This window comes from Opisthorchis viverrini (assembly GCF_000715545.1).
Source record: "Opisthorchis viverrini unplaced genomic scaffold opera_v5_51, whole genome shotgun sequence".
NCBI lineage: Eukaryota > Metazoa > Platyhelminthes > Trematoda > Opisthorchiida > Opisthorchiidae > Opisthorchis > Opisthorchis viverrini.
Genome location: NW_008751707.1, coordinates 1,202,778 through 1,274,866, shown reverse-complemented (window position 1 = coordinate 1,274,866; position 72,089 = coordinate 1,202,778). Strand labels below are relative to the sequence as shown.

Genomic DNA, 72,089 nt, shown 5'->3' with positions numbered 1-72,089 from the left:
CGGCAAGCTTTACGAGCACGCTAATTTACTTATTAGTTTGGTCCAATATATACCTTCACCCGCGATGGGCCCACTTTTATGCTTTCTTACTCTAAAGGATTGGGAAATTTTGAGTCTTTTGCTGTGAAACTATCTTTCGGAGTTACAAAAGCTGCGTACCCCCACAAGATATTTGGAACATCTAGACTAGAAAAGCCCAAATAAACATAACGTGGGTGAAAATTTTTGCCTGATAGCACAGCCAGATTTCCGCCTAACGGACGAGGGTTATACCAACCATTTCAACGGTTGAACGTTTTCGCCCATTTTAGAACCAGATCGTCATCTGTGATGTGACCTTTTTCAGCCTAAGCAATTTGCACCTGTAGGATATCACATGGTGCCCACCGTGAAATTTGCACCAATAGTGTTAAACATCGGATATTGGAGGGGTGTGTGACGTGTAAGCACTTTTGCCAGCCCAAGTACTCTCAGTTATGCAGGAGCTTAGTTGTTTGAGTCCACCAGCAGGTGTGTCATGTTGGTTATGGAAGCTGAGCTTGGGCCCCTCATCTTGGAAGGTTTTTTAAAAAGTACCAAAGACCAGACGACTGCACTTATGTCTGTCTATGCAGTGAATAATTACAATGCCCCTTCACGTTTTACCTTGAAGCAAATGACGACTATTGAACTGTGAGATTACATTGAGAACTGTTTTTAATGAAGCCTGCTAGAAACTCACAGGTGTGGGCGAACTCACAAGCCCGTAAACGCAGTACACGAGTAAATAAAGCCATTTCTATCGAAAATTTGCCTGGGATTCCTGCAATAAAATAAGCGAGACCTGCGCGAGGTTTCCTGATTTTCTTAGAACATTCTGTGAACCATCCTAATGATACAGGAATCTGGCTTCTTATATAAACTCATGAATTATTGTATCCTGACAATTTTGTGCCAAATTCAGCTTAAACAGAAGATTAGATAATTCCATTCGTTCTAGTGCGTAACGTTTAAAGCAGTGTAAAATTACAACAATTCCACAAACTTGCAAAGTTGCTTCAAACTGAAGGAGCATTCTTATGCGTATGATTGCCCCGTGCAACACTATAAATTAAGTGGAAACTAAAAATAACGACTGTTGATGTCACGTTTGATTTTGGTAGACATTGTAGCTAAGTCCCAGCTTAAAATCTGGTCTATGTAGAAGTCGTTATTTTGATCTGTGTGAATAAAAACAACCCAGCTTTACGCAACTGGCGTCTTTCAGCGCTTCTTTGGTGTGCATAAGATAAGGACGATGTCCTAACCTTTTAACATCAGCTTTTTGACTGCCTACAAATTCGAAAAATGCTGGATAAATAACACGACCAGTGTGTCACGACGATTTTCGTTGGGATGAAATAATTAGAACTCTAGAGAAAAATCAGCTCCGACGCAATGAACCTTGCAAAACATATTGGCGTTTCATGCTCGTTAATTATCAACCGAAGGTTACACGTAAATATCTGTATAAACAAAAGTGAGGCATAGTAATGCTTCTGGATGGAATGAACATGTAACGTCAAAATGTAAAACAATGATGGGAACCTTCAGGAAATGCTTTATGTTTCACATTAGAGGTTTATGTAGATGCAAAATTGTCGGGACTTATTTCACTGCATAATTCATCTTTAGACCAGCTTGAGTCTGGTTCGCAGCTGAAAAATGCAAGGCTGATATGAAATTACTGCCAGTTTTAGGGCTCAAGCAACCGTTACTCTTGACATTTTATACAGAGTGCATGCCTTTTTTCACTTACACAAAACGGTAGGTACCAAGGTCAACATAGGCAAACGCAAACGAAGATCATTGAGTATGGTTTGATGCAGCAATCAGGAACATGAAACACGCTACCACAATTTCATCAATAGGTGTTCATTCAGTGGTTACGGGTGCATTCCTGTAATGCACCATTCAAGATTTAGCGAGCTGTCGTGTTTGATAAGGAAACGAAGCAGGCTACTTTTCATTCCGAACAATTCTCCAAAAAAGGCTGGTTGCTGCAATTTAGACATCGATTCAGAGTGTAAATTGAATGGTGATGTACATTTTTTTAGTAATAACCATTTAATATTGGGCGGGAAGCAGATTTTGAGATGTAGTTTGTTGATAGTTAGGTAAGGCTGGAAACAATTATTTTACCGTGAAAGAAGGACGTGGATATCGGCTGACCAGACTGATTATCTAGAATATGCTGTTAGATTTCGACTGGGGTACGCGGCAGCCTGTGCTGAGCTGTTCTGCTACTTGCAGGACCCTATTCGGTCTAAACTAGGACTGATTATTTGAGTGTGCAGATCACCTGGAATGACAAGCTAGTAACAGAATGTCGAGGACGTGTCACTCTGGTAGATGGTTACCTATTTCTGTTTCACGGCGAAGCAATAATCATTTGTTGCACTCAAATTCTCGCTTCAACCTATAGTTGGAGATGAGGTATCATTCAAACCAAAAACACCGATGCTTGCATTTGACTCCAAGGCTGTCTTCATCTTTGAAAACAAAAGCCGTTGGACATGTACACGTTTGCTTTAAATGAATTCACCTGATTTACAGGTTATAGTTGAATTTTCAGCCGATAAACGATAGATGGAACAGGGAAACCAAGTCAGTTAGGACCACGGATCACGCGTATAAAGTAAAATCCAAACCATTCAATTCTAAACAGGATATTGCTTTACGGGTCTGAAATACAGGGAAGAAAAATGGTGAGATACCAACACTTCAGTTTGCAGCTATAATAAAGAAACCTGATTGACTATACCAAAGTATTTTGAGCAACATGTCAATGTTTTGAACGAACTCCTTGATTGGAATATAAATGCAGACAGTAGTATAGAAAGGCTGCCCACAAGCGAAGTATTTGTATTTAGCGCTAATGTTGTTGTGCTGGCGATGGCATTACCCATTATGTCATCTTTTGTGCTCACTTCGAACCAGTATCATCTTAATGACTTCTATGAATGAGAATGAACTCAAACATCTTATTCCTAAACGTTCTAAGGCTGAGGGTAGCATACAAACACTCAAAGTAAAACTTGAAGCCACAGGAGATCCTATATTTCAAATGGACGAATTATTCCATTCCACTTGTTTGTGAAGCATTAAATGTAATATTTGAGAAAGGAATATTGACTCCTGAGAAGCTCCTATAGTTACCACATTAAAGGCCGATAGTATTACTTCGCGAATTTGTAGGGAGTGCAGGCGGATACTACAACGTACATGCACCACAGAAGAGCCCTAAGACCTGTAGCGTTTATCAGGTTCAAGTATGTTTTCAAAAATTGATCTAAAAGATGCTTTCAAAGACCACTAGACAAAGCTTCTAGTAATCTTGCTGTGATCAACAAACCTTTTGAATTATTCCGATACAGTTTTCCTTCCTCTAATCTGACCGTTTCACCAGCTGTATCTCAACAAGTTAGAAATACTGTTACAAAAGATTTGGAGGGTGTTGAGACATATTAGGATGACGTCATAGTACATGCTTCTGATGAAGCTACCCATGATATGCGTCTGTTGACCATACTAAATAGATTTTCTGACTTCAACGTAGCCATTCATCCTGATGAGTGCACTTTGCGGTTACATCACCCCCATGTTTTGATTACATTGTAAATGAAAGTGGTTTTGAACCCGATATAAACCGTCTGTCCCATTTAGCAAAAGCACCATCACCCACCAATCTAAAAGAATTGCGTTCAGTTCTAGGAGCATTCAGTATTATTCTTGTTTTATTCCTAATTTCGTAAACACGCAACTTGCATTTTTGATGTCATATCTGCCAATCAATTTTCTTGGTCCTCCAACCATGAAAAGACGTTGCGTGCACTGCTTGGTCATCTTCGAAATTTAGCTGTTTTGAAACTATTTCCCACCAAACACTATTGGAAAATCATTACTGATGCTCCTCCCACTAGAATAGGAGCAATCTTTGAACAGTGTGGCAGATCGGTGATCTGCATTTCTCGTCAACTTTCAAAGGTCTCAAACTTAACGAGATACACTTGCGGTACATTGGACTGTCCAGCGACCCCAAACTTCGTCGTTGCTACTGATCACAAGGCTTTGGAGCTCTTGTATCATTCAACAAAATCTCTAGCGAAGTCATCAACAGTTATGGTGTAACGGTGGATTATTGCACTGAGTCCGTGCGCCTACACAATAGTTCGTCGTAGTGCAAAAATGATTCTCCATGCCGATTTCTTGTCCATCATACGACTCCGATTCAAACAATTCAGAGTTTATTGATTCAACCATTACCAGTCAAGTGGGATACGTTTGTGGCTGATACTAAAAGATATTTTGCTCCCATATTTTCTGCACTGCGTCGTGGCTGGATTCAGCAAGAGCGGCGTCGATTTCTCGCATTTTACTGTCGCCGAGAAAGTTTGGCCATCATACCAGATGATTTGTTGCGCTTTGCGGATAGAGTTATTACTCCAACGACTCAGCGAGCGGTTGTTCTGGCAGATTTGCACTCTGGTCATCTGGGTGTTGATAGAATGAAATATCTGGCACGCTTGTGATGACGGTGGCTGGAAATAGATGTTGAAATCAAGCATACTGCTAGAAATAGGGTTAAATGTTCACACGAGATTCATAGCAAATCTTCACAGCCCTATCCGTGGCCACTTACTTGTGAAACGTTTCAATGGGTTCATGCTGACTACTGCGGTCCTTTTCTCGGTAAATACTATGCTCTAATTGTTATTGATGCATATTCACGTTGACCTGAAGTTTTTCTTACTACGTCTCCAAGTGCCCAATTCACGCAACAATCATCGAGGGAAGTATTCAGCCATGAAGTTGTACTCACTGTTTTGGCCATTGACAACGGCACATGGTTCACTGCAAAATCCCTGGAGGAATGGTTAAAGGGTCTTGGATGTCAACATCTATTTACTGCTCCACTGAAACTCCGGTCGAATGGACTTGTTGAGAAATTCGTCCGAACACTGAAATCTGCCATTACTTCATTCTCTCAAACTTCTTTTGTGGAATTGGACAGTGGGACTGATAATTTTCAACTGCATTTCAGGAATGCCGTCCATTCAGTTACTGGGCAGAGTCCCGTACTTTTATTTAATTCTCGTTCGTTGCGTACAAGTCTTGACTGTGCGAAAACGGCCGATGTCACATTTTTCAAAGTTAATGATTTACAATCTGCTACAGGAATAGTACTTTCATCAAATGCTAAATGGATGGTCACGATTCTCGATTTGGATGATCTCTCTTGCCACCCGAGACACATTAACCAGGTTGAGCTCAATACCATGGGTCAGTCTGTTAATGGCACTCCTGCTGTTTCAAATACTAATGAGTCCTTTGTAGATGATCTTATGGTATCCAAACGAAACATTGTATCTGAAGAACGCAGTATTTGTGAAGAATCTGATATTCCCATTCCGAGAGGACCCGAAAGATTGCGATCATGACCACAACTGGCCTATAAACATGCACGTGCTCATTCAAGGTGAGGCGGATGTGATGAACGGGATTGACGCTCTATCCGTTGCTCTATTCATTATTCTCTTGTTTTAATATTCCATATGCTGTACATATATGCCAATTCGAATGCATACGTGCTACTTGTTACGCTGATCTGGATTCTGGATTTCTAGTTCGTCTGGTTATACTGATATACGTTTGGTACTTAATTCTCACACTGTGTTAAACGGATGATGTTACCCCTGTTACAGGATAAGTACTTTCATCAAATCGCGAATGGATGGTCAAAATGCTCCATTTGGATAATCTCTCTAGCCACTGGAGACACATGTTGAGTTCAATACCAAAAATGTTTTACGGTCTCCGAACAAGATGTCATCTCTAAAGAACATACTGCCTGCAAAGAATCTGAAGTTTCCAATCCGAGAATGTCCAAAAGAATACGATCAAGACAACCGCTGAACGATATAAACATCCAAAAGCTGACTCAAGGCGCAGTGGATGCGATGAACATGATTGAAATTCTATTCGTTGCCCTATTCATTATTCTCTTGTTTTATTATTCGATGTGCTGTAGATATAGGCCAGTTGGAATACCAAAGTGCTACCTGTTACTCTGTGCTGAATTCTGGATTGCTATTTCATTTGCTTATACCGATATACGTTCTGAACCTAATTAACACAGAAACGTTCCTGAGAATTTATTTAAAAGGTCAACCAAAACCAAACAAATTACTGATCTTGCTCAGTAAGTATACTTGGGATTCTGGAGGAATATGCTTATTTCATTTTGGTTTCATTGGATACGGCTTGCTGAAGTTAGTTTGCTATGTCCAACAAATAGGTGTTACATGCTTACATTCTTAGTCAGAGAATTCAGAAATTTGCATAGTTAAAAGCAGTCTCATATTGTTACAATTCTTCCCAGTAAGCATATTCTTGAACTGCGCATAAGTTTTATCGCATTTTCCCTCGCTGTTACATTGTTTAGTGGAAACTCTTCATGGCTTGACTGTTTGGGATCAGAGAGGCCTTATGCAAGTCGACCTACATGATACTTTGTGCAGACTTTGAACTCTAACCTCTATCTAGTCGAATATGTTATGTGCAGATAGTAATTGGATTATAATATAAACTGGAGCCGCATGACTTAACTGCTGCATTTGGTTTTGTTTTTCAAAATGTCGAACTATGTACTTGCTTGATGAATATAATTCCAGGTGATTAGCAGGGCACTATTGCATCAGCTTTTAACAAAAATTATTAACATACACTGTCTGGACAGCCGAATTTACTACTTACTGGCAGGATACTCTCTTGTCTGCATTGCCATTTGAGAATGCTCAAATGCTCAGCGATAATGAGTGCACATTCTCTGTTGGTAAATCCGAACGATTCGAATTTTACTTTAATTTTACCTTCTTAGGACACTATTCATTTGGAAATATGCTAAACTACGTAGGTGGATGGTTTGTGCAGACTACTTGCTGGCCTTGCCCCAGTGGTGAGAAATCGGCTACACCTTTTAGGGGAGCTAATAATGTTTTTTGGTCCAGCGGCGGGCGCTTCTTCAATTCCATGAGCTTGGCACCCTAGTATGAGGTCTATTGTTCAATGATTACCATTGTTGTAAAATGGTATAGGGATTCTGTGGGTAGGGACACTGTAGAAAACACTGAGCTTAAGCAAATTTGACCATTGTGAAAGCAGACTCAAAGGAATTCAAAGCCCTCTTCAACATCAGCTGTTATCACGAAAGGATAGACTTTCGGTAAAAAGTTAAAACATTGCCAAAATTCAACCCAATGCGTACCGACGAAAACGCCAGTGACATGGATCAGCTGCCACTTTATGCAGTGCTGTTAGCTAAGCTCAGGCTTGGTAGCAAGGGTACCATATTGGAAGGCGTACAACACCAACAACACTCAGTATCTCCGTAATGTCTATCACACCTTTCTTCTAGGTTATACGTTGTCCACATTGCTGTTTGCGCCATTCTGCCATTCAGGCAGACCGTGATTCTGCATCCTTAGAACATGGCCCAGCCATTGTAGTCGAGGGTGCTGGATGTTTTCCTCATTGGAATACCAAACACCCACTTTCTAATCACCTCGTTGCTAGTCGTTTGAGACCATCCAAAACAGCAACATATTCTGGGGCATCAATTGTCAGATATATGAAGGCGTCTAGCGTCACCTGTCCACAGAGGCCACGTCTCGCAGCCATAGAACAGTATAGTCCTTAGTGTAGCCTTGTGCACGTGACCGTTGAGACCAAGTGATATGCCATTTTGAGGCCTCAATTGACCGTAGGACGCTTGCAGTGATTCCATCAGATACACTTCTGTCAGAACTAAGACAACCACTAATGTATGTGATATTCTCCACAACCTCTAGTGATTAACGTAAATTGTAAGAGGTATGTTCGGAGATGGTGCGTTTCGAAGCCTGGCTTTGCACTTTGAGGGTGCTAGCCGCACATTGGAATGTGGTGCAGCGGTAGTTAGTCTATTCAACATGGCTTGTGTTTGGCCTTTGTCTCCAAAATGAGGGCGATGTAATCTGCGTACTCTGGACCTACGGGGTCTAAAGCAGCAGTGTGATCACCGGGTTTCTGGATAAATTTCAGCTTCTGCTCATTACTTCTTTGACGGCCACCTTCAACAATAACTAAGAATGCGGACCTTTTCGCCGGATAGCAAGTTTTGTGGGGAAGCTTTTGGATGCTCGACATATAGCTTCACACTTCCAGGGGTATGTGAATATTTGGACCGGATTATGTTCACTAACTTCTAGGCACACTCTGTCAGGCAGGTGTGGTCGGCAATACTGACCGATGGACAGAAGTGAATACACCCCTGAAGTCAAGGGACGGTAAGATTTTCTACCTGCACATATGCTGTTGCTCTAACACCCGTCGGCGTGTGATGATATGGTCGACACAACCTCTGCCTATTGGAAATCCCGCCTGGCTGTTGTTGTGGATCACACCCACTTAGTGCCTTCTAATTACAGTGAACCCGCGTCTGGATAGCAGCCTAATCGCCTGGTGCGGTTGACCAAGCCAGAAAAAGTCAACGAACATGCGAGCCAGCTCTTTATTGATCACCGTCGCGTACTAGTGGGTCAAAATGTGATACTAAGACTACAACTCATCCGTCAAAAACGAGTGAAGAACAACCAATGAAATCTGTATCAACGAAAACGGTTATTCCATTGGCAGTTATGTAGTCCCATTACGTTAGGAGGTGGTTCTCCTAATACATGTAATGCACCACGCCGAGTTCACCTCATCCTCCAAACAATCATGCAGTCTACGATTTTCACCGATCTCTTGCACCTCCATGATTTGAACTACCGTATCGCACATGCTCACCCAACCTTCAGGGTTGATTAGCTCCTCTTCCTAAGAGGTTTGCTGAGCCCCCTCTCAGAGACATTGACGCAACCTTCATCCTTCAGAAGAAGGAATCAGTCGAATTACTACTTGTTTGCAGTGTCTGCATTCATTTGGAAGACGCTGTTGTTGGCACTCCGGCATTTCAACTGTTCCCCAAGAACCAGATGCGGACTTGAATTTCAGCAAACAAGAACGTGAAGGACGTCAAGAAATTCGTGATGCTTCCCAATGAAAACAATGAATCCACTTATTTCTCTACATGCTACTTACCAATTCGCCCGTCCAAAGGCGAATTAACTAATTAATTAATTTTGGTGGACTGAATGTAGAATTTTTTGTATGTGTGCGTTTTGCCTTAATTTGTTTTGAATTGTTCGGGTTTTGTCCCATAATATAGATATGATTCAATTACGGTAATTATTGGTTTTGGCTAAATCGTCTAGTTGACGGACGTTCTCCAAACGCGACCCACGGGATGCTCCATATGGCAGCATTGTTTGTTGAATACAACATACTCTTTGACAACATATCACTTATACTGCTCGATGTTTGACTCGCTAAAGGGCTTCTTATTCCTCAGCGAGATACTTGAACAACATTAGATCTGAGTGTGCCTAATAGGTTTAAGGTTTGTAGTGAACGTGACACGTATTTCAGATATCGATCGTTTTTGATGGCTTTGCAGAGGTGTCTCTATAAGTGGGCACAGCCATTCTATTCTCAAGTTCTTTCGTTTTGCAATCCTACCTTCTGATTTCCTCAAGTAACCCACTAGCGGTATCTTTTGTACCAGTCTAGAACCAGTATCATTGATGGCCAGATGCCTTTTATACAATGCACCAAAGCATTTTGGTGACACCGATTAATGTTTAAAACGTGAAGCGGCCGGTGGAGTTGCTATTCGTATTGCGGTAAGGAGCTCAAGCACGAAATTTGAAAGCTAAGGTGGATAGAAGGTTGGTATATTCTGAACATAGGTAACCTGTGTGCGCCGCAACAATGCCAGGCCGCAAAAGAGTTCCAAGAGGGCCCTTCCTGCAAGTGCCGAGTCCGGGGGAACGGAATGCTCCAGAATGGCGGCAGAGCCGAGCTCAAACTGAAACAAGCATGCTCGTCGTCTCATGGGAACCGTATAAATGCCGCATCATTTCATCTGTTAATGTGCCTTCACAGCGCATTTTCGTGGCCCTTGATAGCAGTCCGAAAACAACCAATCAGCGCCCGTAGAACGAAAGTTCATCATAAGCACGCTGATGGCCTAGCACTGGCGATTATCGCATGAGGCACACAGTTATAAAACACAGCCTTCTTAGGAAACCAAAGTCCATAAGTGAGAGAAAGAAATAATGTGGCTGGAGCTTACTGGGTTTCTGAACGAAAAACGATAAAAACGGCACAAGACCAAAGATACTCCATACTCGGTATTGATCTCATCCGGCGGTCAATTGGATTGTGCCGAGTTACGCGAAAAGTCAATTTGTACTAACGAAGGTTTATCAGCAAATGCGGTAATATGGGTATAGTACCGGGGCTAAGCCGGTTAGCACATACCTTTGAGGAACCGCTAATTACAGAGGGTCCACACCCGAGGCAAGTTGAACACAGGGTGGAGAAAACCACGTTGTTTTTTTAAACCAGACGCGGGGTGAAACTTACGAAGAATGGCTTACATTCACGCCAAAGCACCACAAGTAGAAGGGGCAGAAAACAGGAGAGGCAGGACGGAAAATCACATTGTATAGAATGAGAATGGGAAGAGTGGATCGGCACCCAGTGTATATCAAAAGTGAGGGAGATACAGATGTGAGAGCAATAGAGCCGACACAGGCCTGGCTGTGGTACATTACGTTCGCCGCCTTCACTGCTTCAAGCTGCTCACAACACTGTTCTTTATGTTCTCAGCGCAGGGCAGTATGTTTGCCAACGCAAGGATTCGCATAAATAAATGCCTGATAGTGCTTTGAACTGGGTTCTAGAATGACCGTGGACAACCGTCGGAGGAAGGCCATTCCACAAAGATACTGCCCGAAACGAGAGGAAACTTGCCTAATGAATGTGTTCGTTCTGAGTGTGGAACTCTTACCATGTCCCCGCCGTGTGTTTGCTGGGTCAACGGCGAAAAATCTGTTGGCCAAGCTTTGTTCATTCAGGGCATAAGTGAGAATTAGGTCCCCTCGGAGAAGACGATAATTCAGGGGACTTCGGGCCGGCAGCAATTTTCGTAGCGGCTCGCTGGACACCCCGAAAGTGGGTGACGTCCTTCGTGCGTCCTGAGAAGATAACGTGATCGGCGTATTCAAGGAGGGTCTGACGTAGGCCCATGCGGGTAATACGGCAGAAGGTGAGCCGGATCATCCGTAAAATGGCGGGTGCTTTTTGCACCGATTCATCATGGTTTAGTTAGAAGGACGAGCTCGAGGATACTCACATACCCAAATCCATTTTGGCGTCTGTCCCCATGATGTTTTCCGGGCCTTCCTCATCATGCATTCGCTGAGTCCCCTCCAAATGACGTACGGACGCACTTTTTGTCATTCAGGGGAAGGGGCCAGTCCAACAAACACTGCTTCGCAGCGTCTCCGTCCAGTTGGAGGGCACTGTCATTGGAAATCCAGGATTTCAAGTCGTCCGCAAAAAACAGACATGAACTTGCAAGAACATCTGGAAGGTCGACGACGTAGACCAGACAGCAAGGGTCCCAGAACGGAGCCTTGAAGAACTCCTATGTAGACTAGTGTTGGAGAAGAGTAGGTAGAACCCGTCCTTGGCTTGGGTTAAGCTGTCCATAGACAGAACCATGTTTATCAGGCAAGAATGGTAAGGCTTATAGACCTGTAGCTACCAGGCAATAGTTGTTCACCAGTTTACCGTGACAATCGCTTCCCTCTAATAAGAGGAAAGGCGGCACTCATATGGAGACTGACGGAACACTAAGCATAAATGATTTGCCTGTGTAGACGACGTTTCCGTCAGGATCCTTGAATGGATGCCGCAGATGTGATAAACAAATTTTGGTCTTTTCAGGAGAAATTTGTTTCGAGCTAGCATTAAAGCACCCGAATTCTGCTCCATACCATCATCTGGACGCGAAGCCGCTTGTTCAGATTTCAAAAAGTTCTGTGTTCTAATTCTATCTCTTAGATTCTTTGAGATGGAAATCCTCCGCGAACCCTGTTTTGGACACTTTTGATGATGCAGTCGTTGGCGATCGGAGTATTTGGTGGTGAAGCCACGAGTATTTCGACTCCCCGCGCGGCAGCCTCAAAGGTTTTGGTGCCGAAAGCTTCGTGGATGGTTTCCCTCGAAACATATATGCGCCGATGAGCACCGGTAAGCCCGCGCTGATCGCGTGGTTTTCTGTCTTGCGGAACGCGAACGGGAACGTACTGACAGGTTTTGGCTTTGGTAGATAGGCTTGATAGTGCTTTGTTCTAGCGGAATGAGTGTACCCTAACGTCTGCATGTTGTGTGTCAACGACGGCAATTCAGTCATCAATTACGCCTTCGTCGTAACGTTATTCTTGCCAGAAACGCTACAACTGCCAACGGTGAAGTCACGTTACTGACCTTTAGAGGTTTAGCACTATTTTATAATGTCAGAAGAATCGGGGAAGTGGTTATGATCAACAAATGCGCGAGCGTATGCTGTTCATTGGCAACACCTGAAGAAATGTCACTTAATGTCCACAACAGACTGCTGCATAGCTTTACATGTAATGGCCCACCATGCTTCAACGTCGAATTTTGATGGAGTCCCAAAGTCAATTATCCACAGCGGAGCTGTGGAGACCTTTCTGGACATGGTCACCGCGCTAGTTAGTCCTTTATTCTTCTTTAAGGGTAGTTCATTCACGCACAAGTGCCAGACCATGTACACTTTCGGAAGACCTCTAACATGCCGAAATCTGTGGTAATTTGGGGCCACCGTGGGGTATGGAGAGGTCAGAATTGAGGTATTTTGGGTGTTACGGGCGAGAAGAAAGACAAGTAATCCTTTATTGAATGAAAAGATCTCGATCCGCGGGTGCACCCGAAATGTATTTGGATATTTATACTCTCTGCTTGCTAAATAATAGGCCTTGTCGTAAGCAGAGCGTGCATTTTAGAGTGCGATGCTTGGAAGCCTTAGTGATTTCTACTTCTGCCATTCGCTGGAACTTGATTGAGAATTTGAGAACCAGAAAGATGCTTCCAGTGGAGTTTCTGGCGGATGAGTAAAGTATGAGAGGCACTGTTAGTCGAACCCCCTTCATAAGCAGACAAGTTGGATGTTGGTCCAATGAGCCAAGCGACTAATAATGGTGGAGAAAGTGAATGTGTAAAAATACGATTAAAATGAAGCCATACAGCAATGTCCGTCTTCGTAAGTGTCGTGGACGCATCCTCAACCATCATTTTCTACGCGCAGTTGGTCTGCCGATGAGACAGCCAGTCCAAGACGTCCTCCACGTTTCAACGGGGAGGATGTAACAAACCCAGGACTGAGGTTAAAGGGTGCAGAAGGTCACTTGAGGCATCCAAGAACGTCAGGTTGTTGCGCAGATGTAGCACTCACATATAACTATCTACGAGCATAAGACTTCCTAACACTCTACACAGTCGTTGAACCTGAAGATCTTGACCTAGACATTGACCTTCAAAGTTGCAAGAAGTCAAATGTATAAGCGATTATCGCTAGCGCAAGGTGATCTTTTGGGTACTAGTAATTCCACGGTAAGTGAAGAAGTTTGTTGGATCGGCGATCAAAAGCGCATTCCACGAATACACAGTTTATTAAGAAAACCACCGAAACTCAGGGATATAAAGTGCGTGAATTGCCTGTTACGTCAGAATTCAGCTTAAGCAATAAAAAAGATCTTCATCATAACCTGGAAAGCAATTAGAATCCACGGAGCTTTGTCTGCAAACAAAATTGAAAGAATGGAATGCAGCACCTACGGAAAATTGTGTTTGTTGTGCATATATCTGGTTGAAATCCTGCTGGTTTTGTTTGACCTGCTGCAGCACCTTCAAATGTTCGAAGAGTGACGGCTGTCGAAGCAAAACAGTATCACTATCACCACAAATTTTCGATTTTTTATTTTTGTAACCTATGAAGAGTTCATCAAAGGCTCCGTAGGATTTCAACAACAACTAGAACATTAATTTGGTTCAAATGCACTGCGACAGCGTTTTTAAGTGTTTGTTCCAGTCGCACTCCGTCTTTGACCTAAGTGTAACGGTTTTAAATATATAATCTCCAATGAATTACGCGGTCTGTATATGTATGTGATACCTAAAGCGCCATTCGGCGATAATGTACAACTATGCAGTCGATAATGAGGTATTTAACGTGCATGTCCAATTTTTGTGGGACGAACTAACGAGAAACTGCTTAAGAGGTTGTGGTAATAGCATCAGCCCAAGCAGAAAATAGTTCCAAAAATCTCGAACATAATTATTCATGAAAGCTAGTTCGAACACCAATGAAAATCATATCTCAGCAAAAAATCGGATTGATCTGATGTACGCTGAGTTTGGTTTCCTAAAAGGGTACTTTTTGACACGGGTGCGTAGCAAACTGACGTGTACAATGCATGAGATGCCACAGTTGCACATAACTATACGTAATATTGAATAGAGGGACATATAATATCAACATGCGAAACCTTTACCTTCCTTCCTTCCCTCACGCGGCTCATAGAACTGCTAACAACTAGAAGGCGGGATTCAAACTCCATACGTTTCTGGATAGTTTGAAGCAGACCAAAACTGTGGCACCCCATGATTTATGACTGCAAATGCAGCGACAAACGGTGTGGACGCACTGGATGACAATGTATTTAGGTACCGGGCTGACCTTGAAAAGTGTACTGCCCAGTGGAAGCACTGCCATGGTGACAGAAACTTTGATGTCAGAGGACGGTACAGACGAAAAGTCACTGTTGCACCGCACTGCGGGCACTTAGGAAGGAGCAAATTTTCAGAATACTGGCCAAATGTGTTACTTGGTGAAGGTCCTGACTTGAGAAACTTTCCTAACGCCACCACATACCACAACAGAGAGGAGACTTTTGAACAGAATGGCCGTAAAATGATGATTATAAGGATGGAATGTCGGGCGATTGCACTGATTGAGCCTTATGGAAGACGGACTACTCGCGATTGTGTGGAGTGCACTGATGTAATTGGAAGCAGGTCAGCTAAAAAACAAAATTCCTATTTGATTTGAGATCTGCACAAACACTGCAAAATGGCTATAAGTTTCCTTTCGGAGAGAAGCAAGGTGATAACACAGTAAAATCTTTCAACTTGCAACAGGACGCATTGGACAAAGAAAACTAGGAGAAATGCTTCTGATTTTCTAGAAGACAACGAAAATTGGAGTTTTCGCAACAAGTATAAAATAACCCGAGATGACGGCGGCAAGGGAGGCCTACAAAAAGACTTCCATGGGATCCTACAAAACACAGTCCAAACCGACCTAGGTGACACAGCGCGATTTTGAAAAATATACACGCTGCCAATGAACGCTTACGCCTAGGGTGCCTTGGTACACGGAGCAGGATGGGCATGTTCGGAGTTGAGTTTGTTTAAGTTGAGAGCGTTGACGTAGACTTCATGTGACACTGCAGTACACAAAGTTAATCTCAAAATTTATGCATTAATGTAGCAGGCACGCAATGAATACTACGGAATGCTTTGAGTACTCACGACCCCCCAAACAATAAACTCAACACTTTCTGGAATGTTGGACGCCGTTTTTCTCCGACTGGGAATCGCGCACGGTCACTTGACATACCTTTTCACCAAAATAAAGTGACTAGTTCTGGAACGAGGGCACTCGCTGCGCAGACAACTAACTAGAACCACATTTCACGAAATGGTGCCCAGTTTTTGACCAAATTAAATTACGGAAGCTGTGTAGGGCTTGACTGTGGTATTTCTTCCACCACATATTACCCTCATCAGGATTTGGGGTACAAACTCACTGCATAGAGAATGGACGGAGCATTCACCAAGTGACTTTTGAAGCGTACAAAAGAGGAGTAGAACAAACTGTTAGAGGTGACGGTTTAAATTAAGAACGTCAAAATATTCCAGTGTCTGTTTGTTAAGAACTTTACAACAGCCATCACTAGGGAGATGATAAAACAAAGGGCTTGATATGTACAACATACTCATCATGCTAAGGCAAATTTGGAACAGAAACTGCTGTCTTGAATTAGTAACCAGAGATTTTATAGATGTTATTTCTTGCTAGATAAAAATCCACCTCCACTAAGAATGACAGGAATGTAAACAGAAAATTATAGAATAAATCAGAACACATTTTCAAAAAAACTAACGATTTTTAATTTTTAACTTGAAGGACATAAATGCCTGATCTCCAACAGGTTGTCTGATCAACGCGCTAAACCCGCCACCGGGGAACTCATAGTAGCTTTAAATAAAACAACCTCTCAATACACAATAGCAGTTACAATTATGCACGTTTGAGAAAATCGGAGCTAGCACCCTCCACATCCATCATTTTCGTTCTTTTTAGGCAGTATTTGTAACCATGCATCTTAATGGCTCTAAATAGCTCTAGCGTAAAATCAGTGAAATCCAAGAATAAGCTATTTTCACGGTTTGCGTTAAAAATGTTCATACTACATCAGCTCAATGCCCGTACAACCATAAAGCTTTTTGAGCTTCAGGCGTGCTGTGACTGTCAGAACATATGGCATTAGTTTCTTAACAGATGTGAGAGGGCAATTCTTAGATATTATCACAATTAATAACATTTGGGTTGGCATAATCTTGTGGCAAAATCACTTGGAATATTATCGCAGGCATCAAGTTTAAATGACTGTTTGCAGATAATTGATGACATTTCTCTGGTGCTATTAAGTTTTTAAGCTTGAGACTTAGATAATTCATGATCACTAGGCGAACCATGACATAAGGTGTCGAGGAGTTTTGTTCGTTAAACAGGAGAGAACATTCGGTGCTCGTCCGGCCAAAGTGTTTGATTTAGATGTTTTTCTTTACCAACACAGGTTTACTAATTTTGTTTCGCGTGGAAGAAAAATAAGTTTCAGCCACAATTTAAATTCGGATTTCTACTGTGGCCAAAAGATTAAATCTTTTCTCTGTGTAGTTGTCAACCAAAATTATTTCTCTATCTTTGGTCCCAAGCTTTGCAGCTCGTACAAACTGCGATTAAAGGCAACAGCATCTGATCCTGCGGTCCCAAGATGCTTTTATTATACCGAGGTTACATTCGATATCGTTTCACAGATTGCTTGGTTATAACCATGTGGCACTGCATAAAATGTTTTATATGTTCACACAGAGGATTTGCGTGACTTGCTATGGTTTGAAGTGTGTATCTCTGGCAATTTCATTGCTGCTTGTAACTACCAAATGCCGCGCTAGCTGATCAGAACAATCTTGCCTGCGTCACATCATTTGCAGTTCAAACAAAACCTTAGACATACATACTATCATACTGAAGCTATTATAGTCGTTCATTATAGCCGTTCAGCCTTTCAAACGGGCGCAGTGCAAATCTAGCTTCCACAAATCTGTAAAAAATAATAGCATATATTAAATTGCACTCATTCGCATACCAATTTGGTTTTGATAAGAGACCCACCAGGAATCCGGCTGAACCTCTCGTTTTTGGTTTGCGGATAGAATGTAGGTGAATATCGTTACAGACGTCTTATAGAAGCTAGTGTGAGTCAGCTCTACAAGATCACTGGTGGTGTGTCAAATGCGATATTTATAATCATTAAAGTCACATCAAACCGACAATATAATCTGGGCTAATTGCCTACAGAATACAGCATTTGTTGCAAACCTCGTCACAATTTTTCATGCTAGCCAAAATATCAGGAAGGCCACAGAAATGCAAAAAGCTTCACTGCTCCCGTAAAATTTATTCTTCAGCTTATTCCAGTTGACGCAGCTGTGTTAATTCCAATGGTTGCACTTGCCGTGCACTGCAACGTTCTTGTAGTACAATCTACGAAGCAAGCGTGTAAATAGTCAGTAGCTTGGTTATCAGGCGAGTGAATGTACTGAGCTACGCAAACAACAACAAAGTAATGAATGAATGAACAAATAAACTTCTTCAGTGTGGCTTACCATGGTCTACGGTGGCCTATATTTCTCTACTAGTCGTATTTCCGTCATTACTATCACCAGAAGGGGCTATTAGGAACATGTCACCATTTGTGGCTCACTAGCTGTCTGTTGTATCCAGTAAACTCATGCAGTACTACAGCAACATCGGTGATCAGAAATCCAAAACAAAATTTCCGTCTTTAATTAGAGATTGCAGGACTTAAAGCTACAAAACAAGGCTATGCGTTGGAACGTTTTCTGTACACCATATTGATACTTGTTTATAACACCAAAGATGATTCACTTTTGCGAATTCCCCCCTCTTAAGGATGTGTGCTTTGCCTCCACCTAACAAGGTGCGGTAGTGACTTGCATCGATTTCAAGTTCGGATTTTCTGTTTGCGTACTCAAACTACACACTTATACTATTCTAGTCTCTCACGAACTAAGAGTAAAACTGGCACAATTAGGGGTAATATAAAAGAGAATGGTTGGAGATATTCACATAAAAACACCATTTATTTTGTCCATTTGTTGCACATCCACAGTTGCTTTAATCGGCCACACAGAAAACGCTACCGCTGGAGTTCAGTGGGCATTTCAGAAACAAGCCATTGTTCTTGACCAACTCTGACGGTGGTAATTTTCAGCATACAGAAATATCAGCGAGAGACAAGACTGCTTTAGCTATGTAAATCTATGCTCCTTTCTGAGCCTAAGATTTTGGTTGCAGGATGCAAATTACTAGCGTTTCACTCCTTCGTCAAATACAATTGGGTGTGAGGTTTTATGCACTTCAAGACAAAGCTGGTTTGATCGCGCAGTATAGTTTACGGAAATGTATGCTATTTGTATTGTACTGATTTGCATTTGTATAAATCTCAAAATGATTAAAGGAATCAGAATACAAGAGATCCCCTAGAAATCTATTAAGTATGTGATTTCAAGCACAGGCATCAGTAACTCAAAAGAACACAAGATTTCTGCACATAAAATTCTTGAAAATGACAGTTATCATCAAAAAACCTACTACTAGCCTCTGGCAGTCTTGGTTTATGAAACCAACACTAGATGACCAAAACAAGGGACAAACACCAGCTTTGTTCAGTATCTAAATTGCGCATAATAACTTTGGTTTTACTCATGGCTCTCCTCTGTCCACTCCTCTGCCTACTGTTTGGACACAGGAAAATTTAGCGCCCCTGCATTTTTTAGGCCTTCATGCGTTGTGCATCGGTTATGGATATTACCATCCAGATTATTTTGGTGACATAATTCTTCATTTTCGGGGCTGGTACTGTTTGTCTCTCACAAAGCCCACAGCTAATGACAAACAAAAGCTTAACTGCAAAGAGAAAGGATTGAAGTTCAAATCAATCCATATCTCCTGTAGACAGCTGTGTTGCTCCAGTTGGTTGATTATATGTTTATGACTCAAAAAGGCAAGTATAGCTTGCACTTTGTGTTGCTTTGTTGATATAAAAGAGATTTGGTTTTGACAAGTTACTAATGAAGTATCAAAAGCACAATCTAGCTGCTTGGAGGCCCACAATGGAGGACCCACAGTGGATTTAGAAGGTAATTATTTTACCCTTAATTGTTGTGCAAACGTGAAGTATATTCAAAAAGCTCAGTATACACTCAAAATCCATCATAAATCCTTTGATGTGCATTTTTCGCTTCAAAATATGCAACATACTATTTGAAAAAGGGACGTTTTTTTAATTAACACTTACTTTTAACAAATAAATATTTCTGTCTGACTTGTATGGAGCTTGCTCAACAAATTTTGCAAACCTGCCGATTGTTTGAGCTTTTGAACGCTCTGCATTTTTTGTCTCAAGGGGGAAGTTTAATGATAGCTTCATATGTGTGAGGTTAAAAAATTGATTGCTTACTGCGTTTTGTATACTTCGGTAATGCCACCATTGTCTCCAGTGGTCGTACCTGCACGGTTATAGGTCTTGTTATTTTGTAACTCCAGCGATCTGAAGGAAGAATGTTGCCTAGGATACCGCAATTGTAATAGGAGTTTTTGGAGCACAAAATCCCCAACATCGAGGCCAATTTGTCATACTTTGAGTACAAGAGGCTCAAGGCTAACGGTATTTTTTTCGAACGAGACCTCAAACATGCCTGCAGTTCACGTCTATAGAATAGCTCGTGACTGCCTAGGAACTACTCCGTTTTGCAATTCTCAAAATTAACCTGGACCTCACTGGGTTCTGTTGCCTCATTTAGGATTCCTACATGAAGAACATGACAGTTTGGCAGCAGCTTAACTTAGAAGCTTTCGGATCTGTTTAATGGTGGCCATTCATCTTATAGAATCTCTCTACAATTTGGTTGGAACGTTAGCTATTTTGGTTGGAATAGCATCCACTGAAATGAGCACATAAGGAATGCAGACTAGTCAGTTCATGCCATTTTACAAAATGGAGGTAGGCGCCTGCTCTCAAATCGCAAACGCTGAACCTCTTCTGAACACAAAGAGTGAAGCTGATTTTACTCAACCTTGGATGTTTGCTGATTATCAGGATAATTTTGATCCTTCTCTGTCCTGATTTGTCCACTGCTTGAAAGTGTGGAGCAAATAAACACTCGGATTAGAAGAAGAACATTATGTTTATTTGAATGGCACCTGATTCATTCAGTGTGTCTGATATTGCTTAGTAGTTGGTTTAGCAGTCTGTGGCTCAGACGCATGCATCAATAGCTTTTCGTTTCAGATGATGCAAAAGAAATGATGTAGAAAGAATAACAATTTTGTCTTTGAGACAACTGTTTGACTAATAAAACAGTGAGGAAACAAATAAACACCTTTAAAATTACTGCTGGTATACTGCAAAATGCCACACATACGTAGTCGTGAAAACAGATCTCTTCCTTATGAACGAGAAACATGACACAAGTTTTTATTAGCAGCCATCTGGCATAGTTCTTAATTTTTGTGTGTTCAGAGGCAAATTAATTCTTATAAGTTAACCTTCTGCCTTTACGTACTTTCTGAGATAACCCGTTTTTTAAGTTGAAGAGGACTTATACTCATGTGTACCGTTTCAAAACGTAGATAGTATTCCGCGTCCCCAAGAAGGCTGCAAATTATGGAATAGTCTGCTGATGTTTGATCACATTTTGTGGAACATTTTAGGCACAAATATAAAATCAAAGTTTGGAATTCAGAGCTTCAAGGAATTTATGTTGTAATAAGGAAGGCAATCTTATTTAAAACCCATCAGTGGGTGTATTAAAGAAGGCTTAGCGTGCATGAACAAAATTTTGGCTTTTAAAAGAACAGTACACCATTTCCAAAGACAAAATAATGTGGAGAGAGACCCAAAAGCCCTCTAGAAATATAATATATACATATATATTACATTAGACATGATACGAAAGAGAAAGTGTTTTTTGAAGGCACAGAGGCAACGTGTAAGGCATTATCTAAGGAAATGCACAATTACCTCGAATATCTTAGAATATTAGACATGGTTACGACAAAATATTCTCCAGTAGTACACCACAGAAACTTACCAGTAAATCCCTCTTTACTGTTTATTCATTAGCCTCTCAGTTTAGGTATCCGTTTGGTAGTTTGTTCGGTCACCCAATTGTTTACTCTTCAGAGTTTGATTTCGAATCCAAATCTTTCTGATCTGTCTAGAGCAGCTGCTTCCTGTTCTTTCTTCGCCGAAAAATGTACATAAATGAATTATTTCGGTGAAATGGCTCAGACCACCCCGTATCCTTTACACAAACGTGTTCCTTTATGTTTCCATCTGTTTACGTCAGTTACATGGTAGTTTGAGCATTTCGCATTGGGTTTCTGTTGTGAAAGTGGATCGGGTATCGTAAAGTTTGCATGCTGGTGAATAGCTCCAGATGTACAGTATTCACGTACTGTATAAAATTACATTTCTGGGTTTGTGTCTGTGAAGAATTGTGAACAAATTATTTTAGAGCGAATCTTTTTCCATATATATTGATCGATACTGCATGTTGCTGCAGAACAGTTTAAGAACTACCGGAACTGTGAGTTTGGTTATATCAAAGGTGTCATTACTTTCAGGAAAATTCCTAAGGAGGATCCCTACTTGCCCATTTAAAAGAAAGAAACTTTCAGCAGAGAGAGGAAGAAAACGAGCTTGACTTCTTTTATTACCTAGTGAGGCAGGCTTTTTTGTATAGCTTTAGCCACAATGAAGCACAACTCTACGTCTGTTCGTACGGGAAAATTCACGTGCAAATTAATGTCACGCAGCCAAAGACTGCGGACTACAGACCTGCTGGAAATAGTAGATTCAGACAAGAAAACACAAAACATTCATTGAAGAAACCTGTGGAGTAAAATGTCGTGCATTTTATTCACGTAACGTGTCATCGTTCAATGAAGGGACCATGGAGTTTTCGCCTCCATACTAGTGACTTAACAGAGGGTGAAGGTAAACCAAGTGAAAGAAAAGATTGAATAAACCAAGTGTTTGCAACTGAAGTCTTAGGTTTAGATTTGATGGAACTAAAAATTTGGATTAACACCCCGTAAAAATGCACGGCAGATAGACAACAAAACTTTTCGCAGTATTTGTCAAATAATACAGTATAATTACTAATTTATTGGAAACAGTGAGCCCAATTCTGGTAGAAGCTAAATTTTTCTATCACAAAACAAAGTCATCTGAAGATTCATTTCAGCTAGTATGCTCTTCCTTTTTTGGAAGACAAAAACCGCAAGAATAATTTACATGAAAGTAGATCTTCTCAATTAGTTGAGACGAATTTCTATCGTACTTTTCGGTTGGTCAACTGAAACTCTCAAACTCAACTGGAAGTTTTGAGCTCAATGCAAGTTCAGTTACACACTTGCGTAATCCAAACATCTTGCAATTTGCCACATCAAAGCCTCAAAAACCGGAAACGCTATTTAATTTGGTACCTTTATTAAGCTAATGTCAGTATTTGGTTTTGGGGTGCTCGATTAACAAATCATAAGTGGGAAACGTCCACAGCCAGATGTCATGCCGGAAACTGAACAAAAAATCTTTTTATATTGTTCACACTAGAAGTTACTAATAAACGTTGTGTCGTTGTTTGGAAAATCCAGCGATCCTAAGGACCATCCACATAAGAAGCCACCCTATTCCGGGATCTCAAATTTTAGCGCTGAATCGACTTGCAAACTATCAAGGCCCAAAAACCCGAAAAAATCAAAGTTTCTGCTCACATTTGAAAAGCCAGATTGTTTAAATGCTAGCTTCGGCCATGGTTGCTATTTCTAACACGGAACACGGGCACTGGATATTAGGCTTGACAGCTGAACGTACAAAAGGTCAGGCGCAAATTTTGTTTGCTTTACAGTGTTTTATAAAATGCATCTCGGATGGGTGTCTGGACTAGTTGTCCAACCAGCGCTGATAGAACCCAAAGATACCGTTTGATTTAGCCACTCAGTGATAGTACAGCTTCGCAGGTTGTCCGTTCACCTTTATTGGATGGAAGCTTATGATGATCAAGTTATAAGAGAGAATATATTTCTGTCCTTCAGGCATGAAACACTAATGGGTTTTATAAAAACCGTTTGCGAAACACCAGCACCATATTACAAGGTTCCATTCTTGGAATAACTAGGACCCACTTGTTTAGGTGATCCAAACATAGAAAATGCAAATAGACCGAAAACTCCGATGAGTTTTGTGCACATGGTTATACCGAACGCACAGCCTGAAGGCATGGCAGATTGAGCAGTGACAGTCTATCCTCTTACTTAATGGGTTGATAAATGATGAATATAATTCTTTTTAAATGTCGGCCTGTTTGGTTTAATTTATACTGCAATGTGCTGCAGAACTTTGCAGACGACAACAAAAAAGCCTACAGGAAGACGGAACAGAGATCAACAAAGTTTGTTAGACGATGGGGAAGATAATCTGGTATCTGAACCAGCCGGTGAGAAATGAACATTCTGGTTTTAAGTCGAATCTTCCCGCTCTGCTCCCGGTGTGAAAATATTGGATTTTACTGCGGATAAAGCAACAGGATATACATGAAATAAACACAAATAAATGCCTTGTCCTTACAAAACTACCTTTAACGTTTGTGAGAAATCTCCGTCTGCAAAGTACTAGTTTTTCACCTATTGGTGCCCATCGGAGAGGCAAAGCCGTGGACTGGTCTCCTTCATACTGGAGTGGCCAGCACGCTCTGATGAGCTCACTTCGCATATCAGATGCCTTGAATAAAAAGCTAGCCACGGTCAAGGATATGAACTGTTGATGAGCTCTGATAGAAGCGAAACTCGAGTTGGATTTTTCCTTCTTTGATGTAGACTGAGGAGAATAAATGCGCAAGGACAGAGCGACTGTTCAAACGAAATTGATGTGAACGTGAGTTCGACAAATCCCTCAAGTACTTACAACTAAATCGATCCTATATTTTTAGTTAGAGACCAGGCACGTGTGAGATTTTTTCCACAACCACCTACTCTATATTGAAGGCGAAGGGGCTGATAGATGTAAACAGTGATAATGAGCAGACTAGTCCAGATTTCAGATGAGTCACAAAGATCTGAGCTGACAAGGCAAGCGGTAACAAACGACCATATGCGGCTAATGGATCGTGAAACGCAACTGACGTCTTTGATGACTTGAGTGCTTCTCCGCAAAACCGGATCGTTTTCTAAACAACAAAGCGGAACATGTGGCTTGTTTACTCTATGCAGGGAGAATTTCGTTCTAATCGTCAACAAATGATGGGGAAATACCAATAAAATTGAAAGGTTCAAGGAAATTCAAGCAATACTAGACACCGCATACCTTGAATCAACGTGTGTGATTTAATGCTCTACATAATTCAAAACCACATGTTTGTTCTTAGAGACAAAGGAATGCCCTATTTAGCCATGCAACAATACAACGTCCTCAAACGACAACTTGCTGCTCTGTGAAAATGTGATGACGCAAAAGAATAACGGCGTTAGTTCCTTTCGCAACACTGTATGGAATGAAACTCGGTGCTTCCACCGTCAGTCATCTGCTTCTCGCTTTCCTTCCATATAGGTAAAAATAGATTATCACAGCAACACAAAATGCGCTATTCAGAAAGCACGTCACAGAAACAGATAATCGATAGTCTGAGCAGTCGCGTCTTCTGTTTGACTTTTGGCTGACGAAATAGTGGGGTAATTTACTATTGAATGTAACAATTTGCTCAATGAAAAGTGTTTTGTCATCAGAAGAGAGTCAGAGAAATATTACTGTGCAGGTAAAACTGATCGCCCTGACACGACTCACTGCAATGCATTGTACCGCCTTGCTGTGTGAAAAGTATCTTTCGTAGTTTGATGCACAAAATTTTGGGAATAAGTTGAAATTCTTTGAGTTACCTTCTATATCTATCAATCACATACACCAACGAATTTCAAGTTTTCCAAAGTTTTTCTAAACTTTTTCATTTATCAAGATATCTATGGCAGATATAGCTCTTTCTCATAGCTGTTTCCGCCAGGTATTTGGTTGTGAAAGCTTCTAAGGAAGCATATTCTTGCAAAATATGTCAGAATGTCTTCACGATGTATGCTGTTTTCCTCACCGCTTAATTCCTGGAATACGTGGACAGGTTATGGAAATTGAATTTTGATAATGTCGTGTGAGGTCCATTAGAATGTCAGTGATAGTACAGGTACAGGGGTCCCAAAATAATTCGTTGCAAAAAATTGCGCTCTGTTATGCACTTCATATCTATCACAATAAAGCTGCCTTATTGAGCCAACAATGCTTGCTGTATTGGACTATGCAATGGCCTCCAAACCGCTTCGTTATCAGGCGTTATGATCCATTTTAAATGCAAGTTGATGCGTTGTGACTGTAAGAACTAAAACGCGCATTTACATTTTAGGTTTAATACATTGGTGTTTTTTGTAAAGAAAGTAATCTCTAAATAAGTCTAGCATCGAAAATTTCTTGCCAGGTATTATATTTTAATGTCTCAAAGAACAACTCCAACCGGTAGAGGTACTACAGTTTCATCAATTTCACGAAGAAAAAAGGTAATACAATTTCGTGGAAAAAGTGCCAATCAAATTCAATAGAAACCGCATTTACTTCACTCGAGTTTTAGTGTTTTCTGCAGACATTGTTACGTTTTGACCCCTGGTCAAATCAGCGTTTGGCACAGTTGGAAACGGAAGACTGATTCCAGAAAGCATATGAACTGGGTCCAAAATATATGAAAACTCACAGAGTTTGATAATTTAAACCTCGGTTTGGGCTACAAAGGGACTTAAATTTGGTTACTATTGTTGTTTGTTCTGTGGGTCGAATAACAACCCGACGTTCGGACAGAAACCCCAAGACTGCTCAAGGCACACCCATCTAAACAATATTCAGATAATTGAGACTCTTATAACGCGTTAGCGATTAGGCGTTTATGCTTATGTAAAAAAGGCGAGGCCTTATCAGTAGTGCCATAAGTATTAAGTATAAGTAAGTACAAGTATCCGTTTCTTTGGAGGGGAGAGGAATAGTAGGATTATGTTCATGGAAGCGCGAAATGACAAAAGCCTTGGCTTACTTCTAAGTACCTACTCAATACCTTCATACGAAATGTCAGAAGCAAGACCAAAATCTTTACTGACCACCAGACACATTGTCTCCGAGTATATACATCAAGGATTCAGTAAGTTTCTGTCTTGTTGACGCAAGATGGATGACCAATCAGTCTGTCGATGTGCGAGGTGTTTCATAACGTAAGTGACAAAAAATTGCATGAAACTGGACAAATTAACGTTATGCCACGCAACTACGGCTAAGAAACCCTATTAATACTTGTATTTATGGGACAGTGAGGAATCTCTGAGTAGTGGCGTTTTTGGCACCTACATATTGGCGATCGGTGCGTCACAGAGATGAGTCTAACCGCAATTTTTTCTTAAATGGGCTCTCACAAAGGAGCCTTTCTGGCATCAAAGTTCTTACGCCCTTGGTGAGAAGGAATATAATTCCAGGACACGGAGCGTCATGTGAACTTTTCTTTTAAGAGTCATATGAACGAATTGGGACTAATTATCTTGAACGTTTTGGAGAACTTCGGCCGCACCATTAAAAACAGTGGGTTGGACATATGTTAGGCGTCCCGGATCGGTGTCTACCAAGAGTTGTTTCCCCCAGGTCATCCTTTGGAAGAGCGCATATTCTGATATAAACGGTGACTTGAAAAATGGTGTAAAAGAGATTATCAAGCGTTTGCTCTCTATTTATGCGTCCCTCCTTCCAACAGGGTTTCAAGGTACCACCCTTGGACTCTGTTAAAGATGATGAAAAAGATGGCGTCTGACGGATGTCAATAGTCCCCATTCTATCCATTTCCTTTCAGATTTTCTCATTAGGCCTATGAAGATGTAAGTACCGCAGAATTTAAGCGCCAGATCAGCTCAAGACATCTTCTCACACAGTCGTCGCTGTTCTGACGTTTAGATTTAAAATGTAGTAACCAGTTTTCGTGGTTGTAAGGCTGTGGAATGTCAGCGTCATTATTGTTAATGCTCTCTCCGGTGCTGATGATGTGTATAATGATAAAATTAGTCAATAACATTTACTTTGTTGTAATTATCGCGTCGGAAGATGAAGAGCGATTCTTGTTCATCTATTCTGACAGCCTACTGATGACCAAATGTTATGTTTAAGGACCCTATTTCACAACTCAGTGCAATAAACGAGATTTGCTTTTCCAACTGCATAGATTGCTGCCATTAAGATTTTGAGAATTTCCACTTTCTACGTGTTACAACGCCCCCACATTGTGCGCGCCGAGTTTGCCACATCTTTGAATAAGTGTCAGCTTAGTAAAACATCCGCCTGCGTACAGGTTTGTTTAAACAAGAGACGTTACTAAATTCCAGTTGAATCTCTTGTCTGTAGTATTCTCTGCCTAAACATGCCGCACAAAGACAGCCATGTTTGCCAATTGGTGCGATAATAAATGGTTTTATGGAGATTTCGTCCTAAAAGTGAAGTCAGTCTATGTTTAAAAGCCGAGAAGCACTGTACAGCTGTTTCATCTTTACTAGAAATCATCAATAACGCGCATCTCATGAAATTCTTGAGAATCCCGAACCCGCGACGTCCTAGCTAGTAGTTTGAACACTTAGCCGTTCGGCCACGGGCGGCTGATCAACAGTGTGATAAACTCGCACTTGAAGAAGGTATATTGCCGCTCTTCAGCATTGGTTGGCTTCACTTACAGGACGAAATCTTCACAAAAACTAAATCTTCCCTTACTACCAACGACATTCAATGCCTTTGAAGTACATTTTCTAGACAAAACATACCAGAGGGTATCATAAACGAGGATTCATTCCCAGTTTAATTGAGACAACCGGTAAAACCTGATTATTTTGCAAAATACCAGTCTTTAGCGATTTGCGGCCGTTTGCGTTTATGTAGAGCATAACTTCGTCAACAATGCGGAAGGAACTACCTTTATCTGGTAAATTTTTAAGAGTGAAGTCGTCTTGAGCTTTTAAGCAGATGTTAGCAATGTTATGAATGGTGTTCCATCAAAGAAGTGAGGGGTGTCTTGCTAATTTGAATTTTTATGGAAGGTATTGTCTAACGTCTACACCAAAGTATACAAAGAGAGTAATCCATCAGCAAATATCACACAGGAAGGGATAATCTGGGTCTTAACCGCACAAGTCGTACTGCAAAGTTTTGGAAATATGTTGCTTTCTGTCAACAATTCAATGTAACTGATGGGGTCCCGGTGAAATAATAATAATAATTTTGATGTGCATCATGTTGAGTTACTTACTACAGTGTACCATTTTTAGCAGAATTAATTGAGATACGTTAATTGCGGTGGACGAACAAATGGCTCCGTGCTATCCTATCGGACTTGCCTGGCTACCAATTTCGGTGTCGCTGTCCCTGTGCATTACGCAACTCACTTGGTAAGTTACACTGAGAGTAGTACTCACGTGTAACCCTATTTTGGTGGTCTACTTCACATAGTTTGAAGTAAAATTATTCATGCCCCAGACGGCAACACTACAGCCTAAGGAACCTATTTTACCTATCCCAGTAATAATAATACAGTGCATTTGAACAATAAGCGATGATTTTCGGGCTATTCAATATGTCAGGAAAACTTATCTTGGTTCAGCCTGTTATGCGTAAGACTGCTGTGTCCATTCCCACTGTCTTTTGGATATTTCACACATTTTTAAAGGCTTTATAGTGTTTGATGCAACTGCTAACGAATAATAATGTTGTTACCTTTGGGTCAAGCCACGGATTTCTCTTCAAAATGATCATTCGCCTTTTTATTTTATTTTCAGCTACTATGTCTCTAAATCATCGGCTCACGTGGTCACTGCACTGCCAACAATCAGGTGAGGCATTGTACTTTGAAAATCAAGACCAAATTTAGACAAAACAATGCAAATCCTTTTCTGTTCCGTTCCTGGGAAAGATAATATACGGTTTATGACTTATTTCTTACCTCAATCCATAAAAAGGATCGTCATGTATAAAATTACAAACCTTTATTCCAATAGAATGAGGTTATTATCTATTCTTTCTCGAAAAACCTTTTGTGGGTCACTACAATCCTTCCATTCTTGAGAAGATGAAACTAACCGAAATCTACTTAAACTCGAATTTTATCCATTACCAAGAGTTCTAGACTCGAGTTTTTCCGTGACAAGTAGGAAGGCTATCAGACGCATGTTTGACTGACTAAACTTACTAAGCTACCCTCGATTTTGTTTCTTCTGGCTTTTTATACGTGATATTCTGCACGTAATTTCTTGAGAACCCATAGCTAGTCCCACTGTGCTCAAAAAGACTTGTGCTTTTACCGACGAGTATGTGCTGCAGTTCAACTGTAACAAACCGAGGATTGTTTTCAAAAATTGACCACATTTTGTTAAATTGCAAGCTATGAAGAGTTTAAGCTCTCTTCAGGCACTCTTTGGTATTCTGGACGCTTGAGTTATTGTGCAACTTATAGAAAAGTTCACGATACCTACGCACGTATCAGTTCAATTTAGAAAAAAAGCTGTTTTGTATCCATTGTTAATTGCAAGTAATAGGATTGTCCGAGTGACATTATAGCAAAAAATCGAACGCCCATAATGGAGACACATTGCACAATAACTCATATTTCTGGATTTACTCACAGCATATTCAGGATAGTAAGACAATAACAGTCGATCAAATTTCCGGGCGTATCATAGTCTGACGAATTGAGTGTAACAGATCAAAAGGGAAGATTTCTGAAACAATGAAGCGTCTCAAAATTTTGACTTCATTTGAGTTCACTTATGAGCCAACGCCCACTCATCCGTTAAGAAGTTATTCTACTAATAAAAATAACCCGTGAATACTGACCACCCGCGATTCTGAATTATGCTTCTTTGGGAACGGCCTTTGCATAAAATCTGCAGCTGTTACAGCTCACCTAAAGGACGCATAGGTTTTGAAAAAGGACGAGTAAAACCAATCAAGAATCAGGTTTTAGTGGAGAGAAGAAAGCAAGCTACGGAGTTTTTTTGGACACCTTTTGAATATGGAAGAATATTTTCTCACATAGATTCGGTAAACTTGGTGCAACGGTGGACAAAACTTGGTTTTTCCATTCGAGATAGTAGCTAGGAAAAAGGGAAATGTGGTTTTTAAATTATAAAAAAAGAATTGGTAGCAAAGAGTTTCTGTTTCTTGGTAGATTTTATCGTTATTTTTTTGCAGAAAACGGAAAGCTTTTTGTCAAAAGCAGTTTTGCCTAGTCTTATGTGCCTAGCTTCAGGAGAGAAGCTCATTTTCGATTACGTGATACAGAGTTTTAGAAGACTATTCTAAGAGTCCTTGTGACAGAATGCGAAAACAAATGCAAAGCCAAAAACAATGTAAAACATAAAGAGAATCAATTCACGATTGGAACTTCTATCTGAGAAGTCATCACTCAGAGAACCAGTCAACAGGTAATCAGGTGGTGTGGTTTCCATGAATAAAGAATGTGTAGTTATATCGTTAAGGCATTAGTTGTTCTCACTAATGATCAACTGCTCCCGGTCAAAAGGCTGGTTGTTTGAACGACGAGCCGAATTTGTTTGGGTTTGGGACTCCTTAGAGTTTCTTGAGGTGATGTTTTCAAATAATGATGACACAACTGTATAATTCTTCCAGACCAAAAAGCGCTCCAGTCAAAGGATAGAATCCCAATGGAACAAACAGAGACGTCTTTCCGTTAGCTTCAGAAGCATGCCGAGCAATGGAACAAACAGAGATGTCTTTCCGTTAGCTTCAGAAGCATGCCGAGCAGACCTAGTTCACAAACAATGATTTGCGATGTAGAAAAAAACAGACAAGTCTAAAAGTGTTTTCATGGTTGCGCACATCCATATCTACATCAACATACAACTGAAAATTGAACAACAGTCTCTCCGTCAAGTAACTATGAGTTACATTCCCTTCTCCAGCGCTACTGGATCTTTTCCTCCGGAGAGCTGCATATTTTCTTTGGGGATCACATTGGCGGCAGCTTTTGGTAAGTTGGTTATGATGACTGTGTTGTATCTGATCCTCAAAACAGCTCTTCAAAACATGCTTAGATGACGTCATGTTGAAAGTATTTCTTGAAACTCCTCACGTACGGTTCTATCATGTGGGTGACGTCAAAAGCAGCCTGCGATTACAATTTCAAAGAAAACTAAAAATCATAGTCGCGTGCCTTGCCTTTACTCTTAATTTTGCAGGTCGCCTTGACCACATTGGCGTTAGTTATAGGCAACCACTTACTTGTGTAGAAACCTACATACTCAATATGATGAGATAATTCAATCCAGTTTTTAGCTACTTGTGTAACTACTAACAGAAAGCCGAGGGAACTAATACCACTCATCTGTTTATGAAGGAATTGTATGAAGTTCAATTGCTTTCGGGAAGGATCCGACTGCTCACACTTGTCCAAAATAGCCAGATGGTATACGAACCCGCATTTATTAGCAGTATCGATGTGTACTTGCAGAGTCAAGGTTTGTAAACAGAAAAATAAGGAAGTTTTGCCGTACAGCAACAGAATGAAGTTATTAAACTGATGTGACAAACAAGATGATATCCGAGGTAGAAAAATAGGCTCGCGATTCAATCTGTCAGTGTATACGCATTAGGATTTACCGTTATTTGCTAGCTTTTGGTTTGGAATCTGTGAAAAATTGTGGAATGGCCTTGAGAAAAGTTTGGTCGGCCAAAACCTTTTTGATTAATCTTTTGCATGAGTTCAAATGGTTGCAAATGGCGAAGTCAGCCAGATAATTTCTGATCAACCTACTGCTAGTCACTTATTAGGCCACAGTATCCGAAAGATTTCACATTCTTAAGGGCCGTGATAAAGCAACGCGGTTGTTATGCATATACCTACTCAGAGTTGAACCGACCTCGATGGTGCTAAGTAGTACCACTACAACAGCGACTTTGAGAAGGGGATCTTTGTGTTCAGTTGCCACGTGAGAGCTTCATCTTTCAAGCAGCAGGATAGGAAAACGTCATTTTATTTGCATAAAACTTCCATTTACAGGGGTGGTAATGACTTACTAATATTCCCGTAGAAGTCACTGCACAAAAGTGTATTTTCCTCCGAGAGCTTCATCTTTCAGGCAGCAGGATAGGAAAACTTCATTTTATTTGCACAAACCTTCCATTTGCAGGGGTGGTAATGACTTACTAATCTTCCCGTGGAAGTCACTGCACAAAGGTGTATTTTCCTCTGAGCTTATACTTTCGACACAACTTATCCAGCACTCGTTTGTTCAGGTTGATCTTAGATAATGCACTGCTTGTCTATCAGAGCATTTTGACGGTGCAGCATCATTTTCTTTGAATAGTCACTGGACACCCAGAGCGCATTAGCCATGTGGCCTAACCTCCTAAATCTTTCCAAATTAGCTCTGCTTGTAAACGACCACTACGGCAAAGCCAGAAATAAATAGCCACACGTTAGAAATCTTTAGTCTGGCCCTTCCATAAAAATGGGGAAGAATGCATTTGTTTTGTTTAGTAGGGTTTAACTTAGATATGGCTTTAGATGACAAGCTTCATTGAACTTCCCAGCCATGAGGATTTTCAGCGTGGTAAAGCCGTTTCAACTTGCCCAATTTTGAGGTCATCGAGAGTTCTTAGTCCTGTCGTCACCTTGAGTCTGCTCCATCAAAAATTCCTCAGCAGCAAATTACTCATTTTGTGTGCACGATGCACGACTATCCAGAGGACAGTCTTTTGTTTTCAAAATTGATGAGATTTTCTTTGTATCCCCCACCTTTCTAGACTTCAATGGGCTTAGAGAGCGGATGTATGGAGGTGGATGCTGGTGAAACTGGAATGCTTATTTGAGCTCCAGATTTCCAGACATTCTTCACGGATAATGTTAAAGTGATCTTTTCAGTTAAATCCTATATCGCGAATACACTCTAGACCAGATATCTTTTTCATTGCTCACGAAACAAATATGTCGATCCCGTGTTTAAAAAAACTAAGATAAGTTTGTTTTCACTGATGAATGGTTAACAGAAAAACAACAAATAAGATTAATGTTAAGATGACACTATAAATTTATTGTGGTATATCTAGGTTAAAATTCACAATAAATTCACCCCCGGGTAATACGTATGTTCTTAGGGTTAGTAACGCTAGTCTCCATAACTGAAGTTTTGTCCAAGAACTGTTTGAAGTTGCTTCATTGATTCTACCGGTTGGAGCCAGCTGGGCTTAAATACTTGAATTCTCACTGTCTTTAACCGGAAGCGCTTTATCAGTATGCTATATTTCAGAATCGCATATGTTTGTACATTTGTGCATGTGTGGGTAACAAGCCTGCTTTTTCGCTCACTGTCAGATTCTGATGCAACTGAAAACACGTCAGTTTGAAGATGACCACGTCAAAAGCAACGCTATTTAGTGTGTAGCTTTAGTGCTTGTCACACCAAATTGTGCAACATTGCTAAAAACTACAGGCGTGCACATCAGCAATGGAAACTAACATGGTATTAGAAAGAACCTTGGAACCAGAGAAAATGTACTTGACAAGGACCCTCGCACCTTAAGACAGGCTTTGGAAGCCTATCGGAAATATAAACACGGGTATGAAATTTGGTGAAATTTACTACGCAGGCAGGGCAGCATTTCGGTTAGGAAACGATGGTTTAAAAAAAAACGTTTGACATAGGCAAAAACGGTCGAATTATTGAGCAAATGTTTAGATACCTGCCTCGCACATTTGACAGACTCTTATGAAGTCCACCGAAAATATGTTTGCGGTGTCAACGAGTACTGCGTCTAAATGGATGCTGTACATTCGGAAAGCCCTGTTGTCTAAAGACATCTGTTGACAGTTTTGTTATCGCGTGATGCTTTCTGAGAAAAGTTACCATTCGGTTTTTTGTGGAATTCAAAGGAATCCGGTGTTCGGAGAATTTTTAACACTTACAGTGTTGGCATACAGTACACAACAAACCAAAATTTATGATTGGCTTATGTGACTCCGAAAATCGTTTAAAACAACAATTCAGAAATTTTGTAAACAACAATTGGGCAGCGCTTATTAGTGGGCATGCAAAAGGTTAACCTTGAAACCTCCAGCTTCAGTTTTCCCTGCGTTCAACCGGAACCCAAACGGCATTACAGCATTCAAGACATCAGAAGTTAATTTATGGGTATTTGAATAATCAGACAAGCGGTTGTTAAACGCCCAAGATGCTAATCTCCAGATTGCGTTAGGCATACTCCATCTTTGTTGACAAGGTTTTCTCATGTAGCTGTGTATTTTCTGAAAAAATAATGACTTAAACATTTTTTGGCCATGTTCATTCAAACGATTTCCTTGTCTCGGCGCAAGACCTGCTTTTGAAACTGTTTGAAAATGTACCGGTTTTATACCGCTTTTGGACGCAACAGGGCAGAACATCCGGACAAACCGCATGAGACTGTCCTCTGTGACGGGAATTCCACTCGCTTCACGCGTAGGCATCTGACTATAGGTACCGTGAGAAAACTTGAATCTCTTGAAGTAGCCATAATCAGTTATGATATCGACGCATCCAAGTTAACTTCTAACCTTTGACTGATATGTCTGCGCTAGTAAGGTAGAAATCGCATATATGTAAATAAAACACTTGTTAGTTTCCATATTTAGAGTTGCTCATTAATTCGCAGAGCTGCAGCCATATCGGAATCTTGTCGCTTGCCTAGATGGGGCGATTTCATTCCCATAAAACACTGCCTAGGAGTTGAGGCCCAGCAAATGATTTGTAGTTACATAAATTGAGGAACCTTTTTCTGTGCAGTCTAAAAACATATCACCCGAAAAATGAATACCGGGGTCACATCCTTCATACCCGTCTGCTTTCTTGGCAAAGGATCTGATGGGAAGTGACGGTGATTTCACCTGTCACCATGGTCACCGTGGATTACTTTAAAAGGTGATGCTGATTTGGCTGGTCACGAAGAGTTTGCGATTATCCTCGATTTTCTTCTGTCATTAAGTTGTTAAACAAAATGTTACAGCAACAAGTTTCTGTTGTTTTGTATTTGTTGCATATAACGACACCTATTTGGGCATATACAATATAAAGCCTAACACCAGTGAGCGAATAGAATAATGAAACCGTTCTTTGTCTATTTTGGAGGCACAGTTCTTCGAAAAGTCTAATCGGCGTCAGAAAAAGGTAGTTGTAGTTGACTTTTGTCGACCGCGATGAGGGATTCTTGTTTATGACACTCCGCACTTTTCCCGTTGTAATTTTGCATAAAGCGTCTTGTTCTGGAAAGACTCAACATAGGCGGAAAAACCGGGTCGTCCCAAAAGTGATCACAAGCGTTCAGATTTTGCCGATATTATTTTGTTTGTCCCTCGAACATTTGAACAGTTTATCAGGTCAGTCCACAGCCATGTAAACCAATGTGGAATTTTGTGATAAACCTAAAGGTTTCACAACATTCTTAAGGTTGTAGAAAACCTTATGAAAGCAGTCAATCAATCTTACCTCTGATGGGACTCTTCACTTCGGCATGGTCCTCGGGTTTCAGTCCACCTTATATTCTACTTGAACGCAACCTTGACAGAACCTGACAATCACTTTCATTTGTACGCAAATTTGTTTTTGACAAAGAACTCAACTGCACTGAAATAAATCTATCGTTTATAAGGATCTCCTTCAGCTGGATATTACGTAACTAGTCGACCCGTTTTTCGGTTCACACAATATTCGACATACCGCAGTACTTTGATTAGATATTATAAACTGTTACACAAGAGCAATTTCAGCTAGATTCAGCTAAGCCTCTTATCAGATCTAAACTATTGACCGGCATTGCTGACAGGATGAAATCTCTTGAAAATTGCCAAATCACCAACAAACAACAATCCATAGTTAGCTCAGAGGGAGAATAAGTCCATAAGATGAGCGAAGCTTCAGTCTTGGACACAGCTCATGGTGCTGAACAGCCTCTCGGGATTAACGGTCATATCCAACCAGTGGACGGAAGGTATCAGGTTCGTCACACTCTGAGTTTCTTGAGGTGCACATCGCTGATGAATCCTAGTAACTAATAAAAGCCGTGCATTGCCTTTTGCTCAGCATGGACTGGCTTCAGTAGCAGGATGAGTCCTCTACTGATAACGTAACAAGTTGTTACAAGTTGTTGTTACGATTTGGTGCGTTACAAGATGTAACCGTCTAGTCAATCTTTTGACGGAACCTAGAAAGCAAGCGTTGAATAGAGAAACATGAAATACACGAACGACAAAATTACTTGTTTAGATACCTTGGCGACAAGTAGCAATAACAGCTAGGTGGAGTGCCCAGCTGAACATTGCATCAGGAACTCGGGAGTTGTTGAACAACGGGCATTTATTTGACGGCACTCGCTGCATGTTCTTATTTTTCATAATATGCATTTCGGCAGAATTTCCACATACATAAGTCTTGTCGACTTCATCCACTCACGTCTAATCGGAATTTTAAATATGAAGGAACTGGGTGCTGAATGCAAACATAGTATACGATGAATCAAATATTCTTGTAAGCTTATGTCCCACGATTTGATTTACAAATAGCTCGGAATTTTAATCTGATATGAAGGCAAGCCTAAAAATTGGTTTAGTTTCTTCAGATCTTTCTGTGTATTAGTTAAAATGGAAAAGGTAACCAAAACTTTGGTTGCGGGTTAATTGGAACGTTCTGACAGCCAACAACTCATTAGGTTTGGCGCTGTCCGAAAAAATGGATGTAGGAACGTCGAAACCGAGGCGCTCTTTATGGAGCACACTTTGCTGGTGAGAATCATCTAGAAGAGGTTCAGTTGGAATTCTGGTGACTCTAGCATTAAAACCAAATTGGTTTGCGAATAAACGTATTTCCCTTGGAATGCACCCAACTTCTTTCGAATGCCAAATTTGTCGGAACAAACTATTGAGTTATTTCCTCACAAAGGTACTATTCGTATGCGCTGATATGTTTAAGTGTGCTGAAATGAATGAGAGGGCAGTAAAAACCCCGAAGGATCAAAAGTGACTATCACTCAAAAACATTTCTTGGCTTTAATTTGCATGTATTTTCAAGAACTCTGAGACGAACGCAAAACTCAGTAGAGCCTAAATGTGATCATTGGAAGATGAGTGTTTTGCAGTGCTTATAAGAATCGAAGTCTCGGAATTTGAGGTGCTTGCATCTGCAGGAACTCAAACTTTATCCGTGCCAGACCTCCTTTAGGAGATGTTTCCCACTGGATGTTAGATGTATGGAGTCGCGATGTAATGGATGACAATGAAAAGATTTACACCATGTTAGAAAGAAGGTCAGTCGTTGTATAAACGCACACTGTGAATAACCTTTTCGATGACAATAGTCTAACTCAAATATCGAGGCAATCCAATCGTAATGTGGTAAAAATTGTTGATGAATATTTTTGCAACACAGATGAATTTCAAAGCACCTCATGTTCATCGGTTAGCGTAATCGAGGAAAACAGTCATAAACAAACCACACAAATTTCGATGAAATCAACTTTAAGAACTGGCGTATTTGGTTTTAGCTCTTTCGTGTCTCTTAAGCTTTTACACTACCGAAATAAACTGTTCACGTACGTCCTCTTGACTTCTCTTCCAAACAGCTGTCGCGTGTGTCTACATATGGCATGTCTACGCGGACCAGTCAATGGAAAGGAAAACAAGAGTATTCAAAGCCTTAGTTGACATTGGAACACTTACCGGATTGCTCTCGTCTATTGGATTGTCGATAACAGCTTGCTTTCAAGTACGGATCATTCTGGAGCATTTTCGATCCGTTTTATTTACATAAAAACCTGATTATATTCGCAGCATGGCTGTGGTGGTCTCCTGTGAGAGGCATAGCAGGAGGACCTCCCGAATGTTCTCTGACCTCGAATTGTTTGGGATAACGTGAAAACAAATTGCACTGGGAAGGAACGAGTGATTCCTATACGCTTGTGGACTTTTTTACGGTACTTGAAAACGCCTGTGTGTATGATTTTGGGTGTAATTGGACGGTGTGCTCCCCTGAAAATCGGACGGAGCGCGAGAAATGCAGAATGAACCAACATTTAGCGGAAAGCATTGGTTAAAACACATTGCACTTTTTGCGTTTCTAGAAAGGAGACTCCAAATTACATCCTCCTGCATGGTTTTCAACTTTATTTGTCAACTTACAATAAGTCCAAGCTCACGTAATTATTGTGAAATTCGACCACTTGGGAAGTAGTCCAATGTCTATTCCTAAGTCTTCATGGTCTCTGTTTGGGACCGCATGGCACTATAATGACCCAACCAGGATAACCCACGACCAAGTGTATTTCATCTACCAGATAGGCCCTGTGGCAAAACGCGCAATGTATTGTCCTTTACAGCTTACCCCATTTGTTTTTACACAATTCCCAGCAGTTTCTTTTCGACTCAGCTATCGATACGCATTACGGTGTTCTAATGCTTGTGGATCATTCCATCCATCCACTGTATCAATTTTGTAGTAGGATCGCTTGAGTCGCTCATCGTATGATAAAATATCCACTAGAATTGTTATGTAGGACTCGTTTTTCTTGCTTTTTGACTATTAATTACGACAATAGGCTTCGGAATTTGCCGACGGGTTTGCGCACAACCACTGCCATCAGTTGATGGTTTTTATTGCACTGCATTTTGCACAACATCCTCTTCCGCTAACCGGTCGTCAAAGCTATTTAGTCCCTCCGCTGCCTCAACAGCCATCAGTAAGTGTGTCTTTCAGACGTCAAGATCTAGATCAAATTCTCACATAAAGACTTTCTCCTAAACTGTTTTTCTTAATCGTATGTGCCTGTATTGTCGCACACTTTACCACAGTGCTTACTTTGAGTCCTGGTCGTTTTTAGATGTTTGTCCAAATTTTTGCACCGCCATAGGTTTCTAATGTTCCCATCGTGCATTATATCGGTGCGGGCGTGGCATTCGCGGGAGCAGTTGGGTATATGATCGTTGTCAGCGTAATTTCAAGCCTTTATCTGGGGCAACCAGTGGTAATTTGTGGCCTTCGTTGGTTGCTGGCTGTCTGTGGCTCCCTAGCTGCTTTATCATGTAAGTTGCAGCAAAGTAATCTATGTATCATACACACCCAAACACTCGTCATGCTTAGTTTCAGGCTGACATTATATAACTATCAATTACAGAAACACTCTTCAAGCATTTGTCTTCGACAGAATTTATTAGAACAACTTCTCCAAACAGGCATTTAATAGTTAAACTGCGTTAAAGATGAGAAAATCCTTTCTTGAGGTTCCTGAAATTTCTACATGCACAGAGTAAAAATGGCACAGTAAATACCAGATTAGTTCTGAGGCAATATGGCGAGTGAACGTAGTATTTGTTAGTCCGCTTGTTTTGGACATACGCCAATTTCTAGATTGTGAACTATATTGATGGTGGTCGCCACTCAAGGAGCCGGTCGGTACTTACTCATTTGGTGTGGTTTGCGTGACTGAAGGGTGATTGGGGCTATATCCTGTCTAAATGAGAGCTAATCACATCGCTGATTAGCCGCGCGTGGTCAAATAGTCAAGTGGGTAAACTAATAGCCGGGAAATTGCAAGTTAGGGACTCACTGCTGTTTTGTTAAATGCGCGCCGTTGCGGAATCCAAGGGAGAATAAAATGGCCATGGTGTGTTTCTCGGCTTTTTAGTGCTCTTAGGAACCCGGTGGTTATTCCAGTGGACAGTAATATCAGCAGCATTATTTGCTGGCCTGGTATTATTTTAGTGGTGTCAGACTTCAAGACATTTGTTGGGTTCAGTCGCTTATTATACTTTTACGCGGAAAACCATGTGCAAATTCACGTGTATATTGCCTAAGTTCGAAGTGAACTGTCGATGGTCCTTTGAGGTCTCAATAACATTCAAGGGAATGCATGTGACACACGTGATTTGTTCGTCATACTGGCTTCATTACCAATTAGCTTACTAAGCCCACTCACTCATTTCCCTGTTACAATGCAAACGAACGAGTACTTTTAAGCCTATGCAGGTCTCGTGTTGGCAACACGGTTTCGTCGAGTAACAGCTGTCCGGTGTTCAAATCCTAAACAACCAAGAATATGCGCAACTGACAGCTAAACCCACAGAGTACGTAATTTACTAAATCCGCTACGGGTAAACCAAAATGATAGCGTCAGGAAATGAGTGGAAGCGGATGTGAATTTTAATATGAACGAGGATGATGCTCGTTGGTTTGTTCAATAAGTCGCGTAATTTTGTCACAAACCGTTCATCACCAATCCTAGGGGCATCTTTACTGCACTGTTAGGGACCGGAGAGGAATGCATGGATGCGTCAGTTTGTCAGCGTAAACTATTAGGGTACCGATGCCTCCTAGTCCATTCCCCAACAGCGCGATTATGCTAATAACATATCGTTGAAGCATTTGCTTTCAAACCACTTAGGTCAGCCAGCAGACCGAAAACCACCCATGCTTCCGGAGCTGCCGACATTCGCCCCATTAACACCAAAGTCGATGAAAACTCCGAATGTCTAGTTGTTGTTTGATTTATTTACCGGGTTCGGCAACTGTGCTTCAACGAAACTACGCCGGTCAGAAAACCAGTATCACAGAAGTGTAGGAATAAGCTGGCGTTGATGAACTTGCACGATGACAGACGAATCTATCGATTAGATGAGACAAAAATGTATTCAGAATGGTAGACGTTAAGGGCAACGTTCCTGCAAATAAGCAAGTTTGACTTTCTTGACCCAAAAATCAAGTAGAACGATTATTTGGAATGGTCGCTGTTCGAGATCGCCGTGCAAATGTAATAGACGTCAGCATAGTCTCAGATGGGCGTGGAGTCATAGGGTGAAATGAGAAGAAGCAGAAGTATGGTGCTTATGAACATTCCCTCGCCATAATCTCAGCCCTACATGCCATCGGTTGTGATATCGACTTTTTGGTTCCCCAACCGATGATCATCTCTTATCGAGGGATCTGCTTTCCTCAATCCGCTAAGGCTGTTACTGGACTGGGACTTCCTAAGGTCGCAGTCAGTGACTTGTGTTTGCTTGCCATTGTGGGCTCTCTGCGTACTTATGACACTTTTATGCGTGGCACATGGCGTTGAAGGTACATCTTTTGCCATTTACTCTCACACCATACCCAGTATGACGGTCACTCTGTGCCTGATGTGCGAGTCTTGACTGTGCTAGCACACACTGCGCCTTGAAGTGCATTCACCATTGTTTGTCCTTTCTTTGGTTGTTGGTCCTTAGACGCGTGTTCCCATACCAAAATCTTTACATACTTTGGGATTCACCTCATCAGACTAGCACTGTCCTTGGCATGATTTCGAATGAAACGTTCCTCTCTTTTCTCCCATATTCTCCTGTTACTCTTTCGCATTCATTGCTTGCACTCACTTTTTATGTTTGTGACCATGCTCTTAAAAATAAATGATAATAGTAGTAAAAGTCAGATGGTCAAAAGCTAGTGGGAGTGTACAAATTGGATAGGTTTCATAGGTGTGGGCTCAAACCCCCATGGAGTTTTTAAGAAACAAACAAAGAAGACAGAAACAACTGTACAGTGTTCCTTGGCTTGGTCGCACAGAATGATTAAGTTTTATGGTTGGAATCACGACGAAAGTGATGTTGACTCTCAATGCCAGTCGCCATCGAGGCGCACGCAAATTCATGCTTGAACTCGTGATGATACTTTATTTAGACCTTCAGTTTCGTGAAATTGTGAAATTATACTTCAGAATTTCATCAGTTCTTGTATTGATGAAAGTTGTTTTTGTCGCTCAAGTAAGGAATAACTTACTTTTGTTCTCCGTCGCAGCAGACTTGAGTAACATCAATTATCTTTATAAGCGGCACCCCCTTTTGTCCATGATTTTGTGGTCCTTTTTTATTAATACTAGATCCACTGCGCTACTGCATACATAAGATTGGCCACTCTGAGTTAACATCTAATTATATTGTTTAGAAGTTTTTTTATGTTTGAGTGCCAATGATCACGGTTTATTTTGAACCTAAATTTGTAACCGTTTTAGTTATTGTAGATACTGAACTTTTTCTCAAGAAATCTCTTTTCAGTTCTAATTTGCAGAATAATCGGACGTGGCGATGAAGTTGATTGGATCCCTGATCCATCACTGCTTGACTCTGTGAGTGATAAATCATTTGCTATTTTCTTTATCCTAATTTGGAAATTAGTCCGAGATTTATCCAATAATGTTCATGTAAATTTCGCCAGCTTAAGGAACATGTTTTAGGGTGAATGATGAGTCATATTGATCGGACACACGTGCGTGCGAAATAAACAAAACATGACTTTGGTTATCAACCAGAATTTGAGTAAATGGAGCTGAGTCGCGCATGAATACGTAGATTTGGATCATTCTTTCGTTGTATGTCACGATTAAGCATTCTCCTGGCAAATGTGTGGAACGGAACCCTAATCTATAAACCTTGGTCAGCCTCGCGACAAGTTGCTCCCGTACATCTACACTGATCCCGTCAACTGGCTCTAACCATTCACTCATTTAATCTAGAATTCGGTTGGTTTATGGCTCTAGACGCTGACTACTGCGGACCAAAATGACTCAATGCAAATATGTGGGAACCAGGAGAATAAAATAAAATACTGCGTAGAAAATTCCCAAAATCTCATCTGCAAAGTATTTGCTTGCCTAATGTCGCCCAAAACCTCAACGCTCGGTTGACGCGTTCTTCCCTGTAGAGCATAGCCTATATAAATAAATCAGTTTAAGTATTAGGACTACGGCTGCGTTTTTGATGGGAAGCATCCGAAAGCCAGTGCTCCACGGAATTGAAGATTCCTGACATCAATATTCACTCAGTTTCCTCGGAACTTTGTAACCTAGCTAGGCAGGCAGGCCTCCCAGGACACTGCCAGTAGCTGTGTTTATGTTACTCCGTGTCCTTCTGTTTTCCAACAAATGTAGGGAGGACTGTATTTACGATGCATGAGTTAGAACGATCGTTTGAACCGCGTGCTGCGGCTGATTTTTGGCCTACCAGGAAAATAAATTTAAAACTACTCTTTGTGTGCTACTTTAACCATTTCTGAACGTTCATAGAATATCCTCATCAGAAAAATTGTTGAGATTGCTGCTCTTACTTATAAAGCGGTGACGGTCAGTTTCCCGCATCAACAGATAAACTATGTCCAGGGCAAATGCGATTATTGTAAACGGCGCCAAAACTGGCTTCGGTTTACCTAATGGTGCATCGCATCAACCAATCAAGTGCAGACAATGGTTTCGAGCACTAGCATACTCACGGCAAACACACAAGTGAACGGATCTCAGTAAGTGGAACGATTGCGTTAGTGGGACTAAGATGCCATTCTCAGGGTACTTCTAAACTTTCATTGGTGTTTTGTAAGAGTATACATTTTCTCCAACCTGCACAGCATCCGATGGGTGACATTTGTCAACCACATATCGATTATACGCTTGACGTTATTGTTGTCACACATAAAGCAGTGAGACGGTAGAGATCCTATATGTTCATTTTCAGCTTCGTCAAATTAAAGCAAGTGAAGAAAAAAACTTTAGAAAAATGATGACTGAAATTGGAAAAAGAAAGATGTTTGCTCATAGGGTACACTTGAGAAGATTGATGTACATCGAAATCGAAACAAACGTTTGTTTGGTGGTTGAGCACAAAGATTGTGGAAAATGGACTGCCTCAGTAAAATTAACATTTTTGAAAAACAGTCACAAATGAATGAGTAAAATGGCAGAGATATCGGAATACGAAAAAAGGAGGTATTAGTATACATTGTCTACTTGCAAGTCTGTTGGGTAGCCAAGACACGCTGAAAATATTTCAGTCAAATATTATGTACTAAAAAGTGCGTAGGGCATTCTACTCAAAAGTAGTTTATCTGAGAAAACTGGCTTTTCTACATCACATGAAGAAATGAACGCTCTGAAGCGGAAATTGATAAGATTCAAACTCAGCAAAATGTGGAAGTTCTTGAGGGATCCTGAAAGCGACATTTTTTACACTCAAAGATCTGTTTTGAATTATTTATGACAAAATCCATGCAGCGCAACAAACATTTCATTCATGGGCTTCAGCTGCCACCTGAATGCAACGTCATCTGCGATTTATTTAGCTGTGATCCCCTTTAAAAAGCCTTTGACGAATTTTACTCTCACGGCGAACCTGTGCGCCACTGAATTAAAGTTATATGAAATATTGACAAGATTTCAAATGTTCATTACAGGTCACTTTAAAAAACACCAGTCACTAATCAGAACGGGGGGAGAAAATTGCTGAAAAAAGGCATTGTGATGACCAATCGACTTGAAAGATTGCAAACCTGGTCTGAAATACAACTTACACTTTTTGCTGAGCCTTTTTCTACTTTCATTGAAATTTGGAAACCATAAGATGAAAAACCCAAGGTATTTGCGAAAAGAAGGTGAAGTTGCGGACTATTTGTTTAGTCTGCCTTGAATACAGTTATAAAGCAGAAGCATTTGCTGTGATCAGTGTCAACTGTTTTATCGCCCATTAGGAAAGACGGCTACGAACGATCTCAAACACATAAAGACGGAAGGCGCTGAACGGAATGTTTTAGTTTGTCCACTGAAACCAACTGGTCACAGAGATATTTTACTATCGTGAAACGGTTGCTGCGTGACTTCTTGTTTTCTTATCTATTTAGTTGGTAGGATTTTTCTCCATGATCGTTGATTCTCCAAGCGTTCCGCTCGGCTTCTAATGACTCACTTTCCATGCCAATGCAGCTAAGGTTGGTAGGAAATGCCGAAAGCTTCGATGTAACATCTCCTTGAAAGTCCCCTCTGACATGATTTAGTTAACCGGCTTGATTTTCCAGTCATGTTTTATTTGAAGTTCGAGTGTATTTCGCTATTTTCGTAAAATTTGGGTTCAACCTGAAGATGAGGTTGACTGAAACTTGAGAACGGCCTCTATCTGATGAGCCCCGAGGAAGGCACGACCCGCTGTGTGATGTCGAAGAGCTTTCAACAAACGTTTTAGCAGTTAACTCTAAGAGTTTTCATTTTGTCGCCCAGTTTCTCTATATTCTAGTTAAATCCGACAAACAGAAGTATCAAGATTTTTGTAATGGATTTTTCAAATTTCTCACTCCACAGGAGACTACAGTAAACGTTGTGGTTTTTTACCTGTTACCTGCTTCTGAATGGACCTTGGGTCTCACCATCACTCTGTTCTTCCTTCTTTGGGTGCCGGAATTTCTCCGAATTGATTTCCAGGCGCCAATAGTGAGTCTATCTGTTGAGATACTGAAGCAACCCACCAATACGGAGAACTTCACTTGGAGTGAATTATGAGCAAATGCTTGATTAACATTACACGACCCTCATTGTGCGTTACCGGTCAAGTTTAATGTTGGCATATTTTACAAGAAATCCGTTATAGCAAAATGGCACACTGGATAAGCCCGCCTTCTGCGAACCTCCTCTTGCTTACTGCATACAAACATGTCTTACTGGTATTTAACGCCAGAAAATGCATGCAAGAACAAACTTCACTATCAAAATTGCGCCTTACTATAACGAAAAAAATACAATTTGATTGGAGCATGTGGAATGCAATTACGTTCCCCTGAGGCATCGGTCCAAGAAGATCAGTTCTGCTTGCCGCGGTGTCCGTGTTTGAAGCCCCCATGGAAGAACGGATGAAGTAAATATTTTCGTAGCTTCTACTTCTGCAGTGCCATACTACCAGTGATTATCCTTCATTCGTTCAGTGGATTTACGGAGTGCGGGTGAATCCGAGGTGAAAGGTTGCCACCCGACGAGTGTGCAACTACAGCATTACTTCTCATCCACCAAGCCCTCTTCTCGGCTAGATTTAGAAGTTACAGTCTCTAGTTCGGAGAAGCATCTTGCCATGCAGCCAGCTGCAAATGAGGTGACTGATGACAAGCGGTAGTTGCACATATTCAGTAACTACAGCTATGTGCAGTAGGCAAACAACTGGTGCAGAAATTAATTATTTGAAAATTTCGGAAGTGTTATTCGCCTGATTTAGGGAGAACTGTGAGCTTCTCGCAGTAAAATCAGCCTCCAAATCCTTCATTAATTGTAGTGAAATAAACACTAGTATTTCTGTGTGATCACACACACATGATTAGACTGAGAGGTATGTTAATTCTCTCACATATTTTGTATATTGTGTACAATCACATGTATCCAAGATGAGTTCCCTCTATCTTTGACTCTGTTTCCTGGATGCAGTTTTCGCAGGCCATCACTATCTCATTTGATCAAAGCCATAGAGGTGTGTCTACCGATGGATCAAGGTTCAGCTCTAGAATGTCACTGATTGATTATACGTCCAGGCAAAATATTCTTTATTCACTATGAACAATCATCTAATTTTCAGACTTTATTTTTATGACTAGCCATGAATATCCTTGAGCGGTATTGAAGAAATTTTGGGGAATTTACCGTGACCGTAATAATTATTTCGACATATCTTTCTTGCATACCTAACCGGGTAATAACAGGCGCGAGAAGGAAAGCTTCCACTTTTTTCATGGCGACTTTTATAACTTAGCGTACAAAAGTGTAATCAGTTGTGACATTTGTTTGTAAAATTCAACAGCAAATCTAAAGTATGCGTACTTTTTCTCCCAAACTAAGAGGCTATTTAGTTCGTAAGCTAGAATTCTCATACCAATCTTGTTGGTTCCAGTATATTGAGTTCACTATTCAACAACTAGTTTTCACGCAAAGTCTCAAACTCTACCCAGAGACTACACAGTTCCCATTTACGTTGAGTCTCAAGCAGAAATGGACAGAAATAACAGGATACTACAGCTGGTTGATTCATTTACCATGGTTCCCATCAAGTTCATTATCGCACGATATTGTGTAGTGTGCCGTGTGGCAGCAGATATTGCCCTTTGCTGACCGCATATTTTGGTCAAAGTTGTTGGAGTATGGGCGAGTTAATTTTTTATCACCGGTTCAACTTCTACAGTGAAGGATTTTCCAAAGTCAACTCTACTGAAGATGAAATCTTCGCAGCCACGTCGTCCGGGATCACGGTTGGCGATACCAGTATTTTGCTCAGCTTCAGATAAACATACTTTATTTACAGGACGAGCTTTGTGGAAGAGACTGAGGAAGAGAAAGGGGAAGTGAGCGATACCTCTGGCCTACTACAAGCAACCATGGTATCTTTAGTTAAAAACACAAATGTGGAAATTCTGATTTGGATAGCAAAAAGGATTAACTGAGTGAAATCAGTATAAAGTAATGTACTCCGTTATGTTGTTGGAATTTCATAGACCATGCCCAACGAGCTTACTATCATTTATTGTCGTTTGAACTCAATGGGCCGATAGAATTCCCTACAAACAGTAGTCACGATTTCGGCATTTTGGGGCTATAGCCTTATGTGGAGATCCTAAAATTTTAGTGGAAACTTCATCCTGCAGGCAAGCCAGGTTTTGTTTAGAAGCAACATCTTGCCTTTTGGAAAATTACTTCACTCGCACAACCAATCAGCAGATGACCATCTGAAATGAACTCTGTGATTGTTGGAAGAATGCTGCCATATCCTGTCCGAGTGAGAGTTAGTCACTCGGCTGATCGGGCACTGGTGACCGAATAGTACAGTCTGAATGCTAAAATTGAGATGCCGTGAGTTCATGAGATAAGGTGTAGTCTGGTGAGAACTCCTAGTCAGGATGAGGAAGCTGTACTGTATATTTTAAAGTTTTATATGTTTTGGACTCATTGACAATGTAAAAGCTAAGTTTATGATGAGATTACACCAGTATTCTACCGAAATTCGAATAGGCTCTTTCCTGTCAAGCCATTCGTGCTTGGAGACGGGACCTCCGATATATTTCGTGTATTGAACGTTCAGCTGAAAAGCAGACAAAGCGCCTAAGACCTGCAAATAAGCGAGAGTTTTAGGAGTTAATAGTAAAACTGCAGATAAATTGGTCTTAAGAGATCAACCGAAGTACGGATCCACCTTTGTGTTTCAGATAAGACCATGGAAGTATCTCGATTCAATGGAAATTTCAAGATCTACGGAATTCGAATGCCAATGAACTGAACTCACTTACTACCGGCCCTTGTTTCTCACTTTCACTGACATATACTCATAACCAAGCAAGCACTTTTGTGTTTGGATTGAAAACAACGTTCCTAATTGTTTCATCCATTCAGTTATGCTTACGGAAACCAGCTGATTTCAGATGGTGACGACGTCTGTTGGACATCTCAGATGTTCAGAGTGGTCATATAACTTTTTGGTAGTCCGATTTTTTCCCTGTTGAGTCTAATGTCAATTATATATTTCGACCAGTCGGTGAGGCGGATACAACTAAACAAAGGAAAAATTATTCAGTGTTCCCTTTTTTATTCGTCAAAAATATTTCTAAAAACACTTCTGAGCACTTTCTCTTATAAATGCGTGTAGTTATTAGATCTTTATCCTTGTGACATGTAAGTATAGTGAACGTGCAACAGTTTCTTCAAGTGTGCTTTGCTGTTTTATTACTTTACACTCTGATAGTTAAATCGCTCCCTTTGAGTGCGCCGAGGATACCGGAAATTCACCACAAAAGAGTCAAATCAACAAACCACAAAAACAGCGTAATAATTCTGGTTAGACAAGTACGACGGATGGACCACCAGCGGTCTAAAGACTAAAGACATTTACAAGAAGCAATACATGCACATGCATACATGGTCATCTCAGGTAGAATCCACGCCGTCAGTTGTGGATTATTTTCTGTCCGCATGATAACTGATCCGCTGATCATTATAAATTTGACGACAGTACAATCACGAGGAGTAGTATTATCTTCTCGTTACTGCTTGTGGATTTATAGTTAAGCGTTTTACCAGATATGTTATAAACGGAGCAAGACCACCTGTTAGCAAAGTGTAACCGCAGGTGCACCTAAAATGCCACACCGGTTCATGTATATAGCACCCCGATAGTTCACACTTGAAAAACAAAGGGGTACTCTTGAGCTGAACCAAGTGGAGGACAGCAGACTTCTCATGGGCAGAGGTTCTTATGTGCAAAATTGTGCCAGTGCTTCTCAGTGAACTCTCGAAGGTATGGTTTCGTGTTTTGCCATGCAGAAAAAGGAAGAGATGGGGTGGGAATGTGTCATAAACGCTTTACAACCAAACAGTCGTCTGATGAATACCTCATACCTGGATCTTCATAAATGCGTGATCACTCCGGGACACGTCAATAGATACCATAATCTCAAAGTTTCATGAAAAGTGCTTATTTAAAAATTTCATTTCTGATTGACAAATTTACCTGACACTCGCCTAAAATTGCCCGATACTACGTTAAACTGAGCCACTTAAAGTCTATTTTTGGACAAGCTCTTGGAGAAATTATGAACAAAGCGCTTTTTCACCTGTTCGTTATTCCAGGAAGCCCTGTCCAAACGCCTCTAGCATTTCTTAAAAACGGTGATAACATCTCAGAAAACGGATGCTGCCTTGCATAGACAAATGCACTTTAAATTAAACGAGAACCTAGTTTTTTGACAATGTCAAGAAACACGAAATTCTTGAGTAATGCAAATACACATACACAGATGTTAACTCTCTATGACCTGTACTTCGTCTTCAATGTATATAAAAAACTCTTATCAGTAAACAGGCTAATTTTCACGGTGCTGCGTTCATCGAATCCCGAGCCTTGCGAATTATTTCACGACTTGCTCCCGAACTGTAGGTTTGCCCGACTGATTTTCGGATCTTCATCTTTTGTGGCAAGGAATCATCTCCGTGGGCTCGCTTATTCACATTCCATATATGCTGTGCACCTTACCGGCACATCGCCCGGCTTTTTCAAGGGAATGACCTCAGTAACTCTCCACCTGGTGAATTCAAGCAACTCCATGTGTAGGTAGAAACTTTGAGGTTGGTTCAAACCCATCCACTAAAGATTAGCCTGTAGCTAAGCGAAAATTAATTTCTAGGAGTCCAAGAATTACACCAGGTATTGCTGACGGATTCAACGCCGTATTCTTTTATAAAAGCATTCATTTGCACGTTCGTTTGTTCGTTGTTGATGGTACCTAACCTCTCACACGTTTCGCACGCAAATAAACACGGCCGTTTTAAAGGTAACATTCCGTTTATCATCTCCATAAGCAATATTTCCAACTTTTTGAGAAGCATTTTTACGCTATCAGTTTATCAACTGTTGGCCGCATTTACTCATGTACGGCGTGACTAAATTCTCCTCTAGATTCATGGGTATACGAGCGTTTACATCGTCGCTGGTTGTCATGAAAACGGAAATGAGTATGTCTTCACATACACTTATTAGGCGCAGTGTAAATCAGCTCATTGCGGCGACGACGGCCAGATATTTGTTGAACAGGCACGAGAAAAAAAGACTATCAATAATACGGACATGCCCGGCGGAAGTAGTGACAAGTAGTTTAAAAATGACTTGTTTTAAACTGGATTTACCCCCGTGCGCGTCACAATCACCCACAAGTGGGGTGACCCGGGTCCGGCTGCCCTCCAAAGAGCGCAGCCTGGCCTAGTTCGCGATGGCCCTTTGTCTAAACCATACAGAGGTGTTTAAATGGTATGGGGCGACCTTTTATCCGGACAACATTTCTAACGCAACGAAACAACATAATTATCATTTCACCGCCAGGTTTCTTAAGAGGTAGCTAAAACCAAGCATAAAAGTTATCAGCTCCTCCATCTTTGAGCTCTAATGTGACGGTTATCAGTCAGTTTCCTTGAGCTGTTCTGTTTTGTATGCAATGATTTTGTTAGGTGATCCGTGGGCATTCGTCAAATAAAGTGAATAAATTTCCTTGACTATTCACAGAGTTATATCTGACTGAACGCAAACTTATGATAGCAATTTAGTCGCTAATCTGAACAGTATACCATGCCGTGCATTGTCAAAGAGCGTGATTTTGAGCACATATAGATTCGTCGTCTGCTTTGGGCACACCCCGGCCAAAGACAGTACTATGCAAATCACTTGCCAAGGACTTCCATGTACAGTAATGACTCACGGTTTCTGTCCGAACATCTGTCACACACAAATTAGTTTGGTTAAGTCATGAGTCCCCTTCAGTTTAATCCTCCTTAGTTCAAGTAAACACAGTGGTTGACGGTCACTGTAGTTAGCACTGAACTTCACTGAGAAGTGTTGGTGAAATAGTGTTGGAACATTCAAAACACTCAGATAAGTCTTTGCAATTGCCAGTCATCATTGTCTAATTCCACCAAAGGGCGTAGAAACTCACAACAAAATGAAACCTACTCCGTTGTGATAAATGTCACCTCAATTGTAAGGTGCAGTGGAGCCAGATTTCTTTTTACATGATCTCCTTCGTATATGGCCCACAATTCACTCGTTCATCATAAAAAATATAATGACTCACAAAGTCATTTATGGGCAACCTTTTTAAGGGGTTGAATATTATACGCTGACAAATGTATGCAAGCCGTTTTTTACTAAAACAATTTTATCATAAACAAGACAATGATGATGCACGTGGATTATTGTTATCACCTTACCCTGTTTGTAAAATCTATTGAACGACATAGCTGGGAGTGACAAAATTTGTGATATTATGAGTTTAGCGGCAAGGTTTGGTTCCACACGAAGAACGCAATCCACATCAACAATTAATGCTCAAATCGATCCACTGATTGCTTAGTTGATACTTTCAGCTTTTACAGCTGCAACATTTAAACGCAGGGTGGTTATAAGTCAAAGCTGAGTTATTTAAACGCCATAAGATAAAACTAATGACAAGAAAATAAAAAAGTGATTATCAGGCAGTTAGGATGACGCTTGATACGTCAAATTATGTATTGTGGGGGGTTCTTTCAAGGAAATTGTTGAGTTAGACGGTGAAAGAAGTTTGTAGAATAACCGGCTGTTCAAGAACAATTAACCGCTGTGCAGAAACCAGGAGGTTACCATATTTTCTTCTTGACGTAAGACCTCCCAAAATGTTGATGGAAGTTCTTCAAAAATTTGAGCAGTGTTTGAGACGTAAGGTGATGTTTGATCGGTAAGTTTCTTTCAGGTTTACTTAATTGTAACACCTTGCGAATCCGGTACCACATATAGTTGAAACAGGCTAACAATGCTTGAGTAGGGTTACAAAAGTTAACGGGCGAGAAATCAACCAGTAGTTAAGCGCTTTTAACAACTTACGTTTTGCTTATATCTCCAGGCCACCCATATTAAAGCAAATCTGCGTGATTCTTCCGTCGTGTATAGTGATAAGACCCAGTTGCATAAAAGAGCTCATCCTTTGGCAATTTATCAGTTTTAGGTTTACATTCTCTACTAGCCTAGCAATTGGCTCGTAAGCCCTTCGTCACCATACGAAGAGACCTTACCCATGCGTGACTGCTTGGGTATTACCAAAACTTCTACTCGTCTTGATAAACTGGTTAGTAGCTGTAACGTGATTGGTTGTTTGAAGAGCAACTGTTTGGCCTTTGCGGGACTTGGGTTGCGTTTGGCCTATTACACAAGTACAATGTCGGACGGATCAAACAAATCAAGGAAAGAAAGTCGTCAAAACTAATGTTGGACTGATTGGTCAGAAGACTGGCTGGAGGACAACATAGTAGAAAGACAAGCCTAAAAAATTGTAATAAAGGGAAAAACTACTGAAACTGAGGCACTAAGCGAACCAAACGAACACGAATCAGCGAAAACAACAACCCAACTCAAATCCTGAAAGCTCCAATCCAATTACGCCGAAACAGTACCCAAACAAACAGTTACATTGCAAATACTACCACTACTTGGAAGCCACTATACCGCACACGACTGGTCTCCGGGCATAGTGGGGAAATTTCGCAGGCTAACTTAGAAACGAGGCAGATAAATTGGCTGTTACCTGATCAAAATTCAAGGAACTCACCCAAATTTCCAGCTTTTAATCATACTGCCAAAATTAATCCTTCTCAGGTTTGCAAATCGCAGTCTTTTGTAGCCAGAAACTTATTATGATTTTGGTTGTTTCATCAGTACCGTACCATGCGCGAATACTTGACTCGCCATTTTAATGACGAACAAAAAGGCAAAATTCTGTTTGTTTACGTCATTCACTCTAGGTTTCTTAAGATTTCTTGCTAGGGTTTCGGCTGTGAAACTATGCTTCCTATGTGCGCAGCCTTTTTCGGCGTTTCTTTCATCATAATCCTTGAATAACTCCGATCTTGTAGCTCACATGAAGTGACATTTCTCATTTGATGAGGAATTCTAAGGCATACAACTATCATTGGTCACCTCACAGTTTGAACTAAGTCTTCAGTAAAGCATATCCGGTCTTTCGACATTTATTCTTACTAAGGTCAGAGTTAAACAGCGGAATGGTCATTTATTTGTTTATTGTAAATGGTTTCAATCGAATGCTGTCAAGAGTTCTCCGAAGTCCAAACTAACCTCAAAATATTTACTCCTATCTATCAAGCTCGCACACATAAATGTTCTAGCAAAAATTGTGAAAGCATCATAAGTTCCCTGAATCAGTGTTCCATTTGAAACTGCTCAGGATCACACAGTTTTTTCTTCTTTGAAGCTAGGAACCAATCGTGATAATTTGTGAGGCACGACGTTTACAGTGGTGCGCTTTAGTCGGTAGCATTTCAAGACATTTCGCTTGAGCGTTGCTGTTTGATAAGGGAATATCACTTCAGCTTACATTTACAGTTGCTATTGATTATGAGACATCTAGGTCATATAGTTCGGAATTAGGGTGTGTCTTTAGGAAACGTCCAACGATGTGTTGCTGCTGGGTTTGAGAGCTGACTGACTGAATTAATTTGCTTCTCCCAGGACTCCTGATCCAAGATTAAGGACACCACAAAAGCCTGGTTTCATAATGTATCAACCACCTATGCCTATCGCCCGTTTATATTTCCAATCCTATAAGTAATGACATTCATTATCACAAAATATTCATTGTCTGGGATATGATTTTTAAGACACAGCAGGGAAGACTCTAAACTATATTTCCTTAAATCGCTTATTTACCCCAAAAATGAACAAAACGGCTGAAAGATCCATCGACATAGCCTCGTTGAGTTACGTAATTTTGTTAGTCTTCTGGGCGTTACCAGAATCGCATTGCTGCACATCAAAGAGCACATGTTGACAGGACTTGATGTTGTCAATAATTTAACATACGACACATGTGCGGTGCCACATTCTAGCACACGTCACAGCCCCAGTAAAGCTTAGAGCTAGAACGCAGGGTGAAACTATCAACAAAATCTTGCTCATCATTATTATGCAGAAGAATATTGAAATATTAGATATTTCGCATCAGGTAATTCTGTAAGCATTCTAATTCTTGGTTGGTCAGTCGGTATGAAATTAATGTGTCCGCACTATCAAAGACGGAAGACACAGCTGAGTATGATTCAAATTGATCCGTTTGATAAAAGGGCCAGCATTTGGTTCAAACCCAGGAATACCGTGGATACAGAGGGTAGAGTCGACCACACGGTTGTTTTGTTGATCATTCTAAAAGAGGTACCTCACCGCAGAAGTATTCACTTCTACTCTGAAGTTGTTCTCCCAAGATAAGAGCCTTTTGGAGAGGAGCCATTTTACGTGTCCTCACAGTGATACTATACCGTGTCGTTCCAGTTGAGCCCGAAAATTACCCCTCGCAGTGGATGCACCTTACCAGGAAAATGTGATCGTTCAGTTTTTGAAGGAACGAAAACATCATTTCCACCTTCGATTTTATTATGCAGGTACAGTGAATGTAGTATTCCGATTCTGAAAATAATGCGATGGCGGCTTTCAAATTTCTGTGACCAGAAGGGGACAGTGTTATGGCAAGTCAACATTGGGTTGCCTTTCCCCATTTCGCGTTACTGATGTTCCGTCTAGCTCACTTTACTAAAATGGTTGCCAACATTGCTGAATGTTCTGGGTAAAGTGGAATCTGGTCCCGCAAAATGGGCAAGTTGAAGCTTCGTGATATAGCTGAACGTTTATTTGCGGGTGATTTTTATTAGCGGATTTTACGGCTCGCGGCGGCTCCTTTGTAGCGTTGGTGTTGGATTATCCTTGATTCTTGCTGGCAGATGTTTAGACTTACACCTCATATCACTCCAAAAACGCAATTTAAACGAGGGGTTCTTTAACATAAAGTTTCAGCATTTGATAGTATTTATTCAAACCCTCAAAATCTCCCCCAGGAAGCCGCAGTTTTTCTGGAAGTTGTTTAAGCCTACTCAAAATTCACTATGAGCTCGGAACTCATAGTTTATTGGCTGTCAGTGGTATTGCATGACGTTGGACAATTCTGCAAAAAGCTGGTTTATTCACGTGTTTACTTCTATATTGGATTTGGAAATAATCCGGTGAGTACCTGAACGAAAATTACGTCCTCTATTTCCTGCGCTCAGCATTCGCACTATAGAATTGGAATTTTGAAAGCTACGACCTGTCTCTGATAGACAAAAGCAATCAAGCAACCGAGTTGAGAGTACCAGTCCAAAATTTTAGCTCGATTTAGGCTTACCGGGATCTTAGCGACGCTGGAAAATTATCCCACCAGACCTTTCAGCAAGGGTCATGGTTGTTTCAGTGAATAGTAAAATTTGGTGGGCTGCAAAAATATGAACGTAGATTAAAATGGTTTTTGGTTTGAGCACATGTGCAACATTTTGGCGCATAAAGCTATACCCCAAAATTAAAGGTTTTGCAGCCGAGAGCATTGTGCGGATAATGGGTACCATGTCGATCACCCAAAATGGAGTAATTATTCTTAATCTGTTTAGAAAAAAGCTCTCCATGGTCGCAGCAGGCTGCTGAGCAAACAGAGCCAAGGGATCGTTCACGGCTGGTAAATTTTTTGTTTCTTTTATGATGGTCAGTACGCGGTATATCAGGTGCGCGCCTAGGTTTCATTTTTTATCGTTATACTGATAAGGCAAATGGAAAAATTAGTGGGTTTATGAGTGGAACAAGAAGGCAGAAAAATTGGGTAGCCAGTGCTTTAAAGCTCTGGCACAAACTCAAAGGATTGGGACAGCATGGTGGACGCGTGTAACACGCAAGGTCGAGGAATATCAGGGCAAGCCATCAGACTTGGAATGGCAGTCGCGGTACCGCCATCCCGACGTCGTACTTAGTTTCGGTAAAAGCCCAGTGGATCAACAATTTCGGGAAGCCGGATCGGATTTTAATGAAATATATTGTCCAATTACTCTTGACAAATAAAAACAAGCGTCCTTGTAAGCGCACGCAGTCCAAAACCAAGCCTTCTGTTTATATGATGGTTATATAGCCGTCTAATAAGCGCCTGATATGGTTCAATGGTGGTTATTTGCACCATCAAAACCCATACCTAACCGTTTTGTGTCATCTGGAAGCCAACCAACCGACTGTGTATCATACGACTCACTGGCATTCCACCTCTGGATACCCTTTCCCGATTCCTGATGCGTGCATTCCTTAAAAAAAGGACCAGCGGGGGATTGTTTCCAAACAGACAGCAAGCAAATCATCCCTGATCACTTACATTTTATCAGGGAATACATTCTAGAGTATCGGAAGAACAGTTCATCCACAGACCCAGCGTGTGCCACGTTCACGGCGACTTCGCCAGCCAACGCCTGTCTTAGACAGAGATGTACCAGGTCCGCCGTGAAGGTTGAACTGATGGACTCAAAACACTTCATCTGTGGCAAACAAATTAGTTCAACAACATCCAGTTGTCAGTTCCAACAGGTTGGGTTTCTTTATGAGGTCAAGGTAAATGAAGGTAAATCAAGGTTATATTGGTCTAAAAAGCATTTTGCTTTACAATGACCAAAGGATATTGGTGTGTGTGTATGTATACAGATAAACGGAATGATATGACATATATGTTCTATTGTTTGTAATCTGCATCTCAAATGTTGATGAGGGAAGTTGGGTGAGATCTTATGTATTCGTCAAGCGAATGTTTGAAAGTCTCGAGGTTACCACAATCCACAACAGATGTTGGTAGTTTGTTCCACGTGAGGGATACGCGGACTGAAAAAAAGTAGCGCCGACAGTTAATGCGGGAACATGGAATGTCAACGGCCAATGGATTCCGTCGGGTCTGTCGGGCCAAATTAACTGTGAACAAATGTTTTAAAGGGTGATTAGGGGTGTTTATTATCTTGAACATCAGGATGAGGTCTCCTCGTATACGCCGATAAGTTAAATCAAACAAATCGAGTTTACGTAGCCTTTCACTGTAGGGAACGTTTCGGAGGCCAATGACCAGCTTGGTCGCGCGGTGGTAGATACGCTCTAGCAGTTGTGTATCCTTTTGCAGCCATGGAGACCAGGCTTGGATCGCGTATTCCATTGTCGGCCGGAGATATGTGTTCATGATAATAGGGAGAATTTCAGGCGTAAAACGATAAAATATTCTCCTAAGCATCCCGAGCAGTGCCGAGGTCTTGCGATATACTGATAGACAGTGTTTACTCGGCTTCAGGTTGCTAGAAATCCAGACGCCGAGGTCTTTTTCCTCAGCCACCCATTCCAGTTCATTGGATCCCAGTTTGTATGGGAAGTGGTAGCTCTTCCCCAGATTTATGAGTTTGCATTTCTGGAAATTCAGCGGCAGCCGGTTTTGGATGGACCATTCGTCGATTCTTTGCAGATCTTGCTGTAGCGCATCACAATCAGCCTTTCCATGAATTTCAGACCAGATTTTTATGTCATCAGCAAAAAGTACGGTTTTGCACTGCAGAAGTTTCGGCAGGTCATTCATGTATACCAGGAACAAAATTGGACCAAGAACCGAACCCTGAGGGACACCACTTGTGGCGGCAATTTTATCGGAAAACGCTCCATCGACACGAACTTGGACCGAACGGTCACTCAAATAGTCTTTCAGCCAGCTCAACAGATTTCCCGTCACGCCATACATTTCAAGTTTCCGAAGAAGGATACTGTGATCGACTCGATCAAAGGCTTTGGATATATCCAAGTAACAGGCATGTACAGTAACTCCCGCATCGACTGCTCGTGTCCAGTCATCGAGTGTCACGAGGAGATTGGATAAACAAGAACGATTCTGTCGAAATCCGTGTTGTTTATCGCTCAACAAGGAGTGAATTTCAAGGTGCGATTTCAGGGCTTCTGCTATAATTCGTTCCATTACTTTTGATATTACTGGGAGAAGAGTGACAGGTCTGTAGTTAGATGCACACGTTCTGATACCTCCTTTGAATATGGGGGCTATTATCCCGCATTTCCAATCCTCTGGTACCAACCCTTCTTCCAGAGAACTAGCGAACAGTTTAGCCAGAGGATAGCTAAGTGGTTCAGCGCAGTGGCGCAGAAGCAGTGGTGTAACGCCATCCCCACCAGGTGAAGTGTGTACCTGTAAGCCGCGAAGGTGTTTGACAATGTTAGCCCGATCAATATGCACGTCCGATAAAGTTTCGTCCGTTAGTACCTCCACAGTTTGTATAGGAGCGCGGGTATCTTCAGGAGAAAACACGGAAGCATAAAATGTGGCAAGGGCATTAGCTGTTTCAAACGCATTTGCAGTCATTCCCGATTCTGTCTTTATGGCAGATATACCTGGTTTAACTTTAGCCTGCGCATTCACGAATTGATACAATAGTTTGGGGTTTTTCTCCATCCTAGTCATCAATTTGAATTGCTGTTGTAGTTTGTCTTCCTTGATTAGTGACGTGACTTTATTCCGCAACTTTCGGTACGACTCCCAGTGTTCGTCGGTCCGGTTCGTTTTATATTGAAACCAAGCGATGTTACGTTCTGTAATCCATTTTCTTGTTCGACTCCTCACTGTGAACATCTGTACGCAGGTGGCTCGAGGCACCTCTGTCGAATTGTCTGCAATCAAGGTCTGCAGCTGGGCTATGAATGATTTCCATCGCCTATTAGTATTTTCGTGTTCGTCATCCAGCATATTTAGGTCCTGGAAGGCTGAGATTATCTCCCGAAAATTGGTCTTCAGAACATATTTATGTGGGTCGCTTAAACGTACGGAGGAGCAAGTGAAATCGAACAAGAGCACGAGATGGTCGCTCTTTCCCAGTGGTGGTCTATATATGATTTGTTCAACCATAAATGGCTCACTAGTTAGTATAAGGTCAAGTAACGAAGGTTGATCTGTTCCACGAAACCTCGTACATTCGTTAACATGGTTGAATAAAGGTACCAAATCTAACAGCTCCTGAAAGTGTGCTTCAACTGAGTTGAGCGAGTATGAAGCGACGAAAAGCTGGGGAAAATTGAAATCACCCATAATGAGAATGGGAATGGAGTAGTAAGAGCATACGCGACGGATTCGGTCACATATACTGAATGTGTGAGTGTCCATTGCGGTTGGAGAGCGGTAAATGACACCAATAATGCACGCATCTATCTTGTTTGACTTCAGCATACACCAGAGGGTATCTTCAAGGATGAGATTAGCGTCAGGTATTTCAGCACATTGAAGACTACTGTCATAATATAGTGCAACTCCACCGCCATGGGTGGCTCGATCGTGTCGTATAACACTCATGTTTGTAATTTCGATTTCCTTGTCCGATATTTCCGCTTGCAACCAAGTCTCAGTCACTGCCACCAAGTGAGGTTTGTATTGGTCGCAAAAGGCGTTTAATTCTGCCACTTTACTGGGCAGACATTGGGTATTTGTATAGAGGCACTTAAGGCTAGTCGTTGTGGTTAATTCTGCTGTGCTGCAACGCACGACTCCCGGGGAGCCAGCAGTGATTCGTTTTTTGGTAAATCGTTTTTTGACCCCAATTTTTCCATCATAGTCTGAATACCAACCGTGGTTTGTTGGTATTCATCAGTGATCGTTTGCGTTTGAATAGTTCCTATTTCGCCAGTCCGAATCGTATCAGCAGATGCGTTTGAGCGTTTAGGTGAGCTTATTCTCAGTTCCCTCGGAAGCAAATTACGGTGCCTTCGCCACTGAGCTTTCACCAAGTTGGCCATTTCGGCACGAAGAAATGTCAGCTTTAAGGGTCTAGGGCCGTTTCCCATGTATTTTTCCGATTTAGGAATTCTGAAAGCATCAACTACTGCCACCTCTTCCGTTTCGAGCGTACTACTCAGAAACTTCCACTGTAGAACGTCATGTGAAATGCGTGCCGTTTTATCGGAGGCATCGTCAATCTCAGGGACACCCAGAATGATCAAGCTCCGATCATCAGCACGATTATTAGTCGCTTGATTTTCGACATTACGAGATCGTTCTGTCCATGGTACGTCAGCATGAACTCGCGCGCTATTTTCCGAATCGCTCTGGAGTCGAAATGCTGACAACAGTATATTTTCTAATTCTTTTTCTGTCTTAACAGTTACTCTGAGAAGTCTGGGTTTGTCTTGATGATGCGATTTCGGCGGTCGGCTCAGGCGAGTCAGCGAGACTGGTTCGATGGGATCAAGCTGTATTCGATTGCACAGCTTTAACCATTCTTCCATATCGTGCTTATGCTTAGCCGATAATAGTGAGTCGCTTGGCTCCTTGATATTAGTGCATATTACGCTTAGTTTAGGTTTCGGTTTCAGTTTCCTAGTATGGTCGGTAACCTTCGATGCGGGGCAACCGACAATTCCCATGTTCTTGTGTATACTGTTGAGTTCCGCTGGCTCAGGTTCAGTAACATTCGTCTTTTTTGTCTTGGTGCTGTTTGGTCTGGTTTCCTCAACAGTCCTCGGAGTGCAAGCAGCGTCTGCCATTGACCTAGATGCCTTCGCTGATTTTACATCAGTTGTCTGGTTAACTAGGGGCAGCAGAAGCTCTCTGAGTTCTTGTATTTGTTTTTCCAAATGGGATATTTTATCCTCCGTCTCTCTGTTTGCTCTAAAGCCCATAGTGGTCGGTATATCTACTTGGCCAGTATCGACATTGGAGGCTCTACACATAGTGCATCGATAACAGATAGATGGATGCTTTGGGTCATTAATCATCTGAGCGCTCAGATCAGTCAGGGTATTGTCACAACGCGCATGCACCAGTAATTTGCAAAATGCACAATTAACTACGGTGGTGTCTCGACTTACCGGGCCTTGGCAAACAGCGCAATGACCGTGAGGTGATTGTTCCATGATTGGATGAGTCAAGGTCTCGGTCGGGTTTGGCACGGCCGTGTTCTTTGTGTGCGCAGCGGATCGCGTTGCGCGTTTGCACGTGTTGGTCGGTTGGTTCGACGTATGCGTGGGTGTGGACGCTTTGCGGTTCTTTGTCGGCCTGGTCGCCTGCATCGGGTGAGCGGATCGTGTGTGCGGTTTCGACACTGGCAGGGCAAGTGGGGTAGCACGTAGGACGAATTTCGGCGGATGTATGAATGCTGGTATCTGACGTAATACTTCACCGATCTTAGTGAAATTTGCTGCACTAGATAGAACTCGTCATCAGCTTTCTTCTAGTGTAGAAACGGGATAACGGCCAATAAAACTGGGTATACTCGTACGCGTGGATGTGGAGGCCGCGTACGTTTTAAATCCGTTAGTCGTGAAAAACGTGAAAAATTTTCACAGATGAATATAGATGGTATATTCCAATAGATCTCCCAAAGAGAAATCGAATGGTATGTCGGTGAGCGTTGTAGGACAAAATAGATCCGAGAAAACTGTATCGGAGTCGGAGCGCCAAAAGATGCGACTGCACAGCAGGCTAACAGGCTAACAGGTCCCTCTCCAAATCGTCATGCGCACTCTTGCTCCGAAGGAGAAAGCAAAATTTGTGTTCCAGCAGAATGAGGAAATGCCGTCATTGAGTGGTCAGTGCCAATCTTAAGATACTGGATGTCTTCGCCAATCGCGTCGAATGCTCAGAAAAGCTGCTTGTTCTGTTTGACCATCGCAGTGATTCCTGATATTCGGAAAATGGGTGCAGATTGTGTAGATAATGAGAAACGGGAGAATCATCTTTGAGAAGCTGTCAACATTATAATGTGGCAAAATATGTACCCACTTCTTCATCAAGTGCGCCGGTGTTTGCTATGTGGACGGGTGGATGTAGCAAGCGATCGACGGTCTGAGTCGGATACACGGGAGAGCAGTTTGGACCTCATTTTCTAGTGGAACCAAACGGGAAGTTTCCTGCGAGAAGCTGGGGTAAGGCAGACAGATCGGAACAGCCATTTTGATTTCTTCTGAGATCATGTAGCTAACGGTGAGGAGCTTCGCCTTCTAACGCGTCCTCAAAACATGCACTGTAGCCTCACTTACGATGAAAAACGTTTCGACCTACCTGTACGGCCACACTGAATCTGTCGTGGTCGGATGCATGCTGGAATTTCTCTTTGCATGCTCATGCTCTTTTAAAGTCTTCTGAAAATTACCGCATTCAGAGCTCCACCTAACCTTATTCTGAATCGTCCCGCAAGTCAGCATCATCAATCCTGCCGGTAGCTCCCAGTTTAGGCGCGTGGATTTATTGATCGCCTTGTAGAAGACCATTAGACATGTGGCACAGTAGACATCAGTCCACGAATAACTAAAGACTGCACACATAGCCCTTGTTCAAAGAAATTCACCAGATTATGTGCCTAGGAACTGCGAGGCAGTTAGTGGTGAAATGCCTTTTGTAGATAAGTTGCTCTAGTTCGACACTTATAATAACAAGTGGGACATTACTGTAGAGTGTGATGTTGGGAAAATTACAGTTTATAATGTGGAACAATAGCGCACTTGCATTCTACAATCGAGATGGTGCTGGTAGACAGGGTTAACTTAGTAAAGTATGAGAAACGCTTTTTGTTTTGTGGCGAATGTTCCAAAGGTGAACCGACTTCGCAATCAGCATGGTTACCTGAGGCGTTTATGGGATACGTTCCTCACTCCTGTAGGCGTCCAAAGATCTACCTGCTCTAGAGTAGATATATACGACATACAGCGGAAAGCTGAAAAATTAACAACAGATGAGGAGTTGTCCGGCAAGTGCTGAAAACAATGAACACTGTATAAACCTTCCTGCAATAGGTATAGTGAATAGCGAAGACGGATTATTACAAGTTTTGCAAAGAATGGATGCACATTTAAACGATATCCACACTCAAAACAAATGCCCCTATATGTAGCGCTCCTCACACGCGTAGCAGGGATTATAACCCTTCGTTCGCGTGCCGATTGGTCACAAATGATTGCATCCAAGGTAACAAATATGCTGGCCTTTATTGGCAACATCAGGACGCAGGAACACTTCCGCCTTTTGCACTACGTCATGTATGCAAAAAGCCCCTATATGTAGCGCTCCTCACACGCGTAGCAGGGATTATAACCCTTCGTTCGCGTGCCGATTGGTCACAAATGATTGCATCCAAGGGAACAAATATGCTGGCCTTTATTGGCAACATCAGGACGCAGGAACACTTCCGCCTTTTGCACTACGTCATGCAGGTATGCAAAAATGTCTTCGGTTATTCACAATTCTCCACGAAGTTCTACAAGAAACATAGAGCTCGCCGTGTGCCAAAACTGGAGAGATTGCAGCTGTATTGTTACTGTGTAGCTCTGCGCTTCCTACATTCTTATGTAAAAAGACAATATCGGGTTGCGGTGGCGAGAAAGTCGACAAACCAAGGCAAAGCCAGTTTGATATACCAAAGTAGACGTATAACTTTTGGGGGCCTTCTCAAATTGGACATGACCGGGGTGCTTTCATTAATGTTCTAACATCTTGAGACAGTTTCGAAAGTTAATGTCGGTAATACGCGAAGACGACTGACGGTAGCGTAAGGGACATTATTCGAAATCATTTGTTCTCGGTAAATATCCGCGAAACTGAGCTTGGGGCTATTCTTCATCTCATTTTGTCCTACTTTATTGTTCGTCTACTCGGGAGATTGGTGTGTTGCACGATCAACCTCGCGTGCGCCCATCAAATCGCGTGGTTGCTTCAAGGCTAACACTCTTGCAGGGACGCGCGAAAAAAGAGGCAACCAGGGCCTGTGGCAGTCCAGGAATTGAGCTCGGTGGCCACTGCCATCTATTGAAATGCTGATGCAGACAAACAAGAAAATGTCGAGGCGTGTTTCTAAAAATCAACTGAGACAACGCATTATCGTTTTATGACAGCACTTCATATGGTGTGAAATGGCAACGTAAACAAGTGTGGTAACAACTCTTAATTATAATGAGCTCGGAGCGACATCGTTAAATAACCGTCAGATAATCGGATATAACCGCAGAATAAGCAACGCGGTCGGCGCGAACGGGTATGAAGTTATGTGATTGTGAGTGGCGTGCATTAGCGAAATTTTACTCAAATTAATTAGGGACAAAAGATCGGAAAAAACATAAGATGTCCGGTGATGTTGCATGTTTGTGCGATGATGTACCTTCAGAATGGCACAGTCAGAACCTATTGAGAAGCGTGGAGGTTTTACAAAACAAGGTGCCTCTGAGGCGTCATTTCGCGTGTGTTTTGTGAGTCTCTATTAGCATTGTCCGCTTTATTACGAAGAATGTCTGGGATTCATAGCAGGATTGCCTGAACACATGTCACAGCCGAAACAATCTCAGGAAAGCGACACAAGCATTCGAAAAGTTTGCTCCCTTTTTAGTTTTGCTTTTCCACGGATGTGAACATGATAAGTTCTTTGTATATGAGACCTTCGCTCGTGTGAGTGTGTAAAGAGAACCTTCAAAGTGCAAAAATATTCTCCTGGGCATGCTGTCACCGAATGCGCCAATTACGATTGAATCGGTTGCCCTGTAGGTTTTTAAGACGTTTACATATCTTAGAAGTTTTATTGGTTGAGATCTTAGTGTGACAGATGCATGAATTTGAAAAGCTAGGGGTGGCGTTTGCTACTTTAAGACACCTACGACGTCACCGAATTATATCTCCGAATCCCAAGAGACGTGGGCATCAGGATGTAGAACGGTCTGGTTTGTCGTATGGCTGTAAGACTGCCTCTTTGAGCAGCGGAATTTAGACGTCTTTAGTTGTTCTACGACAAGCGCACCGGAGAAATGTCTCGTTTTGGTTGGTACCGGAGAATACAGACCCTAAACCTAACCTATATGACAAACATGTAACAAAGCAACAGAATGGCCGGAATTAGCTTTCAGCTTTCGATGTGTTATATGTGTCTGGAATGTAAACGCTGGAGTTCACAAGATTTTTGTTTTACGAAAGCAAGCACGTTTGCGGACCCGTTCCTTAATTAGAAATATCCAGTTGTCGAGTGTAAATGCGAAAAAGTGTGCGTTGATTACAGGTTACGATGAGGACCATGGAGCTGCCGATTCTTTTAAGCCAAATGACTTTGGTATCGATATACAGAAGCGGAGTGAATCGAGGAATTAGGGCATAGCGGATACGAAAACAGGTAACCACTCACATACTACATCTTATCTACGGACGCATCCATGGATGCAGCTTGAGGACGCATAGGGTTCTTGAGTGCTAGGTCGATTCCAACTCGTCCAATGGTTGGCCGATATACAGCCCTCTTAAGCTTCATCTAATAATATGCATAATCGCTGAATCCATCCATCGTATCATCGGTGTATACACAGCCCCCTGATTATCGCCAAGGAAACTAATCGTCTCCAGCTTCAGTGTATTAATCGATCTGCAATTGTGGACAATGGGCCCTATTAAGCGCTTGGCGGGCTTGCCACTACAACTTTGTCTTATTATACGTTTTCACTGATAATGCAGAAAATACACACGACTTTCAATCGATTATACATCCTTCCTTTGAAAAACCTTGTTGAGCGAGAGTGGCCTCTTGAAAACGAGAACTGGATTGACTGCGCATTGCATCTGTCCCAATGCACCAAAGTACAATTCACCAAGGATGGTTTGGTATTTTTCAGGCATGGGCATGACAGACGGATGAAGCGTACGGATATGAAGGACACTTGTTGGTCATTGAGTTAGGCCATTATGTATAGCTGTTGCTTATAGTCAGCTGTGTGCGTGGGTTCTGACCCGGAAATCCGTGTAGTTGGCCAAGGTAAACATGCTTGAATATGGAGGACTGTCGTTGGCCGTTGGATTAGCCTGGCATGCATAGTTTGGGCCTCCCAACTAGTTCATGTATAAGTACGGGTTCGGCAGTTACTGAAAAACATCAAGTGCGGTTATGGTTGCGACGGGCCGTCTTTGGCTACTGAATTTGTTTATCGTGCATAGCTTAGGCCTCACAATCAGCTTTGCACATAAACACGGACTTGCAATTTCGATAATTAGACGAGGTTTGCTGAAGTCGAAACAAATTATGTTCAATTAAATGCAATCGCAGCCTGACATTAAAAATATTAAAAGGTCTACTGATTTCCTCAACTCTGGAATTTTCGCCCTAAGCTGCACGGGGCGGTACGTTCGAAATTGGTTTTGTTGGAAAGCCATCGCTAGACATCCACAGATGTGGACAAAACTTATGCCCATCAAATGTTAGACATGGACTGCAGTGTCATGCCTCTGGGCCTGGTGGCAATTTAAATGTGCGGGTGTGCAGGACGATCAGGTAACCCGAATAATTAACTTTACCCGTTTCTAGGCAAAACCGCCCCCACCTTGGGGCAGTGATGCCATCCGCATCAAAGAAGCCGGTTGTAATTATATGGAACTAAGTGTGCATTCCAGAGTAAGAAAGACCAGTGCGATTGCTCCGTTTTGATGATGTTAGATAAAAAATTACATTTTTCCTACGTTCTGGCGGATACAAACACGAGAAATTAAGCAAAATTGATGAAAATCGAAGACAAATGAGTGCCCAGCGTTATTAAGTCCGATTCGTCTGCGACGAAGGTTGTCAGCCCTCTGATACGGCAGTCTAGAGCGCCACGGCAGCTCTAGTAGAGAGGTGCACAAGGATGAGCTGGCTGATCAGCTGGGAGTTGTTTTTACGGAGCAGGCACGCCACCAAAACTGAAACAAGTGCTTATTGTCGAGTTTGTCAAAAAGCCAGGAAATGAATGACCTTCACGCGGAGTGGTTACGCGAAAACGGAAACAAGCAAACATCTAGTCCTCTAATCACCATTTTCTTGCCAAATCCCGCACAAAGAATCTTGACTCGGGCTATCAGCATTCAAAAGACTCACCCAAAGTTCAAGTGTATATCTGAGGACCACCCTCTAGAGACGCAAAAACTAAGCAACAACAGTCCCAGAATAGAAGCGCTTACCAAGCATTCTCTGGGCGATACCTCAACCGCCATCAAATTTTTGGCAAACGCGACGGTACTTGTAGACCAGTGGAAAACTTAAAAGCACGTTGATGCAACCGGCCGCGATAACGGTTTCCAGTTTCTTCTTAAACGCTGCAGAACACTCGGTTACCAGCAAGAGTGATGCTCGCGGGCAGGCAAGCCTCGCGTGGACTCAGCGTCAGATGTGTGTGAAATTATCATCGCTTATTCCCTTACCGGGCGCAGGGATGACGCAAATTCTTGGGGGGAAAGACAAATATAGAGGTTCAAAAGCAACAACCATCGAAATGAACAGATAGATAATGCTAAAATGCTTATCCACAAACTGTCTCGGTCTTTCCGTTATATTTAACAGTCGCCTTGCCTTGAACAGCTGTCCATGATGGCATCTGCAGCCAATCGGCTCACACGCGAAGATCTCTCTAGCCGGCTATTCCAATTCCTGAGCTGACCCAAAACACAGGAGGACAAGTGAGGCTGATTTGTTCTCACGTGCGACCTTGCCTATCCCGATTGTTCCTTCTGAAAGCACACCTGCAACATACTCTGGTGCACTCTGGACTCATTTCACGCTGCGTTGGACCGATTCTCTCCCCTGCTTGATCTATCGCATTCCCTTGAGTGCACCGGAAGATAAAAGATCTCCCATACAAACACCTGACGCCATTCCTCCAGATACAACTTCACGCATCTCTCAGGCGAGTTTACCCCTCGAGAATCCTCCTGGAGGAAACTACACCGAATTTAATGTAGCGGACGATGCATAGACGCCGCTGAACTCACTCAACAGAACGTTGAAGCTTAAAATGTCGTCACGCACACCAGATACTGCGCAAGCCAACATCCATCCATGTCTGATTTTGTTATCACTAAAGAAAGACACTTCATTGATCGCCACTGTGCTGACATTTGATTTCATCTGCTACTAGGCCGGTATCGAAACCACGGACGTGGAGCCCTGCCGACTTCCCAGAAATTAGTAGCTTCACTGATCAATCAAAATTGGTAACCGCATCAGTGGGGTAGTTGTGCATGGCGATCAAATGAAGATTCATGAGGTGACACACTTCGAACCCAAGAAAACCGGCGCGTAGTCAGATAGACAAACGCCGCCTTAAATGGTTGGATGTCTTCTGAAGAAGTGGTCCCAACCATCCTTTCAAAAGAAAACAGGTGACACAGAGGACGAACTGGCATTTCGTGAAAAGCATAACTGCTGTAAATCAGAAACTCGCAATTGTGCTTCCTTCATCGGGCCATCCTTTCAAAAGAAAACAGGTGACACAGAGGACGAACTGGCATTTCGTGAAAAGCATAACTGCTGTAAATCAGAAACTCGCAATTGTGCTTCCTGATCTTCATCGGGGAAAAAAGTTGTTGTATAAGTGCATGAGCCACCGTCGAAGAACGCAAGCACTAGTGCTTACTCCTTGAGATACAGGAACGGGAACTAAAAAGTGATCCAACAGTGGTATCTGAAGTCTACGGATAACACTTCGCAGGCTTGTATTCTGTCCAGGCACCACCGTCATAGGCAAACTCGTCAAGATCTAATTACAAACTGCCCCTAACCAGCGAGGATTTTAATAACGAGGACAGTTATGAACTCTTTCAGTGTGTCGAGGCCAGAAATTGTCCACCCGAGGATCCTGAAGAAAATGTCGCCATCACTGACAAAGCATATCTACCTGATGTTACATCAGTTTTTCGACGAATGGAACCTTCCGTTTGCCTGCAAGATAGCGATTGTTATGTCAATCTACCTTTTTATGGCGACCTTCTAATGCCTGGCAGCTGCAGGCATATCATCTCTACCAGCGTGTCATGCGAGGTGATGGAGCGCATCCTCAATCTAGCCATCTTAACCAGGCTCCCCACGAACAACTTTATAATCCCAGTACAACACGAATTATCTCCAAACCATCCTCTCATTACAACCATGCCCATATTTATAAATAGATTAACCTAAGCTGGGGAAGGTCTCATAACTGAAACCCTTTATTCGACTTTTGAAAGGCAATTATTCGAGCTTCACAAGTCCCGCTGACCCAAAAACTCAAGCCTTACGTGATTCAGGGAAAAATCCAACAGTGGATTAATGTTTGTTCATAAGAAAGGAAATTCCAAGTGAAAATAGGCTCTACCTACATTTCCTCGGTGCCGGGTTCCTCAAGGCCCTGTCTTAGAATGATCTCTGTTTCTAATATGTCAACGATTTCCAGTTGTTCTTTCAAGTCCACATCTACTGTTCGCGGACGAATGCCAGTGCAATACAAACGGGTGGATGCAGTGCAAAGTAGTTGTCGTTGGACTCGCGTCTTTCTCCGAATGACGACAAGTGCGTCAATATATCATTTTGGGAAGGTTCAACGAAAGTCTGTATCGCACATGATGCCGTGTATCACTCATGGTGAGAACGGGCTAGAAGACATTACCAGGATCGGTTACAAAAAGATTCAGTTATCTGGATCTTTCCAAACTTATTATTCGCACTGCCGTAAGAAAAATCGGCTGCATGGCTGTCAGCCGTTCAACGGGTGGTTCAGCAAACCTTCCCGGCATTACTTTTATGGACTTCTAGATATCCTATGGGGCCTGCGTTAGAGCGCTTATTGAGTATGCCAACCAGATCGCCCAATCAGGACGCAAAAAAGATTCAACCTTCACCGAGCGTGTGCAACCAGCTGCTAGGAAAATGTTTGCAATCTTTATGTCCGCTGAGTATGAAACGCGCCTCACGGTGCATAACATTCCCCTCTGAAGGATCGTCAACTGCGCGGAGACCTAATACTTACGTTCTGTTCGAACAAGTTTTGGCCAACAGAAATTTCCACCTTTGACCCAGCTAACGCGCACCCGGGACATGGTTAGAAGAATGTCAAGCTCAGAGCTCACACCTTTGTCAGGGGACGGTTTTTCTCATTTCGGGTAGCTGGTGAGTGGAATGACCTTCTCTCGATGATTGTGCACTCTGCACCGAGAAACGATGTTTTAGTCGAGATTACTGTCCCGCGTAGCGAACCTTAAGTGCAATGCAATGTTTTTTGCTTATGTCATTCAGGTGAACATAGGTTACTAAAGGACAACTACAAACCCTGGTCGGGGGCATGGTCAAAACTCCGGATCCTGTGAATCACTCCATGAATATGTGAACCCATGGGCTTTCGAAACAAGTTAGTTTGCTGAGGTTTGTCCCGACGCAGCACGTTTGTTGGGGCGCTCGCCAGGGCTTCGCGCGTCAGAAAAATCCTATTTTGTCCCCATAAATGAAGACATAAAATTTTGAGATTTTCTGCTTTTCAACGTGTTTTTCTATCATCCTCAAATATCGGGCGTATTGCATAGGCTTTAAACCCACCACACGCGGAAATTATTGAATGCTGTCTCCGAAATTTCTCAACAAAAGATCTTGCACCAGTAAGAAGATAGTACCACCAACAAAGAGCGAAGCAAACTGAAATCTTTCTAACAATGTGGCAAGTTCGTTAGAAGAAAATAGATACTTACAACACGGCCGGTGTAATCGCTTGCCAGACACTTGAGGACCAGAGGCAATGCAAAGCACTGACTCTCGCGCATGCAAATATGACCTCAGGTTACAACGGTATCTAGACTATAACCGAAGGCATTTCGCCACAGCGACGAGTTTGCGCGGCTTAATGGCGACGTGCCGTGACAGAACATTTCTAAAGATAGTGCCTCCTTCGTTATTGAAGCGAAACGCAAATTAAATACTATCTCGGTAATAAAAAATCATCGTGAAATGCCTGAAAAACGAAAAGCAGGCGTTGCTTAATAAGCCATTAAGGAAAAATGATCGAACCATCCGTAACTCCAGAATGCATCATCTTCTCAACCCTGACGGGCCCGCCGTCTGGAACCTCTTTCAATGAATGAAAACTACAACACAATGTTGAAGAAAATTCGCGAGGCTGATATAGTGTTCACCTTGAATAAGTCAGCTCACAATCAAACAAATCAAGGGATAATTTGAAGGATAAGGCATCATTTGGAATCAGAATCATAACTATGTATGGCTTGCTACGTGAGAGACAAAATAGATAAACCCATGAGCGACTTGACAGAATTTGTAGAAGCCCCCAGCTTGCATTTGGCCTCCTAAAATTCTAGTACCCAGAACTTTTGACTAGTTACTGCCTCAGGGCTGCCGCCTGCTAGTCTCCCTAGTGTACATAATGGGACGCATTAATAATAGATCAACTGAAGTTCAATTCACTAGCGACAACTCGATATCCTACGCGAAACAAGAATCCCTACTGAAGCGTCTTCGGTTGACGAACCGGCCGGTGCCTCTTGGCAACTTGGCGTCAGCAAACGATGAAATTCCCACAAGGGACGACACTTTATTTCTCAAAATCTTTTGATCGTGAATTGCATATCACACTGCTCCATATTCTTG

At 41.8% G+C, this 72,089-nt stretch overlaps 2 protein-coding genes across 2 annotated transcripts in view; one reads left to right on the top strand and one right to left on the bottom strand.

Annotated features, from left to right (window-relative positions):
- Positions 1-13,492: 13,492 nt before the first annotated feature.
- T265_03529 (hypothetical protein) lies at positions 13,493-49,008 on the top strand (the record flags this gene model as incomplete). Its single annotated transcript, XM_009168041.1, has 9 exons — positions 13,493-13,584; positions 28,790-28,906; positions 29,294-29,347; positions 31,436-31,503; positions 38,121-38,263; positions 39,405-39,576; positions 42,580-42,650; positions 45,642-45,770; positions 48,515-49,008. The coding sequence occupies 8 exons, from the start codon at positions 28,827-28,829 to the stop codon at positions 48,578-48,580; spliced, it is 783 nt and encodes a 260-aa protein (XP_009166305.1).
- A 14,314-nt stretch (positions 49,009-63,322) lies between these two features.
- Positions 63,323-72,089, bottom strand: part of T265_03528 (hypothetical protein) — a gene marked incomplete at both ends in the record, with an annotated part of 54,116 nt that continues 45,349 nt past the window's right edge. The window contains one exon of the mRNA XM_009168040.1: positions 63,323-63,404. Within this exon, the coding sequence (XP_009166304.1) occupies positions 63,323-63,404 (82 nt within the window). The remainder of the gene's footprint in view (positions 63,405-72,089) is intronic.